We start from the raw sequence: 72,089 nt of genomic DNA on the forward strand, positions 1-72,089 counted from the left end.
CTTATCTTGTATTCCAGGAAATCGTCTTCAAGCCTTCATGATATCAGTCCCGTGAAGAGATATCTGTGTTTTACATGGTCAGAAATAGTGCATTAATCTTTTGACAGAGATTACCAATGAAGATTCATAATTAAGGACAGACCGTATATTTTCCATTGACGTTTCGGTTTTAACAAGGGGTAAGTTTTATGTGTAAGAGTTAACTTTCTGTTTCTCACTGCGAAGTTTACGATTGTAAAATTGGATATGAGGTTGAGTTGAACCCAGATTCCCTCTGGATCCACCATGGATGATACCTAATACTTAATCAGTCATAAGAAATTTACTCAGATCAAGTCACATACGCAGGAAATTGAAAGTTATAGATTGGAAACTGGTGAGTTCTGGTAGCAAGGAAGAATAACATAACAGAACTTCCACATGACTATATCGTAGTGCCTTTCCTTCTTTACTAATCAGTTGAGACAATTCTTTCCTCCTCTCAAGAAAAGCAGGAAAATTGTTCATATGGTCCACATTGATATGCTGCAGTTTGCTTAAAGTACGTAACATGGCATGTTGTTAAACTGCTATTTAAATATTGTTAAATACTGTATAAGCCAGAAACATGACAAAACTGAAATTAAATTTTACGAGAGTCAAATACAGCCCACACAAAGAGTACATATTTTCTTTTGGAGGATCTCTTTATTTGTTTTCAAAATAACTAATTCTTTATATTTGCATTTACAGAACATCTTTAGTCTTACTCTAGAATATGTCTCAACAGATGATCGGGTACATCCGCCAAATTGCTTTGATGCATTGTATTGGAAGCTTGGCATGGGATCAACATTTTGATGTCTTTTACATTTATGTAGTATCAGTCTTCAGAAGTTAAAAAGAATAAATGGTGTTATCTTTATCTCAAAGAAATGCTTTTTTGGATGGTTGAGCATCAGCCCCATTCAGGGATTTTTGTAATAGGCATGATCAGAGAAAGTTTCACCTTTTGACAGAGAATATCGATAATATTTCATGATCACTGTTAAAATAAAATGAGCAATTCAAAAAATGCGATGTGTTTTTAAAGGGAGTGGTCTTGTCACATTATTCATTGGCCATTGTCTGGAACCTAGTTTACAATGATTTTATTTATTTGAGAGAATCCCAAATTTGTATCATACCAATTTTATGTTATGCAGGCCTCTGCTGAATAATACAGTGAATCATGTCGGGTAGCTTTTGTAATCTTGATAATTTTTCATAAAATGTCAAATCGAAGAAACTCGACATCTGGCAGAAGCCAAAAAACCTGTCACTCCATTTTCGTGCTTTCTTGTGTTCATCAATACTGCACATTGCAGTCTTGACAAATATCGGCAGTAATAATAGCCAACAAATATCAAAGTGACAAAACCTGACATTAGAGGGTCACGTTACTCACAGTAATGATATTGGGAATACTAACTTCTTTGCATGGATGGTAGTTTAATTCTTTATTCGCATGTTTGAAAAACTGACGGGCAAATGTGACATTATGCATTAATTTGTTAGCATCTGGTTGCGTATAAATGGTTCTTGTAGTTCAGTGGCAGTTTCAAAAGCAAACTAGCCGCTATCCAAGTGACTCGCGGAATAAAAATCCGGTGACCGCCTGTGAAGTAAAAGGGGAACATTCAACACTGCGACTATTGTACATGATCCTTCACAAAAAAGCTACTAAAATCAAGAGGCATAATCAGGAACTTACCTGTTTCAAAGTTTGGTGCATCAAATGTTAATTGATAATGGTAGGTCTAGTTTGCACAGAAATGAATCAACATATGTCTTTGTGACACAAGAGAAATTTCATTTATTCATCTTCTACATTACCAAATAGTAATTTAATTCTTTCTTCCTGTTAGGACAACATGAAAAGAACACGTATGCTCCATAGTGAAAAGCCGCAGTTAGCATAACGGATTATACACGCTCCTTGTTGAACTGCTCCACAAATCTTGTTAAATCCTTTTATTAAGACTATATGGTCTTAAAATAGTTAACACAAAAGATTCATACCTCAAGAAGTTTTGTATAATTAAACAGATACTTATTTCCCCAGAATACAAAATAAACAATAAGAAAACAAATTTCATTGCAAAATAAATCCAAACATGGACTTTCGAAAAGAAGTCCTAATGATTAATATTCTGAACAAACGTTAGTGGTATTCTAAATTAAATCTAATGGTGGAAGTGTTGGTTGCTTTTGGTAACCTGTGTCGTGGTGATGTGCCAACAGTCTGAAGTGTGGCAGTTTATAGGATTGCCCGTTACTGGGCATCATGCCACATACATGTAGCATGATGTCTTACCCAGTCACATTTTCCTGACACCAGGCCGACCAGTTGTGACACTAACCTCTTAATGCTGAGCAAGGCACCTGTTTTATATAAGTCTTTGGTATCACTATTTCATGGTTCTAACCCACTGCATTCCATATCCGACGTAGACGCTTTAATCACTATTAAACCGGAACAGTCACAATCTTTTGTTGAAACACAATAATAGAGTCCAAGAATATCTCTTTATTTGAACTTTCACTATAAATCCAAGTCTTTTTTCCACGAATGTTATTTTGAGCACTTTCTATTTGTAGGTGAAAAATCGTTAAAATTAAATAATTTGAAGAAATTCCAGCCAAAATGATTCAGAGGACACCACAATAATACAACTGATTCTGGTCAGATCGTACAGTACGAATAAATAATTTTTCCAATATACAAGATTTTATACTCTTATATATGACCTATAGCACAATTAGCATTTTCTAAAACAAAATATTACCTAGTGGAAAATTTGATTCCAGAATGTTCCAAATGTATACAAGATAAAATCTTAGTTATAATTCAAAGGTCTGTTTTCTAAAAGTATAATAAAGACAATAGTTAACACAGTGTCCTTCAGCCAGACCCAGATAACGATGCTAACGTCTAGTAATAATGATCCTTATATTAATCCCATACACAAAGAGACAATATTAGCTATGTATTAGTTGTATACAGAATTTTAAAAAAATCAAATATTTTGGGCAGGAACACAATAGACTTTATTTAAGACAATATCATCCACAAACTACACCTTTAAATAACCCATAGCATATCATGAAAATAAAGAAATACAAAACCATAACAAGCATATAATGCAAATTAAAAATACATAACACCACCACTCAAAAGAAAAAAGATGTATGCAATAAAGCTTACATTTAACTATTAGTCAAATGTACTCTAATCAGGCTTTCATCAGATCGTATAGTCATACGAATAAAAATTGTATTCTTTGTTGCTATCCGTATTATGTGATATAATTTTTTTATATATTCGATGGTTTCAGAATTGAACCTACATTTTACAGATAGTCAGACATATGTCACGTAACGCAATGTTATAGTTTAGAATATAGTCCGTTTAAAATTAGCCATTTTTACATTATTATGTCCATAAACTAGATGACAATACAATGTAATACTAACCATGCATTATATAATCCAAAATATTAATTAATTTCCCGTAAATATAAAGTCAAACAAAGTGAAGGTATTAACAATAACTTATAGAATGGTAAGCAATCCTAGAATTTCCTAAATGTGCTTTCATTTTCACAGTAATCCGGAAACGTTCCAAGAGTATTCCGAAAGAAAAATTCTCATACGGCTATGTTGTAGCACCACTGTAGAATCGCTGTCCTAATATTTAAAAGCCTTTACTTTTTTAAGGAAAATCTAATGAAAGTTGAATGTCACGAATGTCCTTGAACGTTTCATGGTAATCTAAACTGAAATATAACTGTAGAATAAGAACTATGTGCTTTAATTAGCCAATATAGTCACCTAATGCCCAGTAAATAAACAAATATGAATTACTAGAAAAGATTCTTTAACATTTAAATTATTTTGCATTGCAAAATACCTTCGATACTTCTGCTGCACCAGCTGTAATTTTACCATTTCTTCGATACTTTTGTTAGCTCTCGTCCTTCGCCCTCAGAGTCAAACTGTGAAAGCAAAAGGGCAAGAGAATTCATCATTGCTCCACCTATCATCATACCGACTTCTATTTTCTATTGACAATTTATCCTCTCGAGGATGCCGTAATATAAAAACTTATCCTTTCTCCCAGGAAGATCATTGTTTTAAAAAAAGGACTTTATTGCAATCCTCTACATCCGTTTGTGCATAGCCCACAGGGTTCATTAGTTTAAATCAAAATATACGCATATTGTCTGATATCTCTAGAGTATCAATAAATGCTCCATGTAAAGGTACGTCGCTCACTTGCAAAGGGTGTGGGTTGATTGGTGGATTATACGTTACCTGATTATTCCCCTGTGTATTCAATGTTTTACACTACTTTCGCCAAAATTTAAGACCGTTGAACCTTCGGAACTCCGGTCCCTTGGAAAAATGTTTCACGAGAGAGAATATCTATCAATTTCCTCTCGCAGTCGACGTACGTTTACTCTTACAGCAAAGCTGAGACTAATTAGATTTTTTCGATGTGGCGATATTTAAAACTAGAACATTTAGTGTGCAAACACGCCCATTATTTAGCGTAAACAATCAGGATTAAATGTATTTACCGCCTTTTATAACTAGGCGCCAAATCTGGGATGAGTTTGACCTTCTACGTTGCGACTACGGTTAATGGAAATTTTTAATTTTTGACAATTCCACTATGAAATCGAAGTTTAACCGTGTCCCTCATAATCCGTCTGGCTGCTATATAAACAAAAGTGTAATTAGTCTCACTGCCGTCCCCGACCAACATTTAGAAATTCTTGCAGCATAGCGATTTAACAAGCGCCTGTCTCCATAAATCTAATTATTTGTTCTCTGGTCTCACAATAATATATTCCTCATAGATCGACATACATTTGCCCCTCACATACGCCCCTCCTTGAAGAGTAAAATCAGGGATTCTTACTCTCCAAATGTTTGGAGGTCTATTTCCTTTACAAGTTCTCATTTAACCCCTCACCTCAGACGTCCCTAATCTACGTAAGCAGTCAGCCCCTACATTCTCATTGCCTTTAATATACCGTACCTGGACTTGGTACTGTTGCAAAAATAACGACCATCTCATTAATCGTCCATTAGTTAGCTTAGCGATACCTAAATGTGGTTGGTGGTCAGTTTCTAGAATAAATTTTCATCCATACAGTAACGTCGGAATTTAGATATCTCAAATATAATTGTCAAGCATTCTTTCTCAGAGACTAAGTAATTGCGTTCTGCAGATGACAATTTTCTGCATCTGCATGCAACTGGGAATAAGTTTCCGTCGTGCTCTTTTAATAACACTGCCCCTAAACCTCTATCACAATGTCAGTACGTAGGACAAAATACCGTGTCACATCAGGCACTCTCATTACTGCGTCTGACGTCAGTCTGTTCTTCAACGTCTGAAATGCTCGTTCACATGCGTCTGTCCATATAACTTTCGTCGGAGCCGTTTCCGAGTCAAGTCAGTCAATGGGATCGCAATAGCACTGCAATTTGCAACATATAATCGATAATACCCTGCCAGTCCCAAGAAAGTTCGAACTTCCGTCTTAGTGGTCGGTCGTACCGCGTCCGTAAGTTGGTCGGTCGACCATTGAACAATCTGGGGTTAACGTGCCTTCGCTCAGGGTATAACCTAGGTAGGTTAGTTTCCTAAACATTATATGGTACTAAGACGGTCGTGCTGTCAGTCCCATTTGTCGAAGTTGATCTAAAACGCTTTTTCAGCAAATTGATATGATCGTCCCAACTAGCTGTCGCTAAGAGTAAATCGTCCATGAAGTTCGATTCTCCAGTTCCCCTTAACGGTTCAAGTAATGTTCTCATCATACGCGTGAAGACACTCAGCGCATTCTGGACCCCTAATGGCATAACTACCCACTTGTACGTCCCATCTAGAGTTACGAAGGCAAGTTTTGCTCTGTCTTCACTTCGAACTGGAATTTGCCAGTATCCCTTTGTAACGTAGTCGAGCTGACCCTTTGAGACCGGGCAGGGTTTTAAAGAAACAATAAACACGTTCGTGGATGACAAATAACAATATATTAAACACTGGTACTAATGATATGAAAATAACACAGAAGCATATAAAATGAATATAAAACACGTATGAAATATACTTTGACTACTATGTCACGTTCATGTAGTCAAAAAGTTCTAGCAACTCCATATAAACTTCATGTACACAAATATCTCTAGCAAACTTTCATATAAACAAATGCTTGTTGCAAACCTATATAATCAACTACTGGTTGCAAACATTTATGTAGTCAGACACTACTGTCATAATTCACATGTAGTCAAACCACTACTTGTTATTGTACTTTACTTGTAGTCAATACACTACTTGTTATTGTCCTTTACTTGTAGTCAAAACACTACTTGTTATTGTGCTTTACTTGTAGTCAAAACACTACTTGTTATTGTCCTTTACTTGTAGTCAAAACACTACTTGTTATTGTCCTTTACTTGTAGTCAAACCACTACTTGATTGGAAAATACACGTTGACACGGCCTTCTCTCTGGCACGGTCACTTTCCCCTCCGCACTTGTACCCGTACGCTGGCACTGAATTGGTGTGTTATACTAGTAATGGTAAACCATACGTCATGGTATCTACAAGCCCATCCGGCTGCTCATAACCGGCGAGCTGAATATGGAAAATAAACACACCTTTCCTATAGTCTAATTTAATTGGAATGGGTTTTGTGGCAACTACTTTAAGAATATACGATAGGTACGAAGTATGACATAGGAATGCTATGCAATAAAAACAAATATACGTAATGCTATGACACTCATACATGCATAATATGTTTTCGAAATTAGTCGTGATAGCGACTAGATGAATTAACTCGCTGCCACATTGCCTAGGTTATATCTTATTAAACTGAATTGAAAATACGATAAGCGATGTGACCACAAAATACAACAATGAACGTGCTTTTACGAAACTGAATAATTATTGTAAATAATAAAAAGAGTTGACTAAAAATACATTCGACTCACCCAACTGTTTGGCTCTAACTAAATTACAATGGCACCTGCCCGACAGCTGAATATGTTTAAGAGCTTCCCTCTATATTGGCTGTGCCCTTCAATATCTCTACCCGATATATATATATAGTAGTGCGCAATAATACGTTATTTCGCACGTGCCGCGCAAGCAATAAAATCGTCACTCAATACGACGAAAAATTACATTTACAGAAATATTACGGCGCGTGAAACAAGACAACCTGATTGAATGAAAAGTATGAAAGACTAAATGAGCCATATCGGGCATTTCGTAACACCCTTGGAGAGATCGATTTTCGAAAAATACTTCGCGCTGTTCACCCCGACAAATATTGATGCAGGGTCAGAGAACAGTTCTACTTGGAATTCAGTGATCCTGTTCAACTTCCTATAATCAACGCAAAATAATGTGTACTGGCGTTCTTCGATACCAACACATCAGGAGAGCAATACGCCGACTCAGAGGTTTTATATCTCCCAGGTCTATCATAGCTTGAATTTCATTTCGGACAGTTTCCAATTTCACATTGGGTAGCGGATATGGTTTTAACTTCACTGGCATCTCATCCATTAATTTCAAGGTGAACTCTTCCAATTCCATCTTGCCAGGTCGTTCTGTCAAGACGCTTGTGCAATCTTGGAGTAACGACTCCACTTCCTTGCGTTGCTCTGATGTTAACGTCCCGTCAAGGTGTACTTCCGCCTCTCCTCCGTTGTCGTCGACTTTTTCAGTTACAACCGGAGCAACCACGAACTCTGTGGGTGTCTCTCTTTTACGGTAACATTTCAGTATCTTTACGTGGTATGACTTCTTGTCTCCTACCCGGATACGGCAGGTCTGCCCACCTTGTTTCTCCGTTACCACGAATGGTCTCCTCCATGAGACTTGGAGTTTGTTGTGTTCTAACGGCAGCAACAACAACGCCTTATTACCCACTTCAAAGTGACGTACTTTGGTCTTTTTATTGTAATATATGGTTTGATGTCCCTTTGCGTCGGGAAGATTTTCCTGAGTCAAATTACAAACCTCTTCCAGCCTGTTGCGGAGGTCAATAACATATTGGTATGTTGTCCGCACTTTCTCGGATGCTTGTTCATCCGTCCATAGTTGCTTTAATACAGCCATGGGCCCCCTAAACGTCCTGCCTTAGACTAATTCAAAAGGAGAAAACCCAAACTAGCCTGTGTTGTTCTTCTCGATACGCAAACAGTATCGCCGGAAGGTATCGTTTCCAATCCCTGGGTCGACCGTCACAGAATTTGTTCAGAGCAGGTTTCAATGTTCCATTTGAACGCTCCACAAACCCACTGCACTGCGGGTGATAAGGGTAGTCGTCAGGTGTCTAATGGACGGCAATTAATTTAACTCTTCCATCACCTGACTCACGAACTGCGTCCCCTGGTCAGGCAGTATCTACACAGGGACACCGCTTCTCGACCAAACTCATAACAAGGCATCAGCAACCGTGACTGAGTCAATGTTCGTCAAGGCCACGACCTCCGGGTACCGGGTAGCGTAATCTACTGTCGTGAGTATATAACGACAACCGCTTTCTGCCGACGGCTTTATCGGACCTACCAGGTCCATCGCTACTCTCGAGAAAGGTTCATCAATCAGTGGGGTGGTTCCTAAGGGCACCGTGCGATTGGAGGTTTTAGGTACCACCCGCTACCACTTGTCGCACAACAAACAAAACCTCCGAACATCCACGTACACACATGACCAGTAGAACTCCCTCACAAACCGATCTTAGGTCTTCACCACGCCCATGTGGCTTCCAAGTAGACACTCGTGTGCTGGCCTAAGCACTTCTGTTCGCTTCGATATGGGCACAACAACTTGCTTGAACATATCAGTCCCTTTCTTGGCGTACCGGTACAAAATACCGCGTTTCTTCGCAAACTTCACCTGCCGTCTGGCTATGGACCCATCTTTTTCGTACCTGTGTACCATGTTCAGAGACAAATCTTCATCTTGATGTTTCCTCAACTAGCCAGGCAACAAATTCTCTATGGGCAAAATCGTGGGTAGTAGCGGCTTTGATCTTAACTTTCGTTTCTTAGGGCTTTGTGTTGAAGTGTAGAGGGATATATAGCAATATGCAGTTTTTTTCCAAATTTGGGAATTAATATTCGTGTTAATTTGAATGTGCCCTGACATATCACGTGTTGACATGGCCATCCCATTCAGTAACAACATCAAATTGCACTAACTCGAGCTTAAACTATAGTCTGAATATACATCACCTTTTGTTTGCAACCCCGCCAAATTAGAAAATAAAAATCACAGATGAGATAAAAGATGCTCAGAACGTAATTAATTTATTTCCTGATTTATAATTTCAATTTTAGTTATGCCCAGGGTGGCCCTATCACAGTTGTCATCTGCTCGTTTCACTCCAAAGGAAGTTTACAGTGCAAAAGATGATCATGCTTGCTAGTCATTTTCAGTTCCTGGACAAGTTCATTTTCAGTGGTGAATGCACATCTACACATGTCTGTGCATAGCAGGAAAATACTATGTCGTCTGCTTCCGATATTTACAATGCAAAATCAAGCAACATAATTGAATGACAACTACAAATTTGCGTTTCCCATATATTTAACAAGCCAAACAGTTTCTATACTAATGTGTGCAAAAAGATTCAAAATTAAACTCTCAACATTATGGTGATTTACGGAATTATCTGACAGTTACCAAATAGGAAGAAATACGTCACGATGTTGCCTGAGGAAAAGAGACTCGCCCATAGTGTACTTAGTATGCCGCAGTGATAGTATGGAAAGACCGTTACGCATGAATGTTCCGGCCGATGCTAGTCTTATTGCCAATCTGGTCACAGTCAAGCTAGAAATTCAATGAAGGAAATGACTAGGTTATGTGCACTGTTTATTACAATAAAGATTTCCTTTCTTGAAATCGATGGCATAGTACAAACATACGGGGAGGTATATTCAGACTATAGTAACCAAGTTTGTTAATCAACGAGTCTGTCATGTACAGAGCCTTATCTTGTATTGGGGGATATATTGTATCATCAAGAGTGAGAACTGTACTAGCTTGAAAGGGACCAACTGATTATTTGACGGGGAGATCAGGTACTGACACTGAGGTATTCCATTTTCTTTTCCATGCCTATGAAATTTTTAATGTTCTTACTTAGCATTAGAAAAAACAAGAGAAAACACATTAGTCTTCTACTTAACTACAACGTTCATTTTGCTCTGTTTCTCTTTCATTCTCTCAAAAATCAAGTTGAAAAGGAAACTGACAAGAGCGAGAGTGAGAGAGAGATCGAGATCCACTTCTTCATTACCCCGCTCTTATGACACTAATGTAAAATGCATGTGACATGAGGATCTAATAATCAAGACCTTCGCACAAGGGCTCGTATCGTTGCTTATAATTTAACTGTCAGAGATATGTCAGTATAAAATAATAATATTGTATACTATGTGTATGACTGATAGTTAAATATGAGTAATGATACGATGCTCTGTGTATCAAACTCATTGGTGGAACGGTACACAAGCAAGTTCTCACAGATGATAACGAATGAAAGAATGAACAGCTGTTGAAGACGAATATAATAAACAACTTTTTTAAAACTCTTTTTGTTTCTTAAGAGTTTTATCCAGTGCGTCTTGCCATCTTCCAATAGTTAGGTGTATTAAGTCTCGAAGAAATAAAATCAATATACACACCAAATCACCGCACTATATCTATCGCACCTGGCTTAACATATAGTATTTTCTGATGGAATAACCTTTTTACCATTATTACAAAACTATCTGTTTTAAAAGTCACTAATAATACTAGAAATATTTTTAAGAGTCGTATTTATCGGTATACGAAATTTACAGTGATTTTGCACAGAAATGATGCTCCGATTGGATCACAAACAGTCAGGAATCATACGCCTTCTGATTGACTAAGCCTTTACACACAAGTCAAGCGCCAAAGGAAGAACGGAAATTTTGTGTACTATACACACGAAGTTTAACTGTCTGTCATATCATTACCGACTTTGTGAGGACTTTCATAATAACACGTTCATCTCTTATGATCATTCTATACCAGTTTCCGAATATCATTTCGAGGACTGATAAGACCTCACAATACAGTAATGTCCTCAAAATATTAGTGTGCATCCCAAATCAGGTTGTTGCAAGTACACCAATACACACACACAAAAAAAACACACACACACACACATACACCAAATAATAGCATTGTCCCATTATTTCATATGTTCTTAACACGGTCAAGATGTACACCACACCAGCTAGCATAGAGGCATCAACACTTATTTTGGAGATGCATTTAACCAGGACACTATCTAATGTATGTCAGATCATCATGTTCGATCACGCGCATCACACAGAAAAGCTATATGAAAGAGACCAATCTATGGCGAGAGACAAGTCTGACGAGGTTCTTGTTGTATGGATTACTTGTGAGACGACGTTTGGGAAAGAAGATAATACCGGCTTGAGGCCACTTATGTTAACTCAGTTAACAAACCCCAAAGAGAACTACCCACACCTCTAGAAAAGAGAGATATTACTCAATCATTTCCATTTGTGTTTGTATGTTTTATATATCGTTCTTTGTCTCTCTTTGTTAGCAACAAAAACTGGAAGTGAAAACCCCTTAAGCCTTTATCCCATTACCATCTTAACATTACCATTCTCTTTGAAGCTGTGAAACCGTTTGAATATTTGGCTTACATGCTTGAGACTCTATCACTTCAAACCTACTACGTATAAGGTCAGAACTAAACGTTGCAAAATAAACACATATATAAATATAATCGTGTATTCGTGTGATATAGACACTCACACTAATCAGATGTTTATCTATGAATACAATTCTTATTTTATGTGATCCATGAGAAAGTGCATATTCCAAGAGATTGATTTTTTAAAATTATTTTTCAACTTTTTATTGAATATACGTAGTTAAAATTATAATGACAAAATGTCATCTGCCATGATGACAATAGCTTTATACATTGGTATAAATATTTAAGGCAAGAGAAGCAAGCTCGAATTCCACTACTAACATTATGTTTTCCATTTCTTTTCTCCCATTTATTTGTTTATTTTTTCATCGGATTAGGTAAAAAGATTATGTTATTATTCATTGTTTTTCTGTGCAAATGTACAAATGAACAAAAAACAACATAAAGTATAAGCATCCGACATTAGCGTTAGAGGACTCACGGTGCTATTTGAAGTTCCATAGTAAACGTATGGAAACACCATAATATTCAAAATTCAATAACTTAACGTTTCTGGGTGCTGCTGATCAGACTTATATTTCTCCATGCACAACTATCCCTGGTGCAAGCTTATGTGTGGAGAACGCCATATGACCCGTGGCATTTTTATAATCTACATGTGCATGAAACACAAGTTATTGATTCTGCACCAAATGAACAAGGTGCTACTTTCATTATTGACTCGTCCTAAGTCAAGCCTGTGCAAATACTAAAATTGAATCAATAGAAGTTTGTCTATATGTTTTTGAAATATACGGATAGGATAAGGTCTTAAAAGAATTTTTTTACCAAAATTTTCATTTTCATTATTAACCAATTATGGATCACTAAACCAGTATATACTCTATTTTTTGTATAAACCATTTCTAGACTGGTTTACGGTTCTTCCGTATAATTAGTACCGTGTGTCCTATAGATCAGTTACTTTATTCTGCTATACACGTTCGCTCTCAACACGCTTTTAAGCATAAAATAAAAATAAATTTTCATTGTTTCCAGTAACTAACGGACATAATGTGTTAACATAGTCTTCTAAATATATCCGAATAATGCTAATTTCATATACAATATTGTTAGTTATTCTACCGCAAAAGATTATGCATATATACATACATGTTAATGTTTGTGTTTTGTTCATTGTGAACATTATAAAACACGAAGCATAAGTCAGTCAGTCAGTCATACATACATACACACATACATACACACATACATACATACATACATACATACATACATACATACATACATACATACATACATATGCACGGATTTTGTTTACAATTACAATAATTAAGAACAGGTATAATTGATTGCTTGCAGAGGCATGATCTTACGATTTTCTGAAACCAGACCCATCAACGTTTATTAAATAATTTCTTATATATTTCGATTTTTAATTAAATGTTTCCATTTTAATTGATATTCTTATGTGTTCGACATTTTACATGTTATACTGTATTAGTCATAACAATATATTCCACATTCAATCCAGTTGTAATAGACAATTGAAAGTTCATTCATGTGGATGTATTTGCTTGACCACACAATTATTATAATACATACTCTGCGGAGGTATCTATTTGCAAACTATTTCAAGCGGTTATCACATTTATCCACGTGACTGAATATTAATATCAGTGAGTTGTGTCGATGACTAGTTAGAATCCAACTCTCTATCCTCTTTCATCCGTCCGCTTGTCTAGAAGTAATGCTTTCCAACGTGAATTATTTTGGAGGCTCAAGCAGCATATCACATAAATATGACATTGAACCCAGCGCATGGATGTTTTCAGAAGAACGTTTTCTTTACTGCAGTTTTCATAAACAGACGTACCCATATATTTTTTAACTAAATAAAGATGCAGATCTACACAAAGGTAGATTGTTTGTTCACATCCGTTCCCTTTGTGCTACTGGATTGACTCTGGCTTGTTTCCGTGGAAACAGCAGTAACACTGACGTTGGTCCGCTTTGGCAGCATTTTTCTGATACTATCTAGGAGCATCGATTTCAACTCGTCCCTGAAACGTCTGTTCATAATGATATAGACCCAAAAGTTTGCATGGAAACTTATCAACAAGGCAACGTGGAAAAGACGATTTTCTCTTAGCGCCAGTATTTTTTGACCGCTATGCATTTTGAGTACAGTCACCAGTAGAAAAATACCGTATGGGATTTCTGGAATCAGAAAGATGATGGCAATGCAGACAACAATAATGGAGGCTCTCTTATTTTGTTGGTCCCTCTCTCGACTTTGTTCAATACTAATGGACCCTTTTCGAATCTTTCTATGAAACAACTTATGGATCATTAAGATTGTGAGGACAAGTAATAGGACGCACGGCAATATATTCACAAGAAACAGAGTTATCCACATAAAGGTGCAAGATTCCACACATGGATCTTCTATAGCCCACTGACAGAAACCATGTGTTTTGTCTGCTTTCTTCTCATTAAGATGGTAAGTATGGATGACGAACGCAAATATAGTGATGACGGTGACTGCGATGAAAGTTCGGCGAGTCGTAAACCAAGATTTTGTTTTGAATGGAAACCAGACGCAAAAGAATCTCTGAAATCCAAGCAACAATGTCTGCCATATGGACACAGTGTGGAAAGCCTTAGAAATATAAAACTTAGAGATCATAAATGCCTCACACCAGCCTTCATTCAGACTGACCCATCCGTGCATTCCCGTGGTGAAGACATGTATATACGTAGGTAAGGTCACAAGTCCAGTTAGAGAGTCCGATATTGCAATGAAAAGAAGGATTAGGTTGGTAGTTGTTCGCATGCTTTTTCGGACGAAAACGGCTACGATCAGCACATTTGCTAACGCCGTTAAAATAGCCAGGGTCGTCCAGACGTAGATATATACCTTCTCTTCAAAATCATGCAGTTCGTAGAAGAATTCAACATAATCGCCCCAGATGTAATTCTGATTGTCTTGGCTACCATTCTCCGCATAATAATCAGAGGAATTTGTCCAGGATATGTCATTGTCTGGAAGCATATCGAACCCCTCATGTATCACAAAGCTGCTATTTGTATGCGCCATCTGGATACGTTGATCTGTGTGAATGTTTTCGAAGTCTGAAAATAGTTTAAGTAGGTACTATACTATCAAAACTAGATTTCGTTCCATTAATACATTACAAATACATAACCATTTGGAGAAATAAAGACGAACAAGGATATTAATTGCATCGGTTATTGCTTTCTAAACCCTCCCAATCTCCTGTAAAATTATATATATATAATTCGGTATAAACCCTACGAAACGAAAGAAAATGAATATAAAAAAAAATTATTGACTTGAATAATAAAATATCTTGTATACAATCGATGTTAACTCTTATCACATGCATGTCTAGGATTATGAACATTCGACACGTCATATCGTGGATGATTGTTGATTGTAAACCAAAATCAAAATTTGGATGAAGTCACACTCATTAAAGTATTAAATGAATTAATTATAAGTGTTATGATTTGACAGCAGTCTAGCTAGAAAGTCCCTCGGTAATAGGACCATACCAATACAATCTTCCTGATATCAATATACATGGAATATGTACTAAGGAAAACAGTTCTTTATTCAATAGTAATTATTTTGAACAAAAACACGACACAGAGTATTACCTGGATGATAAATATTGGTACGTGTTATTGTCGTACATTGTAAAAGTATTATCGGTGTAGTAATACCGTTAACCTGTCAATATGTTGACACAATAGAATATAGAAAAGTCAGGGAAATGGACGTTTGCTGTCTTTAAATAAACATATTCAGGAGAAAATCCATGTTTATTTAGCATCGTATCTGGTATTTTGATAATGTCAAGAGAGACTTCGCCACCCATGACAATATAATGTTTCGACTGATTTATTTTATTTTATTATAGTTGAAAGCACTTATATATCATCTAATTAGCAAAGAACACAGAAACAGTGGCATAATTCTAACGCATGTATAATGAAAGCATTTCATACTTTACCCCTGTTAGAAAGTTTCTGCTTCTCGAAATGATGTGTCTTCTTTCAAATAAGCGACGCTCTTTGAATCGTCGAATCTGAAGATCTCACAATGTATCCAGCTGACACAGGCGTTTGTATATATGAGAAAGTGTATCATTTCCGGAAGTACTTGTGTTTAACATGCGCGGTGTCATGCCTGAAATATTAATTACCGCTCAGCCTTTCTCTAAGTAGTTAAAGGGATTTGTCTGACCCTGTGTTCTCGGCTGAAAGGGAACGTTCCCATTCGGGGAGCAATAAGCTATAAGGAGAAATTTAACAATGGTTGACACTGTTACCACAAGGAAAATGTACTAACTGCGTTATGTTTGTCTTGAATGTAGTTTTGGGAAGAAGAAAAAAATCTAACCATATGCGTGGGAACGTAACAAGGACATTTCGACTTGTTAACAATCTTCGCTTTTGCATCACAACTGGCCCAGAAATTGCGCTGCTGTGTTGCCTTCGGCTGTTGATACCCGTAGAAATTTTAGTCGGAATACGAAGGCCATAAAACTGCCATAAAAAACACGAGATTCTCTTTCTGTCCAAAGCCAAGTTCAATATGATCCTCGATCACCTGACAAAAGCGTTGTACAACAACGCAATATCCAAGGAATATTTTAAGCTCATCCTAGACGATAATGACAAATACGTTGCTGTCAGAAACAAAATAATATCCTCGAAAACCAAGGCGCCGTCGACGAAAATACAGGAAACGAACTATTTTACCACGCAAGGGACGAGACCGCATTATAGCTCCTAAAAACGACTGATTTAAGCCGATAATTAATGATAAGCTGCGTACAACAGACAGGCAGGTTGGAGTCATATGGAAAACAGGTTTCCTGCACGATTCCCTTTCCCCTGCGTGCCCCAATCAAATGATGCAGACTTTCAATCACAAATGAAGAAATATGAATTTCAATGACATTTTTTATAATCGTGTCCACACGGAAATGAGATGATACCGTTCAACCACACCGGCATATATTTATTGATTAATAGCAAAATCTAACACTATGGAGAATTAAAGGCTATCAATAGCATACAAGTTAAATACGCATGGTGATTTTCGAGGAGAAGTGGTGCGCACCATAGTTATGAGTCCGTATGACACAAGATTTCTTTGTAAAATACGGTCAGATTTTCTCCTGGCTGGAGAATCGTATGGGTTTAAAACTAGACAAAGAGTCTCTTTCCCCGAAGCAAGTACGATACCAACATATATTATATTTATAGTTAATTTGACAAGTATATTTTAAACATTTGACAGCAAGTTAAACCGTGTCAGCTCTTGTCCAAATTATGTACAGGTATTAATTGGGTTGTTGAACCGACCTCTTGTAGGTTGGAACAGATAGCAAGAGCTCAGCCATCAATCCACTCCACGAGCAGTCAGCATGCACGAAATGCGCTAGTCGTGACTGCTATATTTTGATATCACCGTAGAGGATGAAGTTGAATGCTGCAACCAATTTGAATACTTATTAGACCAAGACATATGTTTGTTATGCACATAAATATATAATTAAAGTGTGCTTTAAATCATTTTTTGGTATTTCGATATATTTGCATCTTTGCTACACATTTTGCCTATGTTGTGTTCAATTTTTGCTCATGATTGTATAAGGTAGTAATCTTGTATAAACAAAATAATACGTAGTTAACTGTTTTCCATTGGTATAGATTTTATTTTGATAGATATTAAGCTACAAATAGGTGTAGAAAAATTAAATTCAAAATATATATTAAACCTGTTGACAAGTTTGTGGCAATTTATGATTTGATACTAGATTATGAGAATCGACGAGTTAGGTCCCTTGAGCAGATATCGTGAAATATTTCTTTGAGCAGGAAGTTCTTTGACATGGTGGATATTGTGACATATATTCCTAAAAGAGACTTAAAGCCGTATATACGGAAAAACTGAACAATCAGTTCATTCCTATTTTGGATTCATACCTATTTCGGATTCCTATTTTGGAGTCTTCTTTATTATATTCTTATTGTAATAGTTTTTGTTCTTCAGAAACATTTACTGTTGTATTTACATATTGCCTGAGAGGAAACATTTGTTTGCAGTATTCGATGGAATCACAATGTGCTCATTGGACCAAAATATTTTTCTAGGACTATTGTGAATTATACAGAGAAAATATGGACAGTGTCATATTAATGTATCAGGACTGTTGGCAGAACAGTGCTTTCTAGGATCTGAAATTCATACCGAACATTCGATTCGCTGGAACATGAAGATCATTTTTTTAACTTTTTAAGATTATTTTGAATTCAATTCATAATACTGTAAGTTTCTCTTGATCTGGATATTGCTTTTATAGATGTGATTTAGTATAAAATACTTTATGAAACATATCATTCGAAGGAGGGTATTTGTGATCATGACATATATCACAATTGTTTCATTCGATTTTGTCATATAAAATGGAACCAATTCACGTTTCTCGTCATCATTATCATCATATGAGAAAAGGATTGCATACTACCGCATTTTTCACAATTGTTTTCATCACTGAACTCCAAAAACTGACAGGAATTGTTATTTCCTTTTAGGTACTACATTAAACCTCATTTAGGGGCTACTAGTCACGCATAGCCAAACATGCGCATGCAGAAGAGATGATGTATAAATATTATCTTGACTCGAATCACACACGTATCATTGCGTGTTTGTTTTCAATTGTTTAAAGTAAATGATGTGTGAAAAAACAAAAATATAATGATTAGGTTTTGTTCAGTTTCAGTATATATAGTTTTACATTTTTAAATGGTGTCTTGTTGATACAGGCAGTGGTCATGCAGAAACATAATTCAAATAGAATAACATATCATCATCTTGAAAATACTACACAAAATAATTTGTATGTAGGTATAAAATTTATTAAACTATAGACAACGATGCATGATGGTATGTGTTTGGTCATTCTTATATTATTTTCATATCCCACCGATATTTAAGTACAGGAAAATAGCATGATTTTGCAATGCCACAGCCGTGATGATCAATAATGTTTTCTTTTTTAATAATGAAAAGAGATTATATCCATTCTATCGAAGAAGGGTATTATTTATTTGATTTTGTAGTTATACATTTGTTAACATAATAACAAATTTATGTATAATGCATCTGACCAATATTCTCATGGTTGATTTAGCATTAGATGCAGATGTCTTCCCATGGATACAAACATTTAGTATGATGCACAGACGAGCTGTCAGTGACTGATTTATTTCGTGACGTAAGGCTCTTTAGGGTTACAACAAACATTTACATCTGCCAAGTTTATGAACGTGTGCCAAGAACAATCAAGGATAAAACGTTTGCAATAGCTAAACGCATACTAGTTGGGTGGCTATTATTGGTTCAAAATGTACAACATGAAGCAGGATGGCTACAACCTGAAATCATGCTTAAGTTGGTAATCCGTCTTTCTCTTATCACCTGTTCATCTCTGAGCATCCTCGGCGAGAAACCATTTTAAAGGCTTTCTTTAACTGCTCTGCCAAGCCTCGCATGGCTGCGTTTGCTTTTCAAGTTCCGCAGTGCAGCATTTCAGAAGTTTGTACTTACTATATGCATACCTAACAAGAGACACAAAACTACAGCGGAAGGTATATTCCAATATGCCAAATTCCTCACATTAGTGCAAATGATGTTACTTCGGGTAATACTATCCTAAAAGGAATCACGCTTAAACTAACCTTATAACGCGAGTGTTCTGTTGTTGTGTTATATAACTGTAATCGCAAACATTATAAATAAATATAGAGAAATCAAAATATTCACTTATTTAGAGTTAGGATTGAATATAGAGGTGGAAGAGTCTGATCTTGACTGCTTTCGGATATCCAAATTTTCACGCACGAAACAATGTATGCCGAGTGTGCTCGATGATGACTGAAAGTTACAGAGATATATTTAGTACAATTATATATTAAAACCTCAACGGTACGTTACTATCAGTTATTTTAGCAAATCACCCGTCCTCTCCCTTTTAGGCAGCGAGGATTAGTCGGTTAGTGTGTTTCTAGAGACCGAATTTACTTTTTCTTCTTCCAGCCGCCTGTGTATCATTTATTCATATATCAGACACAAATACATATGTTCTTTTGTTATTTAATTTGTATGCATGACCTTCAGTTGATATTACATAAAGGATGATAAACAGTGAAAACCTTGTATAAATGATCTATTTTACCCAAGTACACAATTTTACATGGAAACATGGTTTATAATATTGTGTCTGTTGTTTAATTTGTATGCATGACCTTCAGTTGATATTACATAAAGGATGTTAAACAGGGAAAACCTTCTATAAATGATCTATTTTACCCAAGTACACAATTTTCCATGGAACCATGCTTTTTAATATTGTGTCTAAGTAACTATGGTGCATCCTATCTAAAGCTTTCTATTGGCGGCGTAGAATGGTTGCGGTGTTTTCCTCTTTGTTTTGTATAAAGTCTATGGGTTTGTATTGTATGTTTATTAGTTTATATTTCTACCTAACTCTCCTTCGCTCTTGTTAATATTTAATATTTTCCCATAAATTGTTAAAATGCATTTTCCTAGTAATTAATTATTGTTTGTATACTTGATATTTGGTATTGATTTTGGTCTCCAAGTTTTATTTTTTTCTCCATCTCCTTTCATTTAATAAATTAAGGTATGAATACTTCTTTCATTTCTTTTTCCATTTCCCCATACGAGTTCAAATATTGTAGCTAGATGCTTTTGAAAATATTGCTAGTAGTCCATCAAAGGTTATATGTCATTTTTTTAATTCTTTTATTGCTTTATGATTTCATCTTGTTTTATGAAATTGTAGCAATTGTTTCATTCCTTTTTTATTTATTTTAAAATTTAAAATTTATTTCGTCAAATAGTGTCATTCTTATATATTTTTGTTTTGTGTACAAATCTTTGTACACGTCGAAAAGTTTTCCCATTGATCTTCACGGTTTGCAAGGATGGTATGATTTGTCTTTTAATTTTGTAAGTTTCTTTCCTTACTAATCTCCATTTCTTTTCATCTCTTCTCCTCAGTACATTCCTCGCACTTTTGTATATACATTGCTGAATTTCCCTGCTGTTATCTCTGTTATTTTTATTATGCTTGGCTATTTTTCATATTGTACTCCGACTTCTTATTTTTCTTTAATTATTGCTTTAATTGTTTAATAGTCGTGTATACTCTTTTTCTCTATACTTTCATTATTTTGTATGCTAAATTAGTGTTGTTTGTATATTTAACCTCTCTTCTCTTTCTCTCCAATATTATATCATGTTATAACTTACTGTGTATAAGTATGCTTGTCATATTTATGCGATTTTATATTATATTCCTCTTTCTCTTGGCCCCATTAAGTCCTTAGTTTAATATTCAAGGGTATAATTACAGCGTTGTAATCTGATATAACCTTTTTCTCTTTTTTGTTGTATTTCTTGTTTCAATACTTGATTCTGATAGAGATGATTAGTTTAGATGGCATTTCCGGTTCATTCCATGTTTGTGGGTAAATTCTACATTATCTGTATTTATTATTCTATATGCATCTATTAATTAAGTATGGGTTTTGGCATTCCTTTGGGATATGTTCGGTATGGCAACATCTTGTATATGGTCTGTGGTAAATGTAGCTAATGTGCCATGTTTTAGGGATGAAGCCCTTAATGTAAAGTACGGCAGGTACCTTTTTGTGTCATTAAAGATAAATGTAAGTACCTTCAACCCTGTTTGTATCGTGTGATACCCTTTAAAGGCCGACATTATGTCATCCTTGAGGACCTTTATATTTAGCCTCTCTCTGTTTTGATTTTAATTTCTCTTTAGACTACTTGGCGTTATTATTCGAATTGTTAGTTTTTAAATTCATCTTCTCCTGATAATTAATGAAAGTCAAATTATTTCTAGATTAAAGCTTAATTTAAGACTATATGATACTTTTTGATCTGTTGAAACCACACAAAAACACAATTACAAAAATACAATTTGTATCAAAGAATGTTAAAGAAGCAATTATTGATTATGAGCCTTTGTCCTATCAATATTTTATCTTATGAATGGACAAAAATAATTATAATTTTGTAAATAACAAGTTTGAAGCATGTGACCTTTCAATTTGGAGTAGAGAGATGTTAACAATCTATATTATATGTGTCTATGATATATTATGAGCACTGTTTAATTTTCAGTTCGAGTTCTCGATAATATCGTCTATTTGGCAATTGAGTCTATTTCTATATTTAAAATTTACTCATAAGTAATTTTGACTTCCTTTGAAAAGGGGATATTGACATATAATTAAATCGAATGAACGAGTTAAAACGTAATAACGTCAAAATGAAACTCTCAATTTCCTAGGACATTTGTGTGGTAAATTATTGATCCTTATCACAGTAGAGGTCCTTATCACACTGAGTATCTTATATCCGGTACTTCTACATAGATTGTCAGAAGAGTGATAGAGTTGTATATATATTGTTATAAAGTACTTAAATGATAGGATCAAAATGCATCATACAGCACTTTACGTTATTAATCATATTCACATCCAATAATACAAAGCCATGCTATGGAGTACCACTTAGGAAAATCACATAAAAAATCATAAAGTAATAGCAAACAATTAATGTTATGTGTTAAATAGAATTGTTTATATATCGAATCTCAACGTTCTATTGTACTACCATAAAATACTCACAATTAACGAGAACCTTTAAGCCAATGTAATTACTATGAAATGTGTATTTAAAGTTTGAAATTTTTAGTATGATTGTCTGACCAAATCTTCACTGCATTTAAATCTCGTAACAAAGCGGGAATCAAAATTTATTTTTAATTCTAATGATTAGTGATAAAACTTCATATAGCTAATTATGTAAAGGATGGTGACTTCTTAGACCACAGTTTTCCCTTCCTAATATTTGAAAAGACAATAAATACATGTATAAATGACTAAGCATTGAAAGTGCAGATATATGCTTATTTATCATGTTTGATTTTAATACATTACCATCGAAGAGAGTACAAGCATGAAGTTAATTAATATTTTCGTTCAAAAGCAGTGGCTCCGATAACTGACGTTAATGCCTCCTCTTCAAGTATTATTTTAACACAGGCGAACATACACACACCTGAAACATCCGACCATCCTACTGACATATTCAGATTAATAATATCAGCTGTTTTACGACTCTGTGATCGAAAACTAAGAAAATAAACTGCAACACCAACAATTTTGGCGAAACGTGATATATGAAAATATAAGAGGCCATTACAGTATTGGGAATTAAATCAAAAATAATCCTTAAGGTTCCACCTCATGTCCAAAATTAAAGACTGTTCCGAGTACATTCTAATCTTGAATGTGATGAAGTACCAAAAGTCTTGATGTGTTACAATAATGTAAAGCATAATGTCTTTGAATGCATTCATACTAATTCCTTAATAGTGTTTTAGTCCACAATAATATTGAACATTTTATTCCAATGAACAATATGAATAAATATTCTTTTTTCACGTGTTTAGGCTCGAATTGACATTAACAAAAGAAAGAGCGAAAACAACAAGTTTTCAAAAAATAACAATTATTTATTTCCCTGGAAAAATACGATAAAAATGAAAATATAAGAACTTACGGTTTTAAGCATCAAATCCAAAGATAATCCAAGAATATTCCACGAGTAAATCTTGAAAGTCCTAATAATGAAATACTCTAATGAATTCATGTTCGAATCCCGACGAAGAATCCAAGATGGAAGGCGATGACCTATGCTGTATCCAGTGCAGTGTTGAAGTCTACAGTACCTTGTAGAAACACAAGACATAACACTTCTGTGCTGAAAATCCCCAAAAATATTTAAAACATATCTTTGTTCGAGAATTCTGTATGAGCACACATATATTTTCAGGAAAAGAAGAAATAATCATTTTCAATCATTCAATCCAAATAATTCGAATACACGTTAAAATATCTAAAAACTGGCACAACAAAAGAATACATTGACATCAAGTGGTTTAAGTTCAGCCTGAAATTATTTCTCTAAAACAACGGTTATACAGTAATTCTGAGACTCAGAATGAGTGTCCGTATGAGGGTCACATGATCATGTTTACAAATAAAAAATCACTTGCCCCAATACCACCTTGATAAAAACCAATCATTTTACTCCTAGAATGAAACAAAAGTTCTTTACTTCACTAAAAGCTATTTACAAGTCGAGGGTCACGTATCCAACACAGCGTCTATCCCAGACTTATTATTCCCACAATATCAAAGAAATTGAAAGAAAGAACTTGTTCACGTGACTGTTACTTATTTTGAATTAAGGTCGGGAACCAAGTCAGTTGTAAGTGTTTACAAAATGAACAAAGTCAAACTATTGTATAAAAATATTCAGTTGCAACATGTGATTCGGCGCGATCAGTTTTTTTGTGCTTGTTATCTCCTGCAACAATCTTATACATTTTTGAAACCCATTAAATATTAAAGACAGCAACTTTTATATTATGAAATTCAACTTCAAAATGCAGTTTCTTACAGGAATCTCATTTTCATATCCGTTTGAGCGAAGCGCGTAAACGTAGTATACATGCCTCAAATCGAACGAAATCGACAGCGATATGTGAAAAGTGAAACACAAAAGATAGATATACATCACAGTCCTAAGAATGTTTTGCTTCTCGATACCATATCAAAATGCAGTTTATGAAAGAATTTAGTACTGGTGATATTGCACAGATGAGGTGTTACCCTATTTTTTGTATTAAAACAACCTGAGTGAGTAGTCCATTAAATCTGATATAACATTTAGTGAATATCCTGAATTCTGTTTGAATTATTTTACATCCTAATTCATATTTTATTTCTATTTTGATGCACTTTGCTCATCTATCAGATTATCAACTTTATTTTACATTAATGTTAAACGCAATTAGCATCATTAAAGTGTTCATGACATGTGACTGATCACCTTCATCCATTTCACATTTGGTCAAAAGATAATACATTAGTAACTGAAGTTACATTGTCAAACAATGTGGCAAAGAATGGGAATTAATTATGGGAGAGCTAATTTCTATCCAGGAGAGAGATAATATGTTTAGAATAATTTGCTAGCATCAATCATTCGTCAAATCTAAAACTTTCACAGGTGGGAAAATTGCACACAGTGTTCTACAATTACATTTTTTATATTAGAACAGTGCAAAATCTTTTACATGAAATTTTGAAAAGAACCTGTTACAATAATAGTAACTATAATACTCATCTTAGGTTGAAGTGGTTGAAAGCAGCTTCCGCTGATATCAATGTCACATGTGTGACTCTAACTCTTACAGACCAGACTAGTTTACAGTTACCACTTGACCTTAATGATGCACTTGACCTCACGGTATATATATATATATATATATATAGAGAGAGAGAGAGAGAGAGAGAGAGAGAGAAAGAGAGAGAGAGAGAGAGAGACAGAGAGATACAGACAAAGAGAGAGAGAGAGGGAGAGAGAGAGGGGGAGGCAGAGACAGAGACAGAGAGAATAAAAAATGACGAAGATAGAAAAAGTCAAAACGCTGAGATAATAATGAATACTTGAATTCGTTAATGCCAAAGCCATGAATTACAAATTGCATGCTATCATAGAAGAGACTGCATTTTGGATCTTCCATAAAAAGATCCGTCAAGTGTGCGAGCTGTGCCAAAACATCCTAATAATGTTAGTCACATTCAATTTTCCTTTATTCGGTATTGTAAAAGGTATAATCATTGTCGGTTTTAACTGTAGCCCATTCCCATTTTCTGAAACTTTGAAACTTAAAATTGGTTATTATTACTACATATAAACATCTGAGTTCCACAAACATGTTGTAATAGAGATCAACAATTCTAGCACAGAAGATGGAGTTGTTGGAAAGTTGATGAAATGTATTTTGGCGTGGATAAGAATTATCGAAATGTATGAAGTACGAATGGAAGATAGTCAATGTAGTAATTCTGCATCCAGCATCATGCATGTTTCAATAAAATTTAAACATAACATAAAACTCTAAAAATGTTCAAGATACTCTTCGAACGGTATTTTTTGTAGTAATATGAATTATTAATCGATATTAGCTATCGCCAGGAACTTCTGAAATGTGCACTGTTACATTGATGTAATACCTTCTTATATGTGTATTAACTAACATAAATATTAATTATCTTTCCGCATTGCCAGGATGACGTAATACAGATTTTGTTTTTATTCACCTTCTTGGGATGTTTAAATTTTCATCAGTTTGTAACCCTGGTTACTCTCAACGATACATGAAATCGGACTCCACGAACTATAATGATTCTCTAATATATTAATAAAAGGGCATACAATAAATATATGTGTGCACTAGTTATGCAACCAATTTTCAGCCTTTCGGATAAAGTATTTATATCTTTTAACTTTGATATCTAATCTACAGTAGAAGTCCTAGACTTAAATGTTCAACGACTCGTGCACACCAGCAGCGCTATCAATCTAACATTGCCGAAATGATGCATCCTCTTTAAAGCGTGCTACTCACGCTAACCGATTATTTCGTGACACAATCAAAATAATAAAATGTATTATTTTATCACAGGAAAGAAAAAAACACCTGTCTGTTGACAGAGTAAGAGGTAATTTCATCACATCTAGGAACACCTGAGGATATTGTCAAACAATAATAGTTTAGGGAAACTAGCTCGACTACCCTTTACCTCTCCGGTGACCTAAGAGGTTAGAACGTCCGCCTCGGAAGCTGGAGATCGCAGATTGGAACCCCTGCCGAGTCATACTAAAAATGGCACTGGCGGCTGCCACGCTTGGTGCTCGGTGTTAAGAGCTTAGGACTGGTCAGATTGGCTTCCTGATCATATGTCTTAATCAGACATGCCACTAAATTATACATATAATTTTCCATCAAGATTTGTATTGCAACAATAATATTCGTAATACAGGGGTATATTAGAGGTATGGGATGAGCTATTTTGCTGAACGAGAAGGAAAATGTTAAAATAGTTCCAGAATAATTGATAATTTGATATTATAATTAATTTTAATATTCAATTCCTAAAGCAATTTATAGTTTTATTCTATTGGCTAATATCTTAAACTCCGAACAACAACAACTTAGAGGAGGAAAAGAGAGAGATTATATATGTCTATAGATAATCCTTGGATAGCACTTTACGTTCTGTTTTGGTATATATTTATAATCTCTATAATTAATTATATATACCTTGATTTCTTTCGTAGGAATCCGGAATGACTGTGTATATACATGAGAGTTAATTACTAGGTTGTCATGCGTGCGTCTGCTACACACCATTGCATATAACACCGATTGAGTAACATCATATGTTGGTGATGCGTGCTTAGTTGTGAGGGAATATGGGTTCTTGAGTGTCCTTTACCCGCGGACCTGGGTTCGAATCTAAATTTATCCAACCTATAGGATAGTATTATTTGCACACACACACACACACACACACACACACACACACACACACACACATATATCTATATCTATATATATATATATATATATATATATATATATATATATATATATATATATATATATATATATATATAAATCCGTGTGGGACGATTGGATGGACTCGAACAAGATGATTTTGCATAACTATCTTAAGTTATCGTGCATTAGAACACTTCTCATGATTCACTTGTCATATTGTATCTCTTACTCACAGCCCAAAGCAGGTTACATTTACTAAATGATTTTAGTGATGAACTATTATTCACGGTCCAAAGCAGTTAACAGTTACCAAATGTCCTAAGTCATTAATATGCCATCACATATATCGATATAATAAATCGGCGATAGAATGTGTCCCTTTAGATCCCAATAGATCTCTCTTTTTCTTTATCATCATCATTATATGTATATATATATATATATATATATATATATATATATATATATATATATATATATATATATATATATATATATATATATATATATATATATATATATATATATATATATATATATATATATATATATATATATATATATATATATATATATATATATATATATATATATATATATATATATATATATATATACATACATACAAGGGAGCCCTTCACATGATTATGGGCGTCAGATGGCAAGACAGTGTGACGAACCTAGAAGTGCTGGAGCAGGCTTAACCAGTGTCGAACCGATGGAAATGAGAGCCCGACTCCGGCGGAAGAGTCGTTGTTGTTGTTGTAGGGTTTAACGCCATTTTTCAGCACATGATAGGCTATACATGGCGGCCAGTATTAATGGTGGAGGAAGAACCCGGGAAAACACCGGAAAGAACCACCGACCCACGAGAAGCTGCTGGCAAGCTTTCTCACATACCCACATTGGCTGAATCCGAGACTCGAACCTACGCAGACAGAGGTGAGATGGGGCGGAAGAGTCGTGTCATCGAATGCCACATCAGATTTTGTATGTAGCTCTATCTAGAGGACACAGAAAAAATGGTTGCCCGAAGAAAAGATTTAAAAACTCCATCAAGGACAGCCTGAAATGCTACTCGATATCTGTGACAAACATGGAGTCCTGCACCAAGGATAGACCTAATTGTCGTGCAACTGTTAGCAAAGGGTGTAACACCTTCGAGAACGACCGCTGAACGAATGTCGCCGACGCCAGGGAACTCAGCAAGGTCTACTATCTTACAAAAATTAGAAAATTTTAAATATTTTCTTCTTTCTTTACGAGATTCGAGCCCAGTACCGCATATATATCGCGCTCATATCATGGCCTGCAAGCCCCAGTCCTAAACTATCACGGCTAAGCACACATCACCGAAATATAATGCTCCAAAATCGATAGTAAAGTACTCGTGCGTGGCAGACATAGTAATAAATTCTCATCTAAATACAGAGTTATTTCGGATTCCTGTGACAGAAATCTAGCTATATATAACTAATTATAGAGAATTAAATATACACCAAAGAAAACGGAGACAAAACGGAAAGCACTATCCCTGGATTCTAGGGCAGAATGCTGGAAAAAGGAAGGCAGAATTATTATATTAATACAAATAATAATATCATACAGGTTAGATAATTTTTAATTCTTATTCTATAGAGATTCGAACCCTGGATCGCGGGTAAATGGCACTCATAACTTTCCTGCTCAACAGTCCCATATCAACACGACTAAGCACACATCACCAAAAAAGATGATGCAGCAAAGTATAACCAGTCGTGTGTAGCAGACACTCTCGCATGTCGACCTAGTAATTAATTCTCACGTTATTGCACAGCCTTTAAGGATTCCTGTGACATAAATCAGGGTATAAAGAATATATAAAATTACACATTGTACACCAAACAGATCAGAAATTGCTATCCATGGAAGCTTCAGGAGAAAGCTTGATAATACTAGGCAAATTTATTATATTAATACAAATAATATTTGTCAAACAGGTGATATAATTAGGAACTGATGTCTCTAAGCAAGCCGATGTGTACCGTGTACGCAAGTACATGTGTTAGAATCTCCGTAGAAGACGACTTAAAAATTCTTTAACCTGCATGATGGTATGATGTATATATATATATATATATATATATATATATATATATATATATATATATATATATATATATATATATATATATATATATATCCCTGAGTTGTTTCTGATTAAAATGGTAGGGTAGTTAATTGAAAGTGTAGTGTAAAATGCTCAATAAAACTGAATAACAATACAAAATTTCTTCTCATTTGTTCTAAACATCAAGTTATTTTTTCGACAAATTCTGATACGAGCAAATAACTCCGATATTTTTATTTATGAATCAAACTATACAGTTACCCTCAGGATTATTAATCTTTAATGGAACCAAATAAAATCTTACTCTATACGTATTAAATAAGAAAAGAGAAGAATGGATTAAATACAGAACAACTACACTCTGCATTATGGGTTAGAAACATGGACTAGAGGTTCAACAACTTAACAACTGCATAATGAGTTAGAGGAATGGAACAGCCTATATTCTTCCAACAGATTTACAAGAATTCATTTAGGGTACAATAACCTATGCACTTCATGGAAGAATGCCCTATGGGTATATTTAGAAGTGTTATTTTTAAGTCACTTAATATACATACAAGAATAAAATACAAATAGCTCTTCAGCACAAGATGATATCTAAATTAGAACTCAAGAGTGCACAGCTAAAGTGGCTCAAATTCGTAAAGGTTAATACCAGCCCGGAATATATGGGTGCTATTTTGTAACGCTTTGCCAAGCGCAGCGTGCGCGTGAGGTAGGCTAAGAGGAGCGGTTCAAGCATACTCGGACACAACACTATTTAAGGCATCAATACACCGAGATGAGGCTGTTTGCCGTCGAAGGAATTACAGAAGTTTAAAGCATAGAGTGGGTTCCTCGACTATAAGCATTTCGCTGCGATCCTAAACGGCACATCTTATGGCTCGCCTCTCCGAGTGGGAAGGATATCTCCATCCCCCATCCTCTCATTACCTATATAACTCCTTCCCCATTTTAAACAGCGATGATTGCTCAGTCAGTGTGTTTCGATAGAGCTGAAGTTTCATTTTCTACCTCCATCTATACCATTACGTACCACTCAAATATTAGATATTCATATGTCATGCCCATATACATATGTTGTGTTGTACGTTTATCATGTTTTATTCATACGTGTTGTATTGTATTACATATGTTTTGGGAAGTGGACTATTTTTACCTTCCGCACTATATCATGATATTTAATATAAATTCGATTATCTGCTGATGTAGGAATGTGTTATTTATGTTGTTTGTATATAATATATTATTTTGCAGTATTGGTGATTTTGGGTTTACGTTGTGTACGATTTTGCTTCTTACTGTTTCTGTTTCTGTACATTTTGTTATTACATGCTTGTATTGCATATTTCCCTTTCGAACAGGGGACATGGGGTACTTTTGTACACCATATATGTTACAAGCTGTTTCTCGTGTAACCCAAACATCATGAAAGTATTTGTATATGTCTTGTTTTAAATTGTTTCTGATTTGCCTTTCGCCCCATTTTTCCAAACTTGTCTCCATTGACTGTCTATTTTATTAAACTCAACTTTAAAACGTGTTTGTCTATTGTCGCTTTGTTTGATTATTGAATATATGTACAAATCTTCTCTATTTTGCCATTTTCATTCTATACGTCTAAGATTAAGTATTATCTTTCTTGTATTATACAGACGTATGGCAGTTCTATGACTTTCAAATATCTATTATTTCTGTATATTGAGGTACATGTTTAACTGTATACCCAAACTGCTATATGTAAATTACAATCTATGCATACATCGCTTTACCTATAAGGTATTTTTAGATTTACTATATTTGCTTATTTGATATTTTTTTGGTGTGGAATGCTTCGTCCCATCTCTTTATGTTTTGTATGGATCTTATTTTGGGCGATATTGCAATTTTACGCCCCAACTGAAGTGAATGATTCTTAAAGAATCTATTATCGATTATAGAACTTAAATAGTTCGTGACCCCACTTTATGCTGTTTTTAATATTTGAAGAGTATACGTACTAATATAACAGTTTTCTCAAGTTTTCATTCCTTTGCTGTTTCCATACTTGATTAATTAATATAGATGGTGTTCTTGGTTTATTCTATATTTGTGGGCCTATTCTACTTTATCTGTATTTATTATTCTATTTGCATCTGGTAATTAAATATGAGTTTTGGCATTCCCTTGGGATATGTCCTGTTTGGCAACTTCTTTTGTATGGTCTTTGGTTAATGGAGCTCATTAAAATTAACGAAATTCAAATTATTTATAGATTAAAGTAGAATCGAACACAATATTGTTACTTTGTAATCTATTGAAACCAAAACGCACAATTACAAGAAAACAATTTTAATTCAGGGGAATAGTAGAGAATCAATCATTCGTTATGAATCAGTGCTCTATCACTATGACATCTGTACTGAATTGACGAAAGAAATATTAGTTTGAAAACGAAACATTCCAGCGGTATTGAAACTATTGACAACTGGATTTTTAAGAGACGTTACAAAATCTGTATATACTTATTTGTTCTATGATTTATTATGAGCACTTTATATTTTTCACTTTGAATTCTCTTTGATATCGTCTATTTGGCAATCGAGTCTTTTGTTTTATTTACCATTTACTCTTGAATAGTTTTGTCTTGTTTTGAAACGAGACGTTGACATATAATTGAACAGAATGAACGAGTTAAGAGCAAGAGGTTGTGACGTCAAATGCAAAGTAAGCTCTCTACGTCCTTCGAAAACATAACATGTGCTGATCCGTATCACAGTAGAGTTTCCTGATGACATTGATTCTTTTATTTCTGATACATCGATACAATATTTTGTTTCTGGTATTGCAACGGTTTGTAAGAAACGACACTTAGTCGATCAAAGTGAACGGGAAATTAGACAAATCAACTACACGGTGTCGCAAAATAAATAATTATCAGAAAAATATTACAGTTTTAAACAGTGCTATACAATACTTAAATGTATGAACTCGCGTGATCAAAATGCATCACATATTACTCTATTTTATGAGCCGTATGACATGAGTTATTCCGTCTGTAAAAGATTGTAGCTTCATTTGAAACAGAAATAGAAGATCGATTAAATCCCGATTGTATTATTCGGTGCTATTCTAGAATTTATATGTATGGGGTTGGGGCAGAATAGTCGACACACTTATCGAGTTCGATCTCTCTGTCGTACGCTACATTAAATCAGAGAACCATAACGCTCTATGTAGATATACTTCTCATTGTCTCTTGCATCAATTCATTTCATCAACATATGTGCCTAAAAGTCTTCTCTTGTCCTTGTTATTCTGTCAAAATACTTTCGAACTGGATTTGGAAAGGTCTCCATGTTTGTTTTCTTTCAGTTGGTTCCATACCATTATTTTGTGTTTTCATCTGGTTCCGTACCACTGGATTGTGTATTAGAAAAGTTGGTTCCGTACCAGTGGAATTTATGTTAGACTTCTATTTCCCCTTTGGTTGATTCCTTATAAATGGCCTGTGTGTTTACCAGTTGGTTCCGTACCACTGGGCTGTGCATTTTCTACTTTGTTCCGTTCAACTGGACTTTGTGTTTACTAGCTGGTTCCATACCACTGGATTTTATGATTTTATGATTACCAATTGATACCGTATTACTGGCCAGGGTATTTATCGGTTGGTTCCGTACCACTGGATTTTTTTCCCCAAACTTTAGGAACTTCCAACTCACACTCGGACAGTGGATTCTCGCTTGGAGCAGGTTTACTAGTGTCCTATGTGAAAAATGTCCCCTGGTTAAATTTGAGGAGAGACGCGCTGCTTGGAGGTACTATGATGAAAACTTTTGACAATTGGTTGCAAAAGGGGAAACTAAATGGGGTACCAAGCATCGGTTTATCCTATGCCACACATGCGAAGTGCTTTCGATTGGAAAAACCTATTCATCAAGCGCACAGACGATATAGGGTTACATTGTCGTTGTATGCATGCCTCACCGTAGGATAAAATATTTACTGTATGGAACGTCTTATCAGTGAGCAGTCTACCTAAGTACTTGCTCATATTCAGCTGTAAAGGTATGAGGGTTAGTTACTAATGTCTTATGTATATTAAAGATTTAACAATTGTACCACCACGTTTAGTTTTTGTATATTTTCTAGGTAACTCCGGCTTGGGTAGTACAATGCAAATATTTTCTGTTCTTGTATGTGACTTAACAATAGATGTGTATTAGCAATAAAGTTGCATTTTATTAAGAAACATTTCGTGCAATAGGATTCTTTTTTGACACATGTAGGTTCGCTTCTGAACCTGGTTATTTGTGCCGATAATGTAATTTGTATAGCTTACCGTATATAACGTCATCGTATATGCTCCCTTCATTCGTAGTACACGGTGTTAGATTCATTTTAAGCTGATCAGAGTCGACGAGGTACCAGCTGTAGAGCTGACCATAGAAGTTTACCACAGCAGCTATAAAGTTGACCATAGCAGCCATAGAGCTGAACGAATAGTGTGTTTCTGGTTGAGTATCAGGTGATCGGGCGTTGCTGACCGATTGGTGGGCGCTGATTGAATGACTGGTCAAGGCATTGAATGGTGGTCGGTGACTACCTGTAATGTTGACTGATTGATAGACCAGTGTGACTGGTAGCCAAGTATGATAGTGACGGGAGTGTTTTGGAACGCCAAAGTGGACGTAATATTTACATGCCCTCCTTCTTAATATCAAGAGTGAAACAAATTGGTACGAAATATCAACTAATTGTAAGTGATATTTTGTAAATCGACGAGTTAATATATATGAAGGTTTTCAGTGACATCGTCGTACGCATAAATCAGTCAAGGAGTTTCTAACTGTGTAGCATACACTTGCACTGGAGATTTATCTCTTGAACTTTTGAACAAGGCTACTATTTTCATTGAGACTGATGATTCAATATAGTTTACTTGCTTGAAATAGACTTATGTAAAGTAAATGAGACTATAACACGATGCCATTTTTGTATAAACCAAAGTATAATTTCTTCTTCTTTTTCTCCCAGATTCTCATTGAAGATGGCTAGATGTGATTGACTAAAGTCAGACATGATGCCAGAGTCTTCTCAAGGAATGCCTTCTAAGAACAAAAAGGTCATTTTATACATTAACGCAAACTACAAAATCATGTTTACATTTCAACTACTAAAATATGAAATACATAATACATGAATGACTGCGTACATCAATGCGTAACAATGCTATAATTATCAAAACTGAAAATAAACAAGCCAGTATACAATGTGTATATGAAAACTAGGTGCCCATTATGGTCTTCTTCGTTTAGCATTAACAGAATTAACTGACCGTAAATTCTGACTAACCCCTTTCTTCCCCATTGTGTTTTTATATAATTGCAAACATACTTGCGTGAAATTATAATATTTGTTCCTGTGTATCGGGTTCTTCTACCACTGTTTTTATTCTAAAACTATTCTTTAATGTCATGTTCACTTACAGCAATGGTTATAGGTGAAATTATTTATTTTCTTGCGTTGGTTACATAAATCATTGGCATAGTCAGCCATTTTTTGTGTCTGAGCTTCAACACCAAACCTTTTCCAGTCACGTACATCTTCCCAGTCGAGAATTGATCGGCGTAAAGCACGAGCTATACACTCTTAGTTATAAGCAGGAAGAGTCGAAACTTTTCTTCAAACAGAGGCAGAGATGTCTAAGTACCGTTAACATAATGATTGTCTTCTGTACAGATTAAATTTGAGTGTTTCTGATCTCTTTCCATGTGCTGTTCATAAACAAGCCACAAACAATCTGCTGGGAAACGAAATCGAGAAAAGTAATCTATAACTCGCACACAACAAGTCATCCAAAATTCAGTGGAATCTTGGGCGATCGAAACAGTTGTTATACAAGATTTTGGCAATCTTCAAAGTTCTGAACACTCTTCTATTTCTTTCCAAGGAATATATTGCAGCACTAAAGACCAATGCGGTAGCATGGTAAGATTTATATCAAAGTCGAGTTGTGTATTTGTCATCGTTTCTCTAAAGAATCAGTTTTTGTATACTGTGGAGAAAAAAAAACAACATTTTAAAACTGGAGAAATGATTCTGAGTTTGCGTCTCGCTTGAATCTTGAAATAATCTTTTCCACTAGTTCCAAAGGCAGATTCGGAACGTACTATTCTAAGCTAGTCTTTCACAAGTACAACTTTCTTTTGGAATAAATTGTTACACACTTTCCAAAACGGAATTTGATAGCAAATGATATCAAAACATTTCATTTAGTATGTCATTAAACATCACAAGTCGCCAAAGAAGTAGGTCTTGATGCGATAAGCCCTGTAAAGTGTTTTATATTAAAGAGACATATAAGTGTTGATCTGTGTCTGACCAGTTGAACATCGTCGAAAAATAGATCATCTTATTCCATTCATATACCTGTGGTTAAAACAGCTGTGTCGTAAAGGATGGAATTGTGCTTTGCGTTTTACTTTTATGTTGAAAATGTCAACGTAAATGCGTTCTCTTAGCTCAAGTGGCACTCTACGAACGTATTCTTCACAGTATCCAAGTGGATCATGCTATCTTTGACCGAACAATAGAAGGTAGATTCACCGCGAAAACAACTGGGAATGTTCCACTGTAGCCGAGTCTTGTATACACACATTCGTGAAATGTCACATCACTACGGAAACACCGTACATTCTCTCCTTCTCCTACTAGACAAATCTGCCTTTGGCTAAAGATTTGGGAGTAGATCCTTCCAGACTCGAGAACATTTTAGTTTTTTTTTTTTTTTTTTTGAAACGTATGGAATTGACTTTCAAAGTCACTTTAGTTAGGGAAAGTAATATAAAACATGTATTCTTATTTGATTTGCATATCAAGTCCACGGATGGGATTCGTGAATAGGTACACGTGCGACATCACTATTACCGCTAAAACAGAAAAGTAGCTAGTGGAGCTATAATGTACGCGAACGGCATCTCTTGCGATGGTAGTAGAGGTTCGGCAACGTCGTGCCTCTTTCGCTCCATGAGTTGTCGTTATGGTCTAACATCCTTAGGACAAAATCGGGAAGACATGTTTATTTACATCCTACAACTGGAACAGTGAACAATTATATCGTATTGTATGCACTTCTCACAAGTCCAACGAGTTACGCAGCAATCATGGAAGTGAGTGTCAAATGTTTGTGTATATAAAAGTCATAAAACACAAAATTTACTTTTCATTGGCCGTGATCTGGTGGTATTCATTGATGTCATCCTCCAGTTCATTCTCATATTTCTGGGTGTAACATTGACGATCGAAATCGACGATTAGTTCAACGAAACGGTATCTGTGTTTCCTGCATAATCGTTTGCCCTGAATCTACTGGTTCAAATTTTCTACAAGTGGTTCGCAATCTCAATAATTCACAAAACGTTTCTGCTATTGGTTAACTTGTTTCATGTGATGCTACTCGTAACACTTAGGGCTGGCACAAGTTCACTTGTAAATTGAAGGAATACATTCGTTCTTGTGCTTCAGGAATGCGTATTTTGGACGCTAAACAACTCAACAACTCCATCCGCAGTTAATTTGCTGGTCTAATCCGCAGAATCCTTGGTCCCATGTCTCACAAACATAAGCGGATATTAGACACCATGTGTTACTTGTAATGGTATCGAAATATTTATGACACAATAGAATGTATGGTACATCAAAGAAATATGGTTCCTCGAAACAGGAGTGATGGTACACCTTTAAATCGTGCAAAGACCCAAGATATCTTATATCTTTGCAATTCGGGAAAACCACACTCCATCTCTTTAGATATGCATGCCTGCTGGAAATAAGAGTCCTAGCTCTCTTTTTTGTTTGATTCTATTCGATTGTCAAATACGTTTCTATGCTCTTTTCCATGCAGCGCTATTGTTTTTGTGAGACCGAGGACAATGGCATGGGTTAAGCACATCTGGTTCTGGGAGTTCTTGCTTTGGACGATATACTGCGGTTGGTGCTGCGTATGTCAGCCAAGGAAAATACTTTTCTGCGTGTTCCGCTAACTTGAGGAGGTGCCGCTCTAGCCATGTGTAGTGTGGCTTTTACTTAGGTCGTTTTAAACGCGTTATTGGATTCTTAAATTTGTATGTGTAGTAAACTTGATACAGACAGGCAAAGAAATACTGTTGTGAGTAATGTAGACTCTCAAAGGACAGCCTTCTTTACTTTGTTTTCCGGAAGTCAGTCTTGTATCTTTTCAATGTGACAATAATTATCTGCCGCTACTGAACAACTTTATCGACTTTGTGTATCTGGACTCTATTAAGTTTTGTGGTAGAACTTGAGGGTGTTGGTTCAGGCTCACCCATGTCATCTTCTAAATCACTAGCATGTACCTGGTCTGACATTTCAGCAGGAGTATTGGGCGAGCCGGAAAGTCGTCGTCGTGGTCGCTTTTCGGTTTCTTCTTCCGTTTTCTGACAGGAATAGTGTGATTATTTCATCTGATTCCAAAATTGTATTTGACTAAGTTTTACATACATTTGCTCCCTACATATATATATATATATATATATATATATATATATATATATATATATATATATATATATATATACATATACATATAGGGCGAGTTTCTTGCCCTTAGAATAAATATCATTCACTCAGATTGCAAACTATGACATTTTTCTCGAAGATTTTCAGTGCGTCGCTTTAAAGTATACTTAACAAAGACTACGGAGTACGCCTCCTCTCGAGATAAAGTCAAAATATCTGATTAATCTGTCAGCAGAATGAATATTGGGCTCCAGAATGCCCACAACCTCAAAACAAAGGAAAAACAGGAGAGAGGAGAGACAAAGGCAAATATGTATAACAATGATAATTTTCAGGGAAAAGTACATAAGACTTCAGTGTTCAAAGAAAAGAGAGAACATAGAAGAAGAGAGAGAGGAGGAATGGTCTATAGAAACAAAAAAGAATTCATACCCGACAAGTCAAGAGTGAATACAACTCAGATACGCAGCAGACGAGCAAGATACTATGCCAGTGAAGACATTCTAAAGCAAAATTAGGCACAGAGAATGAAAAACAGAAAACAGGATATTTGACCTTTGTTATGTGTTTTCAAATTTTAATTGTGATTAATAAGACAAGAATATACCAAAGAAGTGTATGTTTGTCTTAAGTTTTTGGTACTGTAGATAAGTTACCTCAATACGCACTCACACACACTCATCACTCAATCATGGGAAATGGGATTCAAATGTTACTTGATTTGACAATCATTGAGTACGATCTCTTTTCTAAGATATGTGGGTCGCCCCGAAAAGGGGCTTGTTTTGAGAAACTCTTTTAATTAACTTTCAGCGTTAGCTGTCTCAAGCCCTTTCCATGACCAAGTCCTAGTCTTTCTCAATCCTCTAGCTGTTGTCGCTTTGGTAGTAGTAGTATCGGCTGCTTCTTCTGCTGGCAGTGAGCATGCACATAGTGATGTTGAAAGTCCTGGAAACCCCAGCACTTGAAGGCCTCGTTTTCATGCGTTGAGGTAAAGACATTCATTTGTCTTATAATCCTCAACTCTGCCAACATATCTTGCAGTGCACACAACCTTGTGCTTTCAATTTCTTCCTCCTTTCTTCCTTCACATGTTAAAGTTTTCGTCTTCTCTTCATTCTCCTTTACTTAAGCTGAATAAAAATAATTGTCATGTTTATTTCTGGTTGAAGAAAAACGGACTCTATTTTTTCCTTCTATCTCTCTACATTTCAAGGATCATAAGAAGGAAGGAAAGTATACGTTAGAAATTTGAAAGTAAGATTAACTGCAATCCAGAATATATCTGTATCACTTCCTTTTTGCCGTATATTTCTTTAAACATTATGAGAACTACTCTTACATTACCTTCCTTGTGAGGACGTCATTTTGAGGACTAATTAAACAAAATCAAGGACTACCATTAACCTGAGAACCTGACTATTTTGTTCTTATTGTGACTGCCCTGCTAAAACATGGAAAGATATTTATTTAAAAGAGTAGGAACTAATCTATCTGCAATTAAAACTAAGGACAGACAAATACATGTTTAAATTTTATAAAGATATCATTTTAAGTTATTTTGCGAAAGCAACACATCAGACAGTTGTGGAACTTTTACTGACACAATCAAAAATTACCATCGACTTGGGAAATGAGAAATATCATTATAACAACAATATGTATCAAGTCTAGAAAATGCAAAATGAAAACATAAGAATATCAAACATATCTAAGTGGTCAAGTCATCTATTAAAATAATAAATGAGTTTTTTCTTTTAAAATTTAGGTTGATACCAAAGCAACACAAATTTCATAAGTCAGTTTGCACATGGCAAATTTACTGAAACTGAAGTTGACTTTGGGAGATCTGCGCTTGACCCATTATATGACAATATATTACAGCTAAAGTTTAACCATTAAGCAGAATAAATTAGAAAGTTAAGGAAATTGCCTTACATTCGTTTTACAATTAATTGTTGTCCCTTTTTCTTTGTTGATTCCTTAAAATCATATGCCCATAATTAAAGTTATCTAAAAGATGTTTGTAAATACTAAATAAAGATAAATATGTAGGAGAGAAGAAAAGGAAGTGTTAGAATGTATATATGCATGTGTATATACATAGATAAATATATTATTTTTTTAAATAGCTAGAATTGAGAAAGAGAGTATAGAGAGGGTGGTAAAATACATTGACCTGAAACATTAAACATTTTTCTTTGAAAGGGTTCATTTGCCTTGCTTTTAGAAATTCACTTTTCTACGCCTAGATACGCTACCAGGTTACGAAAGCTAGACTTTATGGCATGATTTTTTTCCCTAAAACTAATTTTGAGAACACAGACTTATCCATTTGCTTGACAGTAATCATCTAGTCACCTTGAAGTAGGCGACATGCATTTAAACTATCTATCTTTCAGGAGATGAATTCGAGAAAGAATTTAGGACACTTATATTTATTCGTTTATTTCTTTTCCTAGTAATAAATAGTTATATTCCTTCTGTAATTGTCATGCAAGAAATTAAGCAATAGATGATAAACACCGACTGGGTTGCTAGTGTTTAGGCTGACTGATTAGGCATTTAAAGAAATAGAAATACTATAATCATTATGGATAAGTGCTTTTATAAATGTGCTTGTAATAAAAATCTCACATGTGTTACAGATTAGCATATACATGTATTAACTAACTACATGCATCAAAATCATCTTTGAGAAGCCGATTGTTTGCAAGATCGGCATGTAATGCAGCCCGCACAATTTCCATGGCTGTGTTAGGTCTTGAAGTCCGCGAATCCCTTATATATAGACGTATGTTATGTACGCGTTTTCTATGATATACCACGAGATGTATAATTTTTTCATTAATAGGAACCGAAGCTTGCCGAGTTTTATTTTCATGAAAAATGTATTCGAGTGATATATCATTGATACAGCGTACACACTGCATATATATTTTACTTACATCACATCAAAATCCATATATTTGCCTTTTCTATGAAGTTAAGATTGACTATAGACATATATATATAGAACTAACAAAAAAGTGAACTCATCATATGCCGTCCAAGTGTATCCGCTACCAAATGCAGTCTGTGCATTTTGTTGCTATTTACAATCACCTTTGCAATTTGGTAAGTTGATTGTTTTATTTTCGAGTTTCTATTTTTATTCTCCTTGATTAAATCAATATAAGATACAGTTATGCTAAAACATGAAAAATAGTTTTAATGAAGACCGTATAACACTACAAACACTTAGCTGAATCATTGATATGAGCGCTCAGCCTTTCAAGTACAAACGCGTGGAAATTAGCGTGGAAGAGAAACTATTTTAAATTACGAACAAACAAGAGGTAATTAAAATATTATTGACACATTTACAGTTGATCTAAGTCATTATTCTGCTTTAATAACAGAACTACCGACCACAAAATTCTCTTTCTCTCTCTCTACCAACCTTTGGTGCAGAGAGAAGAGGACTTTGGACATTTTCATACTTAATTAATAAAATTCGATTTTAGAACATTACAATAGGTTTAAGAAACAATAAGTAAACATTAGCATGGACCGCTCTGGTGGAATAGTGGTTAGAGCGTCCGCCTCGGATGACGGAGGTTGGTGGTTCGAACCCCGACCGAATCATACCAAAGATTTATGTGGATCACAATTTGATAAACTAATATTATTGGCATATCAAATTGCTTTATACCATCAGTTTAAAAGCCTTGTTATTTCTTACACACACACACACAGACACACACACACATATATATTGAAATGTGACTGACGAGTAAAATATAAATATATGGTACCTGTTTTCCAAAACATGCTTCAGAAATTCATGTTATGTCACGGATTAGAAAATGGACATTATGGACTCGAACACGGGTAGAGTGATTTTAAAAAATGTGGACCATAGCGATCTATGTAATCATAAATAAAGGTGAAGATATATGTACTTTGGGGAGATCGCAAAGTAGGAAAATTGCAGAACATAAAGCATTACGAACTGTTCACGACCTCGCTTAATGTTTTAGTCTTGCCCACGGGATAATGCCCGAAACTAATATGAACTTCTTCCTGGCATAAGGCAAATAGATTTTGAAAGCCCTAATAGCAATACTACGAAGGTCTATTGTTCTGCATCAAACTGAGAACTTGTACTAGTAACTGATGACGAGATTTCCAACTATAAAAAGCGTACGAGATGGGGGAGAGGGGAAACATAAAATCAGATTTGGTTATTTTTTTATTCCTACTTGTTGAACATCTGACATCATCAATATTAAATCGTTTACATGTAATATATTGCATTGCAACATTTGCAGATCACATATCGTAAACATGTGATCCCTCCTCCCTCTAAATAGATCAAACTAATAGAAAAAAAGCAAACGTTGTTAGCAACAGGGGATGATTTTTTTTAATAATATTAGAATATATAAAACTGGAATGTTTTCTGCATAATTTGAGTGTGCAGATTTCAAAAATGAACCCAAAGTTATGATATATTTTCAAAAAAATTCACAGGAAGCATTCAAACACATGTACTGTCCACCATTTTTAATATTGGTCTTTGGCAATTTTTGAAAATTCTTGACCTCATGTTATTTGAAGCTGAAATTTGCATATTTCTTACATGTATTCTATGGCGAAATATTTTGTGAACATTCAGCCTTAAGAACAAATTGATCTTTTCTATGTTCCAGGTAATTCAGAAGCCCCCCCCCCCCCCACGTGCATTTGTATCACCCACCCCCCAAACGTTTTTGCATGAAATGCTATATTTTTGAATCATACACAAGTTGAAATTATATGTTGCGTTTAAAATGGAATATTTTCGGCTTAATTTGTGTGTGCAGAGTTTAAAAAATGAGCCCATCTTTATGATGTGTGATGTGTGATGTGATGTGATTTGGATTTTTAACGTAGCTTTAACAATTTTTCAGTCATATCGCTACGATGTCTGCAATGTGGCAGTTTATAGTGATGTCTAGCCCTGGGGCATCATGCCGCAGACATGTAACATGATGTCCCACCCAGACACATTATCCTGACACCGGGCCGACCAGTCATAACACTAAACTCTTAATGCTGAACGCCAACCGAGGCAGCTGTTAGCACCATTTTAGTAAGTCTTTGGTATGATTCGGCCGGGGATCGAACATACGACCTCCCGCATCCATCTTTATGATATCTTTTCAAATAAATTCACAGGAAGCATTCAAACACATGTACCTTCCACCATTTTTAATATTGGTCTTTGGTCACTTTTTGAAAATTCTTATTACTTAATGCTGAAAGTTGCATATTTTTTACATATGGTTATATATAAATGTGTTGTGAACATTCAGCTTCAAGAATAAATTTGCTTTTTCTATGTTCCAAGTACTTTTGAAGACTTTCTGTGCCTTTTTATCACACGCCTCCTAACATTTTTGCATGCAATAGCATAATCATGAGTCATACCAATTTGAAATTGTATGTTACTCTTAAAATCAATAGTGCATATTCATTACAGTGTTATTGTACATATACACATTTATCTGAAATCACAATTTAGTAAATAACAATTGCTCTTTTAGAATTTAGTTATCATAAGATACGTTTGGTCAGTTTTCATGTCTATAAAATAAAATCAATGACAAAAGATTTTCCACTAAGTTTTCATTACAGTAAGGATTTCTATAGTGTCAACTTAGGATGGTGCAACATTAAATTTTGGATGTCCTAAATTTGCGATATTTTCATAATTATTGTGACTATTGTTTTGAGTAGTATTAGATAGTTCATGAAATAAAGACAATTGTGGTATCAGAGATAGAGAAGAAACTGGCACTTAGTTGGTTCTCAAGAAATATTTATCATTATGTATTTGTTTAAATGGAGAAGTAATACAGATACATTCTCTGTTCCCTGGGTTATGAACACTATTCATATTGATATTCACAAAAATGGCATGACAATTTTAAATGAATTTGTTTTCATTCTTCACAATTCTGAAAAATAGTTGAACTTTTACTTCTTTTCCGTCCCTACTAAACATGAACATTTTAATTTTAATACCAGTGTCTCTAGATAAGAACCGTACGTAGAACAGATGACCTGACATTGATAATATCTCAGTGGTCACAATCACATACATATTATCAATACGTCTAATAGCACTGAGTCGGTGAGTGATACTCGCGTCGAGTCTCTAACCTCGAAATATATTACACAACAAACGTTGTACAAATATTTTGTAATAAGTTTGGCATAATGAATGACAGTACGTCTGTATAATCCTATTCTTTGCTATATACGTCTGCCTTCTCATACAATCAAGTGTTCGTGTGTTTTTGAACCCAAATTGTGTCGTAGTAATGTCATTGTTTACATTTTGTACGTACCCATGTGCCGGGAAGAGTTACCGTTCTTGCTGGCGTGGGGGGGGGGCCTTTGAAAAAGACGTAATTCGTGGGTTTTCCGCAAATATTCGCACACATTTTACCATTATTCTCGTAAAAAAAACCCACTCCAAAGTATTTAAAAAATAGGCGTAGGTGAGCATATATGCTCGTTTATTTAGTTTTTCAGCGTTTTGAAAAAATTGGTTTTCGTTCTTTTTCTCCGCTGAATAAGTTGTAGAAATGGCCAGTGTCATATACGCTAAATATAGACATTTGACCTTTCAACCATGAATACATTCGGAGGTAATAATTTTTTGGCTTTTTACATATTAAAGCGGAGAAAGTTCCGGGTGTAATGAGGTTGATATTTTGAGAAAACGTTAATCTTGATCGCCAGTGCCCTCTAACGGAGTCTCCTGTTGTTACTGTTGTGTCCATATTAGACATCAGATCATCATTATTTTGTATTCAGGACAAACAAGACAAAGTACTTTTTTCTGTGAAGACCCGATGGCTATATAACTTTATATTATTTGGTAGCAAAACGACTTCAAAGACACCTATCATGGTAGCCAATCTTAACATTAGATCGGCACCATTTTAATTTAGGACCAAGACATTACAAGAAGTCTTTTGGTGAGAAACTCTTATTGGTGCGACTATCCATTCAGGAGTAGCGAGAACAATATGTTCAAGATGGATGCATGGTTAGCCATGTTGGATGTTTGAGTGGCATCATTTTCTTTGAGAACCAATTCGAATATGTATAGAAATATTTCATGGCAATAATCAAGGTTGAGTTGTAGCAGCAGATAATGCCTCTTTACAATGTGTTGTCTTCACATGTTTCTATGATAAATACAATGAGCACGGTTCACTTAAAGTGATCGAGCATGTGAATATCTAAACAATTTCATTGGATTTTTAATGCAAAATACCACCGTCGAAACAATGCATTACCTGAAAAGAATATGACAAGTGCTAGAGATTTGTTACTCATTGGTCTACTTTTTCACCAACATTTTTGGACTAAGGATAGGAGCGGAGCTTAGTACAGTTGTAAATTTGCATTTGCTTTCTCAGTTCTCCTTGATCAACGTCATACTCTATTTCAATTTTAAATACATGTTTAGACCAATGGTAGCAATTGAACCCCATATAGCTGTAAACTTCAGTTCCCTTTTCTCTGTTCGCAAGTGATGCATTCTTACAGCGGTATTTTGCAATAAATGGAAAACTGGTGGTGGTCTCTCCTTGAACATATTATAGACTTGGACAATGCAAGGACTATTTCTCTTAATATCTACGTGGGAAGTAGCCAATATTCTAGATATTGCTGACATATAAAAGCGCAACTTTAAAACCATGTAACAACGCTTGTGATGTATATTTAATTTGTATTGTGTTGGCCTTTATCCATGATTATTTATTATGTATATCTAAATTGTATGATTCACCTTGGTCAGTAATTGAATTTAATGTCTACCTGAAAAACTCGTTTTGTTGTGTAAACAATATGATACATAGTTAATATTTCTCTAGAATTTTAGATTATATATTAAGATCATTATTACTGGTGGTAAACAAGTTCATTTGAGTTTGAATTTAGGACACTGGTGTTCCTCTTAGGAATTCCTTGTCTACCTGCTGCATTGCATGTTCTTAACTAAATCATTAGTAAGAGACTTGACCTTGTCTAAAACTTAAAATATGTTCAAAATAATCTTCAACCTGATTCCGGTAATATGTCCTAAGTTTTTTTAACAATGGGTGAAGTAAACAGAACAACTTTATTTCACGTCTTAACCTCAGATGTTGAGGACTCCATTTAGATTGGATTTCAGTTAATATTTCAGAGGATTTATTTCTTTAAATTATTCACTGGAATTTCAAAGTGTTCATAATTACTTCTTGGACTAAAGTACTATTTTGGAATTGTACTGAAATCATTCAAGGACGCTTAAGATTATATCACCGTGATACACCAAGACTGTTGGCACATTAGCACATTCAATGATATTGACATATAATCAAGTTCAATATTGGAACTTGTTAGGATCAATGCTGAAATTAATTTCAAGAAGAGAAAGACAAATGCAACTCAGAAAAGGAGAGTTGCAGAAAGACGAGAGAGAGAGAGACAGAGAGAGAATATGCAAATGGAGTCATATAGCTAGAATTTCTACAGTGTTGCAGTCTATAGTGATGACTTGCTCTGGGGCATCATCATGCATACATGTAGCACGAATTCCACCCCAGTCATATTATCCTAACCAGAGGCTGACCGGTCCTAACACTAAACTCTTAATGCTGGGCGCCAGGCGAGACAGCTGTTAGTAGTACAATTTTTGCAAATCTTTGGTATGACTCGTCCGGGGATCGAACCAGCGACATCCTGCATCCTGAGCAGATGCTCTAACCACTAGGCCACCGGAGCTGTCGATAGGAAAATGGAAATAAAAAGGAAGATAGGTTATCAGTTGGTACCTGACGTATATCAACACAGGTTAATAATTTCAAAGTGGAAACTGGACAGACCCATGTCGAATTTACGAGAAAAAGAACAAATACTGGATCGGTGGTGCTGTGCTAAACAGGTTGATCAAGATTACTATAACTTCAGACAACTTGAAACGTTCAAGAATTGTGTCCATAGTGACGTCAAGACCTACAGTGGGGAGTAAATGATTGAAACGCTAGAAAATACTACTCATACATCTGATGATTATTCCTTGACTCAAAAGTTTATTTTGTCTGTAAGTCTTACTGTCAGCAGTTTCCTGGTACAAATTATCTCAGTTTCGTATCAGTACTCTCAAATCTCAGAAGTCAGCAACATAATAAAGATAGCCTTTCCAAATGCTCTTATTTTAAGCGGTCAATATCAGTCCTGTATAGAAAACAAAAAATGTGTCGGGTCAAACAAATCAGTCTCATTTTATTATTGAGAATCATAAGCCATTCATGTTGAAATGTTCTATATCAGCTGTTGGTAATTATGCCAAGCGTATCTCTATTAAAATAGTAAGGGACACATGAGCTTCTTTGAGTCTTTTATTATCAAGTACATTGCCCGTGTCTGAGAAACAATCTATTCAGAGTGCTCTTTATTCAGGGCGTAGAGTACGTCTTTATTTTTCTCCAGTGTAGCAAACTCATGACCATTGGATTACGAAAAAGAATGATTCTCCCAATGAACTGCTATGGCCAACTACCCAGTAATGTTTGAAACCAAAGTATTAAAAACAAACAACCGTAGAAAGTTGAGAAGTAAAAGAAAAACGTTAATTGATTGAATTGCATTATAATTTAATTAAGCCCTCAAGATAAGCATGTATGAATATGAAACATAGTTCACTGCAAACAGTGAATGACTGTATAATCATCATCTCCGCAGAAATGTTTAATATAAAAGATGCAACCCAAAACAAGTTATTTCAGTCAATTTGTATGTGATTATTGAATAAATACAAGAAGCTGGCCACAGCCTGTATGTTGAGCCCACTCATGAACAATATTCAAAATGTTGTTTAAAATGGTATTAAAGTGAAGTAAAGTATAACAAAAACCTTTACCGTGGATGGTAATCTAGGGTTTTGACTGATGAATGAAAGGGCATCAACTTCCATCAAAGGTGGAGGAATCTTGGTAAAAACGGCATCACACATGTTCAATACTACTGCGTTGTTACATGAAAACATCATCGTAGTTATTTTTACTGTCATCATGAATAATCTATATTATAATCAGACGAGATAGTTGCAACATAAAATTGTCAATTTGTTATTGGAAATAACATCAAGAAGCAAGACAATTTCATTTTATGAAGCGTAAATGTACTTGCGTAATTAAAATTATTGCATCTTTGCTTATTCAGAGAAATAAGCAACTGAAATTTAAGTTATCTGTATTATAAGTCCAGTTAGATGTTTCCCCAAAAAATGATAAAAATTAGAAGTGGGCAGCAGACCTTTAAACACAATAAACAGGTGCTAACATACAAGTCAAGAATATAGATGCGACATAATGTCGTTTATTGACATTGTAGACATCTGACAAACAGAATTGTTGCATAAACAGATTCATTTGAAAGATGTTTGAAAAGTTTTGCCTTCAAAATATTCAGACTAACTTAAGTTGGAACAATGACCTTGCATTAGACTTGCATTTAAAGAATGCAATATCCCATTTCAAAACTGTGGTATATTTCTTACCAAAGTATACGTGTCTCAATCTAGTATGGTAAAGAATTGAAATTCTAACTTCTTTAAAACTAGTATGAAAAATATGTACAGGAAGAGAATAATTGTAAAAAGAAGCAGCATTTTAAGAAACCGTAATGAACAATCAGACTGAAGCAATCATGAATACAGATGCACATTTTTGAAACATGGTAATACTTGAAACTTTTTTTAATGAATGACAAAAATATAAGAACTACTTCACTGCCCTGAAAAATATTTGCTTAGGAAAAATATGAAAACGTACAAATAACAAAGCACTAAAGCTTGTGTGAAGGTGTGAAGTGTAACAAATCATATCTCGGGTACTTCGGAAGCCATATATTTATGGAGGACATAACCAAGATTTGTATGTGGGAACCATATGCTTATGGTCAAGCGTTACGTAGCTCTGTGTGCGTATATCATATTTATAGCACAGGACAATGACGTTTTAAGATGCATAATCTAGGCCAACTGTTAATCGTGTGATAATAATAGCAGGGAGATAGCACATGTAATATTCCATAGTTCTGTATCACTGTAACAGAACACAAAGTGAAACAAATATTACAACAGACGTATTTGTCCAAGACAGCTATTGTCAACACTGTACATTGATGTATGCAATATGGTGACTGCTAATTACAATCGAAGTCTCACAACTGACTCATAAACAGTTGCCACTGATTACCGTATATATGTATTGGATAGTCTTAAATAATATTATGTTCGTTAGGGCTTTGTGCGGAAGTGTAGAGGCATCTATAGCAATATGCAGAGTTTTCCAAATTTGGGAATCAATTTTCTGCAGAAAACTCGTATTAATTTGAATGTGCTGTGATATATAACGTGTTGATATGGCCATCCCATTCAGTAACAACATCAAGTTGCAGGAACTCGAGCTTAAACTATAGTCTGAATATACCGCACCTTTTGTTTGTAACCCCACCCCATTTAAAAAAATAAAAAGCACAAATGAGATCAAAGATGCTCAGAACTTAATCATTTTCTTTCCTGATTTATAATTTCAAACCTAATTTGTGCATAGGAGGAAAATATTGTGTCGTCTGTTTCCGATATTTGCAATGCCGAATCAAGCAACATAAATGAATGACAACTACAAATTTGCCTTTCCCATGGATTTAACAAGAGATGCAATTTCAATACTCATGTGTGCAAAACAAAATTAAAATTAAACGCTCAAAAGTATGGAGATTTACGAAATTAGTTAACAGTTACAGATATGAAGAAATACGTCACAAAATTGTCTGAGGAAAAGAGACTCGCCCATAGTGTACGCAGTATGCCGCCGTGATAGTATGGAAAGACCGTTACGCATGAAAGGTGCGGAGGAGGTAAGTGTTATTGCCACTCTAGTCACAGTCAGGTTAGATATTCAATGAAGGAAATGACTAGGTTATATGCACTGTTTATCACATTAAAGATTTCCGTTATTTAAATCGGTGGCATAGTACAAACATACGGGGAGGTATATTCAGACTATAGTAGCCAAGTTTCTTAATCAACGAGTCTATCATGTACAGAACCTTATCTTAGATTGGGGGATATTTTGTATCATCAAGAGTGAGAACTGTACTAGGTTGAAAGGGACCAACTGATTATTTTACGAGGGTATCAGGTACTAACACTGAGGTATTCCATTTTCTTTCCCTTGCCTATCTGACTTTTTCAATGTTCTTCAAAATAACATGGACAAATACATAACCATTTTTAACAATTATATATATAAGGAAAGAGAGAGATTACCTTTGCATGTGATATTTAACAGATTTATATAGTTTATATCTAATAACCACCAACTATGCACTTGACAATTAATACGGTTTATATGCAAATAGTAGGTTCGTATGTATTTGGTAATCATTATATTCATATGTGACAAGTAACCAGTAGCTATTTGTATGTACTTGATGACCGGTATGTACATCATCGCTATTACGTTGTTAACATGTACTTACGTTGATAACTGTCAGTCATTTACTTGATAACTGGCATGTACTTGATAACTAATATTTTTCAAGTGTCTGCAATATTATTAGTAAAGGTCTAACCTAAATTGATGTTTCTTTGTTTAGTTGCTTAATCTAACACACATATTTCTATTTGTGTTTGTGAAGTCACGAGATATGTCGTCGTTGAATGGTGAGGGTGCGTTGGTGTAGGCGTAGATGGAAGTCCAAGGACATAAAGTCTTGCCCTGACGTTTCTAGCAAATCTTTGCACAAAGAAACAAAATAAACCCACCAAAATTAAAGTTGGTTTTAAGTATTAGTTGATTTAAAATAATTGCCAGCATGAATAACGCAAACATTCATTACCTATTAACCATACTTAATGATTATTAATGTATCGCGAAAGCGAGTCCAAGATAGGCAGATTGACAAAAACAAAAGGCGTCCTACTGTACTTCGAGTAACGGTCTGAGCTGTTAGCCACATATTTCTTTTACATTCCTTGAGAATTTCATCACGGGTGTCTCCAGCAGTTCAGTGAATGAACAGATGACAAAAGGCTTCAAGTATTACAGTGAGGGATCTGTCCTTTCTCTTAAACATAAGTTGATAAAAGTTCTATCTTGAGTGTCCTTTTTTCTACAGTACACATCTTATGAGACTCATTGTAAATGTCAAAACATTAAATCTCAAATTCTTCCAAAATGTTTTTATCCACCTTCTCTGCAATTGGTTGTCTCCTGCATGTGGTTTTCATACGTTCCCTTCAGTTGTCCAAGTAAAAATCGATGTAATAGCATCTCGTTCCAAGCAACATCTGTTGAGTTTCCATCTATAATCTTGTTGCTTAAAGTGTCGTGAACAAGTCAACTGTATTTGCGACAATCGAACAAAAGAACAAGTACACCATGAGTTAATTGCAATAATTAGTTGTAAAAAAAAAACAGTTATTTCAGCACAGGCCGTTGAAATTATATCAAAAGTAAATAAAAATGCCAGTATATGAATACAAAAGGGAGGGAAGAAATAACACACACACATACACAGACACACACACACACACACGCACACACACACACACACACATATATATATATATATAATATATATATATATATATATATATATATATATATATATATATATATATATATATATATATATATATATATATATATATATATGCGCTTCCATGTGGATGGGGATTCTCTGACATTAACTTACTACAATGATAGAATTTCAATGGCCTGTGATTTCAGTGTACGTTTACCCTTACAGTTACACACATCAATATGTTTGACCAACAGTTTAACTAATTTTTATCCTGTCTCTCTCTCCCTCTCTCGTAATTTCATTTATTTTGTACTCCCATCATTTTCATTATCGTGATCATTTATATTCTACTTTCTATTTTTTTAACGAGGTAATAAAGTTTACTTTTTCTGTACTTACTACTACGTAAATTCATAATTGCTTTTATCAATGCGCTGCGTGGACGTACGCACAGTTTTCGATATCCCGTTATGTGGAATGGGACTAAGGGTAGCATTTTTAGAAACCTGTCATTATTAAACACACATACATACAATCATTTGCTTCATCCACAGAATCTATTTTGCGTTTGGATTTCTCTTTCTTACATCATTCAATTAAAAGAAAATATAAACACACCAACAATCGTCCAGTTTCTTACCTTAAAATTTGGCCCCTCATCATGACGTATTGCAACAATTTATTTTCTACGAAGCTCCATCTTCTTCACTGATGGAATATGGTGGAAGCTTAAATCTATGTGAATTCTAGCATTCCCATTGCACAACGGAACACAACAATAATTGACACGATCTTTTCAGTTGCGCAAATCAACTGTAGCAACCATGGTTGGGAGGTAAAATGAGGCTCATTTCCTATTTTAGCCTCGTTTTGGATTTGTTGACCCAGGGTCACATGAATACATGAATACATTCTGAGAATGGTCTATACCTACAATGACCTGATCTGTTCCATATACTGTGTCATTATCCATATTTACCATCGCCTTGTTCTCTTACGTATAGAGTGTCATTATCTGTGCTTAGCGTGGTCTTGTTCTATTTTAATTAGTGTCACATATACGTTTATAAACATAATTCGATCTAAACCCTACGATAAACAATACATAATGAATGTATTTTTTTATTAACTGGAATAATAAAATCTTGTAGACAGTCGATGTTAACTCTCATCACATGCATATCTAGTATTATTATCATTCGACACGTCCTATCGTGCATCATTGTTGATTGTAAACCAAAATCAAGAGTTGGATCAAGTCACACTCATTAAAATATTAAATGAAATAATTATAAGTGTTCAGCATTGAAAGCGGTCTAGCTAGAAAGTCCCTCGAAAATAGGACCATACCCAAAACAATCTTCCTGATATCAATATGCATGGAATATGTAATAAGGGAAACATTTATTTAGTCAATAGTACATATTTTGAACAAAAGACACGACACAGAGTATTACCTGGATTATAAATACGGGTACGTGTTATTGTCGTACACTGTAAGAGACTTATAGGTGTAGTAATACGGTTGACCTGTAAAAAGTGTGGACACAATAGAATATAGAAAAGACATGGAAATGAACGTCTGCCGTCTTAAAATAAACATATTCAGGAGAAATTCCACGTTTATTTAGCATCGTGTCTAGTATTTGTATAGTGTCAAGAGAGACTTCGCCACCCATGACAATATAATGTTTCGACTGATTTATTTCATTATAGTTCAAAGCACGTATATATCCTCCAATTAGCAAAGAACACTCAAACAGTGGCATAATTCTAACGCATGTATTATGAACGCATTTCATACTTTACCCGGTTAGAAAGTTTCCACTGCTCAGAATGATGTGTCTTCGTTTAAATCATTTTCCAACAGTTGCTCGTTAAGTGACGCTCTTTGAGTCATCGAATCTGAAGATCTTACATGTGTCCAGCTGACACAGGCGTTTGCATATATGAGAAAGTATTTCATTTCCTGAAGTACTTGTGTTCAACATGCGCGATCCCATGCCTGAAATATTAAAGTGGCAACTCCCGCTCAACCTTTCTCGCAGTAGTTAAGGGGATTTGTATGACCCTGTGTTCTTGGCTGAAAGGGAAAGTTCCCATTTGGGGATCAAAAAGCCATGTGTATAAATTTAACATTGGCTGCCACTGTTATGACAAGGAAAATGTATTAACTGCGTTACATTTTTCTTGAATGTAGTTCTGAGAAAAAAAATCTGACCATCTGCGTAGGGATGGAACACAAGGACATTTCGACCTGTCGTCAACAATCTTCTCTTTTGCATCACAACTGGCCTAGAAATCGCGCTGCTGTGTTGCCGTCGGCTGTTGATACAAGTATAATCTTTAGTCGGAATACAAAGGCCATAAAGCTGCACAACAAAATCCCCACGAGATTCTCTTTCTGTCCAAACCCAAGCTCAATATGATCCTCGATCATGTGAGAAAGGCGATGTAAAACAATGCTATATCCAAGGAATAATTTAAGCTCATCCTAGACAAGAGTGACAAATACGTAGCTGTCAAAAACAAGATAATATCCTCGAGAAACAAGGCGCCTTCGGCGAAAATATAGAGAACGAACTATTTCACCACGCAAGGGACGAAACCTCATTAGATCTCTTAAAAACGACTGATTTCAGCCGGTAATTCATGATAAACTGCGTGCAACAAACAGGCAGGATGAAGCCATGTGGACAACATGTTTCCTGCACGATGCCCGTCCCCAGCGTGCCCCAATCAAATCATGCGGACTTTCAATAACAAAGGAATTTAAATGACTTTTTGTTATAATCGTGTGTACACGGAAATGAGATGATACCATTCACGCACACCGGCATATTTTTATTGATTAATAAGAGTCACTCTACCTGAAGAACGTACGATACCAACATATATTACATTTATAGTTAATTTGCCAAGTATATTTTAAACATCGGACAGCATGTTTAACCGTGTCAGCTCTTGTTCAAATTATGTACAGGTACATATTAATTGGGTTTTTTAAGCCACTGATATATTTCAAAACAATCCCACGTGTGAAAGTAGTGTTCAGTGTAGAACAACATTGCAGAATACATCGAAGTTCATGACATGACATTCTACTGGGATCAAAGTTCACAAAATTATAGTGACCACTGTAAGTGGAACACGATGTTGTCGAGTATGTTCTCTACTGGCGTGAAAACAGCAGCGCTTGCTTCTGGACATATATATATACATATGGAAGAATGCGTTATAGTCATTTTAGAAGTGTTATTTTTAAGTCACTTAATACACATGCCATAATAATTGCTAATAGCTCTGTAGCACGAGATGATATCCAAATTAGAACTCAAGAGTGCACAGCTAAAGTTGCTCAAATTCGTAAAGGTTAGTCCCGGCCAGCAATATATGGGTGCCATTTTGTAACTCTTTCCCATGCGCAGCGTGCGCGTGAGGTAGTCTATGTGGAGCGGTTCAAGCATAATCGGACACAGCGATATTTAGGGCATCAATACAAGATGTTTGCCGTTGAAGGGATTACAGAAGTTAAAAGCATATATTGGGTTCCACGGCTAGAAGCCTTTTTGCGATGCTAAAAGGCATGGTAACGTGACTTAAAGGGAAGAGCGCTATTGATACAATTCGTGAAACCGTTATGCAGCATCACTTAGTGGCATGTCGGTCTGGAATAGAAACTCGTGCCCTAAAGTGTTTTGCTATAGCACCACCGCGCAGCTGACAGTGTGTGATCTGTAAAGTCTACAAGCTGAAGTATATGGTTGTTTTTTCGCCCGCTTTTGCGTCCATATATGCATGTCGTGTTTTATGATACTGAGATACTACCGGGCCGTTTTGTCAGTCATCATACACGTCATTAACATCAAAGACCGCACTTGTTTCGACCCGTCCATCCGTTAACTTTGCACTCATATCTGTGCTGTCAGTCATTCAATATGATATTCCAGACAAGTAAACTTCTTGTTGCCCTTGGAGTGTAACTCACCTTTGTCCAAGAGGTCTACTCTACGCTTCATTACGTCGTTTGACTCGTAGACCCATATAATGTGGTGTTTGCAAGCAGCGCAGCGGCGAATGTGTTGTTGCCCAGGGCTCAATCATCAATCTTGCACAACAGTTGTGTTTTTATGCGACAAGCTTATCCAGGATGACCTTGCAAATCTCCTGCTCAGTAAGGGCCCTTATAACCACGGTCTGATCAGCAGGTGGTGCAGTGGCATGCACAAGTTGATGACTGGTATTCCAGTCAGAACACAAATATACGAGGCTGAACCTTTGGAGGTAATCGTCCACAAATCCATACCTTGCGAGGATTTTCTTGAATAAGTCTCTAGCAGCTGTGCACATTAATTGCAGGTCCCAAACGTCAACGTGTGTTTTGTTATGGAAATAACAGCTGTTTAGTTTTATCACAAGCTCTCACTGCCTATTTGTCACTGTAACGGTTGCTTTTACAAAGACGCCCATGTCCACGATCGATGGCCCTAACATTTGACTATAGGAGTTGCCTATTATCTGTTTGGCTTCCGGGTAACTCAAACAGAGGCGGATGCATTGCTAAAGACTTTGGAAACCAACTTTTGTGATAAGTTCGTCGGACCTCTGACACTGATTCGAACTCGTTGTGCATTGCAAGTAATTGTTCGGAATTTGCCATTATGAACGCGTTTATCTTAGAAGATAATTTGAAGAAAAAGTTAAATATTAATATCAGCTACACTCATAAAGTCATCAGGCAGCCGAGAGTTTGTTATTGTTTTATTTTTCCTAAGGCGTTTATGTAATGTTTATGAGCCACAAGCACTGCTTTGGTACCATTCATATTAAGTTCCACTAGCCTCAATAAGTGGCTGAAGGTGTTGTCTACAGTATTCGTTAAATCAGTTCTTGCCACCCGTCTCAGTACTTCCAAAGGCCAATTGCTTTTACCACAAATCATTTTACAAGATAGGCATTGTCGCAAATGGTAGATTTCAACATCTTTAATTGCTCTCTTATATACAAAAATATTTCATATATGTTGCTTGTTTTCTTATCACGGCGAAAAGGGAGAAGGATGAAGGAGAGGGGCTAACACAAAATTTAAATTTGTATAGTGTATCTTGTCACTGACGATGTTCATGGGACAAATCATCTTTTTCTCCAGTCTTTTTGTTCAAATTGGATAAGATATGGGCATCATGTTATAACCGGTTAAAAGCTTGGGATATTCTGACGATGAACCTAGAAAGATGCAGATCTCGTGTACCATATTACATTTACCAAGATGGTCTTTTTAAGTTATATTAAAAACTGAAGCAATATAAATATAAACTATACAATAATTTATTCCGTCCGTTTACACGACATACATAATAGGCTTACCACCAAACTTTTAAGCGTACTGTCATCTCAGAATTTTTATATATATATATATATATATATATATATATATATATATATATATATATATATATATATATATATATATATATATATATATATATATATATATATATATATATGTATGTATATAAAAGGCCATTTTGTGTGAAGGCGATTAAAATTGTAACCGACGAATATCAATGAAAACATGAAGTTTTGCGATTGCAAATTTAGGCTGCAGATTCTCGCAACCAGCACACGCAATGTTCTTCATTCCGTGGACATATTTCAAGCTGTATTCCATACTTGTTTGCTTTGTATGGATCGTATTAGTGTCAATATGTAAAGAAGCGCTCCTTGAAACATATGTTTACAAGATGTTTGCTTGCATCAGATGAACAGTCAATTATATTTTAACATTCTTCCTTAAGCGATTCACATACTATAGAAAATCACGTACTTCACTTCAATGAAACCATTTAAGTGAAATCACAAGACTCCTTCGGTGATAAAGTAAATCTATCATTTTGATCACAAAGTTGCAGGCTGAAAATATAATTCACTCGAACTAAGTACACTATTGTACCCATCGTTATCTGCCTTCAAGTTTAGTTGCTAAGTGAATGTCTTACGCATGAAACATTTTGTTATTAGTGTATCATTTATACAACGGAATTTAATGAAATAATGCTATCTCGTCATCAAACTGCTTATTATCTAGCGAAAAATAGGAATCATGGGAACCGGATGGTAATTTTGTAACAGCAAACGGACGGTAATAATGTAACAGCAAACGTATGGTTATTATGTAACAGCAAACGTATGGTTCTAATGTAACATTAAACGGATGGTATAATGTTGATCAGTGCAACTGTTCAGAAAGCTTTGACAGATACGACACTAACCACGAGGTTCATATATTATTCGTTTTTCCTTAGTATTAACTTTTTTTCATAAAATTTGGCATATGAACCAAACGGTGGTCGGGACTGGGCTAGAATTATTCACATTTTTACCTTAGGGAATAAGATTGCATTTATTTCATTCTTTTCAGGTTATTGCTTTATGTTTAATAAATGCAATATTTGTTTAATCATAACCTATTATTACACTGGCAAGCAACATAATATTGACCATCATCATCGTCGTCGTCGTCGTCTTAGTAACAGTACTATTTAGTAGTAAAGCTTAAGTTAGAGCTAAAACAAAAAGTGTATACATACACACATACATACATACATAAATACATAGATACATACATACATACATACATACATACATACATACATACATACATACATAGATGGATAAAGGGACATTAAGTAAGGGAAGTAATCACTGTATACTACATGCATTTTGTTGTATTGTTTTGTTTCCCATAATTCTAGTCAGCAGAATAAATCTTAAAATGTTGATATGTCAGACAGTTTTTGTCATTTGTAGGGCGGGGGGAATAACACAATGTATGATAATCAAAACCTATTACTACACTTGCAAGCAACATAATAGTCATCATCATCAACATCGTCGTCGTCGTAGTAGTAGTAGTAATTAGTAGTAAAGAGACAGTTAGAACTAACATAAAGAGTATATATATATATATATATATATATATATATATATATATATATATATATATATATATATATACACATATACATACATACATATATATATATATATATATATATATATATATATATATATATATATATATATATATATATATATACATGGATAAGTGCACATTAAGTAAAGGAAGTAATCACTGAATAATACATGCATAATAATAACACAAAGCATGATAAAACACGGCAAAACTAATTCTTGATCAACAATGTATTGTTGTGTGCTTTACACACACACACACACATACACACACACACACACACACACACACACACACGCTCGAATATTAGCAGCAAAGTTCCCTCATATATTCATGCAACATCGATATTGAAGGATGAAATTGCTACCTTGACCAAATATTGTTGTTGTTTTCTTTTGCTCTCTTTTAATATCTGTTTTAAAAGCATTACTGTTTACATCCTGTCAAATAAATGAAGCGAAAAGACTTTCCCAAGAACTAACCGAGACTATCAGCTCAGGTGCACGTGGACAGGTCTCAAACTCGTAAGACTCGGAATACGAGTCCTACTCTTTAAATAAAACTTGGAATATCGTTTCTCATTCCAGAAAAAGTAAACATAATGTAACAGTATTAGGCTCCTATAGAAAATGAAGATAAAAGTGAAAACATCAATTTAAACTAAATGTCTACCAAATATATTCAATCAGTACTGCAGTGGATATGAGTTTACTTTTTTCACATAATCTGTCTTAAGTCTAAGTACGGTAAGATTTCCATTTCACGATTCTTACCTGGTATATTTTATTTAAGATATTTTTATTTATTTATATTAGCAGGTAGAGTGGTAAGTCGGTAGTAATGCTCCATTTTTAATCCAGGATAGTCTATAACCGACATAGTAAAACATAAGTGGTATCCACTTTCATTATCATCTGAAGTTACTTTCCAATCAATGTCCGTTTATTAAACATTTTCGTGGATTGTTTTGGAATATATTTAAGTACGCTACTTCAATGTATCAAGCACAGTGCCTCCATTATCCTCACTTTCTCATCATAATCAAACGATACTTTGATTGTCGATTTAAAATAACGCAGAGTTGTGGGTCTTTATTTATATGAACATCACGAATGGTCTACAATACAACCATTAAGTATTGAAATTTCGTTATTAGGATATATCATGATCTGCCGCTATCATTCAGCGTGGTTGAGACTAAACTGAGCATAGGTAACACATTTACTCGCATGTGTTTTGTCTATTGTTTGAACCACGCTTTCAACGTGAGCAGGAATGTTTGGTATCTCAAGGGTTTCTTTTCCATTCCTTGGTTTTCAGAACCTCAAAAGACTACGTGCACTAGCGTCATATCCACTCTGAGCGTGTCATCAGAGAAGACAGAGCAATTACATCACGTGAAATTTCAGAGGTTGTCACAAAAAGAAGAAACGAAAGTAAGAAACAGACTGCTGCTAATAAGTGCTAAAGTTGTATATGTTTGTAAGAGGTTATGTTTATTGTAAAATTGAAGCATACATTTAATAGTTGTGTATTTCTCATTTTCTTAGGCCTTTGAATAAAAAACACCAATGAGATCACTGCTTTGACCGTCCTCCCCCCATGACTTATGAACTATTGCAAAAGAACGTAAGTAGGGAAGTGGGGCTGTTTAGCGTCAATTGAAATCCCTGTCAAAAAGGTCGTGGACACATTTAGCCTCAAGACATTTCCTGACTCGTTGAGCACGTTTAGCGTGAAGGGGATTTTAACATGGGTGGAACTATAGAGGGACAAAAAAGTATTGTGACTGTATAGGAACAATAGGAATGGATGGAACAGGTGTGATGACGTCACGGTACTGGCTATTTGCAACAATGTAGCAAGTGGCTGACCTGAATACGTGCTATCATTGGTAAACACGTGTATAACACTAAAAAAGCTAAGCAAAAAAGCAAATCTTTTCAAAGGCAATGGAGTGGCCCTGAAAAGGGTCCTTTTGTTTCTTTTATTTTCTAATTCCTTCTTTTCCTCCTCCAGCACCTCTATTTTTGCATCACATGTTTCTCTTCTTTTTCTCATTTCTTTCCGGCTCTTGTTTCTCCTTCTTCTACCCCTCTTATTGCGTCCTCTTCTCATTATCATCTTCATTTACTTTTTTCCGTTCCAGGCTTTCATCCTCTTCTTGTACTCTTCATCCGCCTTCTCCTCCTTGTCTTGTTTCATCAGCTCCCTAAGTCTTTCCTTCGTCTTTCTCAAATTGTTGATTTCCATTTGGACTCTATATGGGCGCTGCGAATAGTAATCATCATCCAGTTTGACCAGAATCTCTTCCACCATATCCGAATCGCCTACTTTTTCTTGCAACGTCTTCATTTTATCCACTGTGTTACAATTCATCTTCTTGGATTATTCAATGTTGAATGGCGCCAATGATGAACACTTGACTGCATATTTGTCAAGCACGGACGTGAAGGAAACCATCCCTTACAATAACGTCACATATTATATATTATCCACATATAAGGGAATGGTAAATAAACCAACATTATATAAAAAACAATATCTACTATCAAAGAACCCCAATATTTACTTATCGACACACAAACGTACGCGAACTCTTATTAACACACGCTCTCCTATCCATGCAGATGAGGAGGGTAAAAAACCCAATCTACTATATAAAAAAACCACGTGACATCTACTATCAAAAACTCAAAATTTCCTATCATCTCACAAACGTACGCTAAAGCATACAACCACATACTCAGCTATCCACGCAAACGTACGGGCACGCATACAAACACAAATTCACACAAAGACAAATCAGTAAAGGGGTGAGTGTTTATAATCACACTTCTCTATATTCACACAAACTGGCAACTTGAAAAGTCTCTTTTCTAGAAATTTGGTTGGCCCTGAGAAGGGCTGTTTTTAAGCTTTAGATACACCGGCTTAATGCTAACATCTCCCTGGCCTTGTCCCTCACACGCAACGTCTACTCCAGTCCTGATCCCAAACTGATGTTTGTTCTTGGGAGCGCAAAGCTGGGTTGAGTGGACTCATCATCCAAGTCTTCACTTTGTGGGATAGTTAAGACGAGTCTTTTATTTTGTAGTCGGGGATGATGAGGTATCCTTATATCTGTCACTGATACTGGTAGTTGTAGATGACCTTGTTTTGGTTGTGTTGCTGGTTGTCGTGCTTGTTCTGGTGGTGGACGCGTCCTCATCTCAGGCTTGACCTCACACAGGTCTCAGTATAATGTGTGGCAGGATAGTTATTTTGTTTTCCTCCTCCTCTTATGTCTTTCTCTCCTCTTCTTCCTCCTCTATCCTAGCACTTTCTGTTATGGCGTCCATGGCCAGTTCGTCCAGTATGCGCCTGGCTTACTTCAGATGCATCTGAAGTTCCAAGAGTTTTGCGATTATACTATTTTTTCAAGTTAATGAATCAACGATGGATACCAAGACTGACGAGCGCCTCCATTTATATTTGTCAAGCGCGAACGTGAAGGAAAACATCCCCTTGCTGCCAAAACTTGCAAGACCATATCTTAGCCAAAAAGATATTGAAAGGGCGGACACAAAAGAAACACTCACTTTAGTACCTACAATCAAAAACTACAAACAGAAACACACTGACTATTTGACAAGACTGGAAACACACTGTTGATAGACAAACTTTTGTATCAAATAATATGATTGGCAATTGAATTAATATCTCTTTTCTAGAGTACTGGGGGTAGCCCTGAAAAGGGCTGTTTTGTTTTATGGGAATCTTTTATCGTCTAAGATTGCGTCCCAATCTGGCGGCAAGCATTCCCACAGGATAGGCTCTGCTACTTCAAAAACAGATGGAGAACTCTTTCGTCTCCACACGACAGTCTACAAAACCTCTGTCTGGTTCCTGCTGCAGTTGCTGCTGTTGTTAGTACTCTCTCTGCTCTCTTTGCTTCTGAAGTCTGTATTTCTCCGTCCATTCTTCTTTCTCTTTCTTGATTTCCTCTCCGAAGGGCTCTTCTATCACGTCTTTGGTCACATTCAACGTTATGACATTCTAAATCTTTACACGCTTGGGTATCAGGCTTCGCCTGACACGATGTAAATTCGTCTAAGATTCGTTCAGCTTGGCATTCTTGAACACATCTTCATAGGAGGATCAGTCAACAATGGATGGTCAGACTGGAGACTGCCTCGCTTTATATGTTCAAATGCGGACATGATAGAAAATATTACGTTATTTTGTTGGGTGGGAACGCTGTGATTGTTGATTTTAGAGAGAGGGATAGAGAAAAGTCAAAGAGCATGTATAATAATAAAAATTGAAAACAAACGACAAACACAATTTTTTCAAAACGCAACACTTTTTATTCAAACAACAAACAACTAACAAATAAAATTTAAAAAAAAATTTCAAACAAACAAACAATTTTGCAAATAACAAACTATTTTTGACATGGTTGACAACGTTATGGAGTCAAGCTTGACTTCCATTGATGAAAGTCATTGGGTCATTGATGTACACTACGTTTCCTAGCTAAAGACAATATATAGTCATAATAATTACAACTTTGCCATCGTTTCTAGAAGAGTTACGATCAAAATAAGTCACTAAATGTTTAAAGAATATCCAAGACTGAGCTGATAAAGAAATACACACAACATTGTCCACACGCCATGGAATCTGTCCCTTGTAATTTCATATTATTGAATCGTGGTGTACGGGCACTTCTTCTCATAAAGTCGATGATGTCGTCTTCCAAAGGTGGCAGTCCATACGAATCAAAACACTCCACGCAACCCTCTTTAGGTAAGTAGACGGCTACCCAGTGGGATCCTGGGAGATGACTGTCGTCCGTGTTGATGAAATAAACTTGATGGACTTGAGGTTTGCGAAAACGCAGTTCATCTTTACCACATCACAAGATTCCAAGAAGCAGTGTACGAGCTGTTATACACAAGGTAATAAATTTCCCTGGTATACATTTTTTGTGTTGTTGTTTTTTCTTGTATTTTTCAAAGGTAATGATTAGTCATCAATTCAATCCGAAATTTTCGCTTAAAGATCTCTGACAAGCAACCGTTTATTCGCTTCGTCCCCGCACTCTGAGCCAAGAGAGATTCGATGTGATGGATCTCTAGAGCAATCAATGGAGGAGAGGAATGATCACGCAAGTCTTTATACCTCTGACGCAACACGACTTCTTCTGAGGTGAGACCCCAAACTTTGTCTAGATAGTCGTCCAATTGTTCTTCTTGACTCAGCATCAGACATTTATCGTTTTGAATTTGACTGTGATGATCGTTTTGACAGCCATATAATCTTTCTTGATCAATTCCGTAATTTTATCCGCCAGGTACTTGGCAAAATAGAACACTAAATGTTGTTCTTATTCTCGCCATCTGGACCTCATCACTATATCCTTTTCGTCTTAGTCTTTGGGTTCTGCTTCCACGGTATCCTCCCATTCCGTTTCATAAGATTCTCCACTATTCAAAGAGGAAATACAGTCTTCCATTCCGTCTAATAGTCTAGAACGAATTCTTTCAAACTGTTGAATTATCGTATTATCAAATTCGGCATATAGAATGGCGTTCACTATCTCAAAGTTGAGCCTTAGCAAACTGAAGTTCCACACGAATCTGGCCTGGTTTTTTAAGACGGAAACGTCCCTCGTCGCTGCTTTATGTCAAAAAAGAAATCAATAGCCCACAACGTACATCCTCTTGAATAATATTTGTAAGTACTTCCGTGACTGGTGTTGGTCCCTAACTGTCCGATGGCTTCGTACAGGGATAGGTGGGACCTCAAATAATTCATCTTGACACTTAAGGCATGTTCGAAGGGTCTAGTACACAAGGTCTTGCCATCGCGACTGACTTCCATTTTGGACACATCGTAGTGCAAAAACACGAAAGGATTTTGGTTGGAGGCTCCGTTGAGCGCTGCATTGCTCACGATATCAATGATTAATTTCTTGGATAACTGTCCTTGGAACAGATGATCGTCGATCTTGGATCGGAGTCCAGTGACAATGATACAGGTTTTCACTTCCACGTGTCGTATCGGATACTTAGCGGTCGTTCTGCTCAAAGTGTGACTGAAGTCGTTTCCCATTTTAGGTAACACTTCAACGCGTCATACGTAGAGTCTGGATTCCTCGATGGTGATTTTGTAATCGGCAGCATCAGCCATCAAAAGGAAAGAGGTACTGCTGCGATTGAGTATACAGCAGATACTACTCTTGTAACCACATTTCCAAATGCAAGCTGTACAACAGTTCTAAACTTCGGCTTCCAGCAATTTTCTTTTGACGTGCGTCGAATCACTTATTGGTGCTATCTTTATCTGGCACCTCATCGAACTTCACCGCTGTGTCAGGTGTTCATACCTCGCAAGGATCCGTATGGATTTTTGTGGCTTCTGTCCGTACGTTAAGAGATTTTTTAGGCAAAGCTCGATAAGGGTAAGTATCCTTGCTGCTGCTGACCAGTTAGTTATTCAAGTACAAATCCAGCTCGCTGAACAATAAATGCATGAAATTATTGACGGAAGTTACTGACTCATCGACTTCTAGATCGCTACAATCCATTTCGTTCACTTTTCTTCACGTACAAGTAACTGCTGTTCAGATCATTGTAATTATCGGGCTGTCATTTGATTTCAAACTTGATTGTATTTTGGGCCGTCAAAAAGGACATGTCAAATTCGATCCATTGGGATTCTCTCATCGTCATCGTGGTGGATGTCATGGCAAATAGATATATTTCCGATTTTGAACATATGCAAGACTCTCAGTGCTCCATGATCTTTCTTTCTCGGTGATTTTGTTAATAGTCAAACACGTCTAAGTCTCGGATAGTTCTTTTTTTTTTTTTGTCTTTCTAGCTCCGACCGTGTGAAGTCCTCAGGAATGGTGTCTTCGTCGTTTCTTTCTACCTTTTCCTTGCTGTGGCATCAGGAAGCAGGAATGCCAAACTCTGCACCGTCCAAGGCATTTATAGGAGTTTCTCGCAGAAAAAAATATCTCTTTACCTGTTTGAATCAAGACATTTTTGCTTGCACGCAAGAAAGCTTCTTTAGGATTTTGTTTGTCGATGATAAAGGTTTGGAGAAATTCTTTGCCGTGGGTCAATGCAACATCATTCAATGCGTGCAATCCTTGTGTCACCACCTGTTTCAAAAAGGGGACCACCGAACGAAAGGCCAAGTTTAACATATCTCCTCAACAATATCCTCGCTGTCGAGCGACTCCTCGGTGCACTGGATACGTGACTTACAACTCGTTAAACAATCGTTTTACAAAATGGAGTTCACAGTGACCTTCCCTTTGAAGAATGGAATATTTTGCCCCAGATGTCCTTTTATAGCAATGTTGGCAGTGTCGAAATACGAATTACTGACGGGCAAATATTAAGGATGTACAAATTTGCGGTGAACGTGATAGGGTTTTACACATTTCTCGTCAATGACGGTGGTAGAGATCACTTTGATCACTTTGAAAGGAATGTCACATCGGAGTACACAATGATCAGGTTGAGTCCTTGCTTCGGTTCTACAGGGTATCCAAAAGCCCTGTAAAATTCCATATTACTCTTAATCTTCGGGCTCAAATTATGTGCTACCAAATGTGGATGTCCACCCAAAATATTAAACAAACTACCATTAACCTTTTTTTTCGGTAACCTGAAATTTCATCAGTATGCGACGAGCCACTTTATGTTACTCAATCTTAACACCTTTCTATTTGCTCTGTTCAGGACATTGCCAAATGTTGCCTCGAACATGTCAGAAATTGTGTCCAGCAAATTTTTACCGCTAAAATAATAGCCTGCCGAAGATTTCACAGTATAGATGCTTAATAATGGTTTGCTTACTGACTTTGTGTCACTTGAAAACCCGATTTTATTCATCTTTTCTTGCAAGTGGACGTTCAGGATTTCAACCTGGAAAGTGTTCTAAGTTTCAGTGATGTTTTTGATTTGTGTAGGGTAAATGATTTCCCCAAGGCCACTTCCCAATGGACTTCGTGATCCGACTGGATGGCCTGAGGTAGCTTGGCAGTGTAACAACACAACGTATTGGGGAAACACCTCTTCGGAAATGTCACATGTTAACGTTATGTAAAATTGGTTATTGTTGTTCATAATTCCAGAGTTATGGTGCTATCCAAGTGTCACTCGAAGTCAGAGGAGTGTCCAAAAGAGGATTGTTGTTGAGTGGTTATTATTGGAGTGGTGATTGACGTTGGACAGAAGTCTGTCGTTGTTCCCGTTTGAGGAGTATTTTAGGGAAAGAATGGGAAGAAGGTAGCCGATGCAACCGATGCAACTGCTCAAAAGATGGTCCACAATTGTTTGCTGCCTTGTTGCAAACTCAAATTGTCAATATCAGGACCTATGATACAATGCACCCCAAAGATTTGGCTGAAAAAGACGATTTGCGTTTTAGGTATACGTTCTACACACAACACCCACAAGGGTTGCTTTTGTAGATCTTACAGAGAAGAATTGGGTGAAGGAATGATCACATTTGTAATGGCTGCTGAGGCTGTGTTGAAGGGCATGATGGTCACTTTTTTATAGTCGATGACTTGCGAAGCGTCGATCCAAGGATCAAAACTGTGTGGCTGTCCTTTCCAAAGTACTTCGTTTACTTTTACACTTCGTTTTCCAACTTTTTTGGATTCTTCGTTCGAGAATGCTTTCGATGTCATACACTTCGCCTTAATTTTGGTCACACATTGTATATTGTGCAAATGAAACGTTCCTTTTAACACTTCCCCGTTCATGTCTCCTAATTTACAGACGGCAGGATGATTGCCACGCACTCGTCCTGTGACACCAAACAATTCGCTGGACCAGTTGGGAAAGTAACCTCTGTCAAAAGTGCGATCTGTTTTGCCAATGGGCACCAAATCTCCTGCTGGCAAGACTCTTCCTTTCTTCGGGACAGTTACCGTCGGGGACTACGAAACAGTCGTTTAAAAACAGTCATTTCGTTGTCGGGAGTCACTTTTGGTGGGGACACATCCGATGCTCCCATGGTAAGATTGGTTGCACACTTGAACCAGGTGAGATAAGACGTTGATGTTCTTATGTTACGTGTTTAGTCTCTAATAAGCGGTAACAAAAGAAAGAGTGAAAAGAACAAGATTTGCAAAATTTAACAAATAATTTATTTCCTTGGACCAACGCTGTAAAAAAAAACAGAACTTATGGTTTCAAGAATCAAAGTAAAAAATAATCCAAGAATAATTCAAAATGGAAGGCGATGACGTTTTCTGTAGTCAGTATAGCGCTGATGTATTTACAGTTCTTTGTGAACCACAGAAAATAATATTCCGGTGTTTGAATTCCAAACAATTTTAAAGAAATGTCCTTGTCCAGGAATTCTGTATGAGCACTCAAATGTTTCCAGGAAAACGAATTAATATTTTAGACTCCAAATAATTTGAATAAAAATATACATAACATTATATTTGAGAGTGAGTTGATACGTAAAATATTTCCACATGCGTTCTTTCAAGGTGCGCTCAATATTTTCCTTTTGTGCTGGCTTTTGTTTGGGGATTCTCGTGGTGAAAAAATGAAAGTCACGTTTCTTTAATTCTTCTAGGAAATCTTGTTCAGAAATTTGGCGCCTTTCTTTGTTTGCAGTCGAAGAGGGTGACGACTACTTTGCTTTGTTTTAACACCAGTTTTAAGGCTCTCACTAACTTAATGCTTGATTAGGAAGTCAGTGGCACGTCCCAGGAAAATTTATAAAAGACGTCGTTAACACAAAACAAATATTTGTAACCACGATTGAAGGTTGTTAAGTGAGAAATATCGGCTAAATATGCTTGCCATTGATAATAGATGCCCACCACTCGGGTGGAACGTCTGGAAAACTTTAGTCAAATGGGTTTTTGTAAGGTGTACGCGGCTTGTTCTTGTAACCATCACTGCACTCTTAGACTATTCCCTTTTAGGGCCACTCATTTGTCTCGAAAATATATTTATTCTCCTTGACATATTGGTGTGTTTGTGTCTTTGTCTATATCTCTTCTGTATTTGTCTTTCCTTAGAGTATCTCATATTCAGGTCAGCCCCTTGATACATTATTACTAATGCCATGTACCGTGACGTCACCTCACCTGTTCCGTTCCTATTATCCCTATACAATAACCCAACTGTCCCTTGTCGTTATACAGGCCCAATATTCCCCATGTTAAACTTCCCTTGACGCTAAAAGTGTCTAGTAAGTAAGTACAAGTCTTGACGCTAAACTTGCCCACGTCCATAGTGACTGGGAATTTCATTGACGCTAAACAGGCCCCCTTCACTACTGAGGCAACTTTCAACTCGCCTTGGAGATTGCTGACTGGGATGCAAGCTGGAGAAGTTGATGTGTAGTCGACGGCCGAACAGTTTTGATAGATACACTATCGCGAATAGAAAAACGGACGAACAGCCATATATAGTCAGAGAGTTTCACAATATCTGACATCGAAAACGTGATATACAAGTAAACGTAAACAATCATTGAAAGAACTCTGAATTTTTGTTTACAATCAATGAAAACCATTTCGTTTTTCATACAAAAATAACTATTTTTTTTCATGCATCATAGAATAATGGAACGAAATTTAATATTTGAATCTGTCAAGTATGTTTTCACAATTTATCAATATGTCACATCGAAATTACATGTATGGAAGATTTAAGTGGGTTTTTAGAATCGTACAACAGTGATAGAAAATATTGCAACTTCATGAAATGAGGGCGAAAGGTAATTTCATATGCTTCTTGCTTTACAACAGCATAACTACGTATGTGCTTGAAACGATTATTCTCATATTCGGTGAAGCATCTATTTTTTTTTTAGCTTGGAATGTCTTTTTTCAAAGTACAAATATAAAGAAGGTCTTTCAAGTCATACTTGCAAAGAAATGTATACAAAAAGAGTAAAACTATTCTTTCAAACCACATATTCTCGTTTCAATTTGCAAAGAAAATATTGCTTTCTTTTATCAACTGCAGGGACAATTGTGTTTAGTCCAAACATGCTTTCGTTCATGGTAGACCTGGACCAAACCTGCGAATCCTTCAATGTGCTTAACAAATAAGTACTGAAATGGATCTGTTCTTCTGGTGTTCTCTGATAGAATCTTTCACCTTGCATTGCAACCAAAAAGCGCTATTGCAACAAGCCTTTTCTTAAATAAACTTCTAGTGGTTAAAGGATTTAATTTATATTCCGTTTTCCCAATCCCGATAAATGACTATAACGATTTTCTTCCTATAAGCATACCTTTTCCACTTTGTTAGAGTATTAGTCCTTAATTACAGTCAGGAGTTTGCCAGTAAATCTCAATAGGGCAAGCTATATGAAAACGGTCTGGTGCCATCAGTTGTGAAACGCCATCCTTATGTCCCACAATTTCGGCTTAGACTTTTTCATTTCAATTCCAGGTTAGCGCAGATAGCTTCATGTAGATTCATACGGGAATAATGTTCGTGTTTTAAACGCGGGTATAATGCTTGAGACTCAATGCTGGATTCATTCCAAACTTTCATGCAGAATATTACTTCCCGAACTAGATTATTGATTTTTGCTTCAGAACTGAAGTTTCCATTACGATTATACACATACAACAATTTATAAATGCAATGTTAAAGAATACATTTTCACATTTTCAGAACTTTTACTATGCACTTAAGATGGCTTAAATGTTAGTGTAGTGCGCCTTTCTAGTGATGGAGAAAATGAGAAACTTAGGCTAATGTCGTTGATTATATGTGGGTACCTACATTATTTATTTGAATGTTTGAGCCGGGACTCGAACACGGGATCGCAAATGGTGAATATGTCAATACAATATCGACTATTTATGACTTCAGTATTCATGTTGTTAGGTCAACACGCTACCGTTGTTTATTGTAAAACACAAAATTACCGTTAAAAATAATACTTATGAGACAAAACTCAAGTACGTTGTCATTGATGTACAAACTGAATATCAAATACAGAGGTTTCAGTATTGTATCAATCCATGAAAACGGTTGATATTTATGAAATTAATACCTCCTGTTTACACTTACCCTTCTTAATTATGCCATCTTGTTAATGATCTTGACGACACGTCACTTAAACACAAAATACAATATAGGTAAACCACAATCATTTAATTTTTTCAATTAAAAATTTTTGTTTGGTCCGGGGAGAAATTGACATATGTTTTCACTATCCATTGATATATTTTCAATTAGTCCTGTATATCTAATAAATATCTAATGCATATAATATCGGTTACTTCGATTCCACCTTTAAAGAATACGTTCAATGGATTTTATAAATGATTAGAAAGTGTACCGTGCATTAAACAGATTTTCAAAAATAATCATTTTAAGTGCTCACCTATCCGTCTCGTAATACTTTCTGCATTATGGATCCATAATAACTCTAGTGAAATCGTATCATGCTTGCCTATAATATAACATAATTGAACCACAAATACGTAAGCACCTGAAAGTGATTTTGTTTTGGAACCTATCTCAAGTTTGCCAGGTTAAGGTTGTTTAGAAATGATCCCAAGTTTGGTAGCATATTTTTTGATTCAGCATAAGATTTACTGTCAAGATTGGTACAAACAGTGGAATCGATCTCATATTTCTATGGAAAGATAGTTTCCTTAAAGTCATTAGCAATTCGCAACTCCATGGACCATAACACGGATCGTACCTCGAATGTATGTCGATAGCTGCTATTCAGATTACCTAAGGTATTTAAGAAGTAAGGATTGCTTGAGATATTACGAATGATCGAACATGTTTTTGAATTCGTAACTTCCCTGTCAATCATATCGTCAATCCAATCTTGAAATAGCCGAGATTATCCGAACCGATTGGGATTCTTGTGTTTGGAGAATTTCCGGCGAACGAGACGAATGCGTCGAGCGCCTCAGTATTTAATAATTAAGACAGTGAGACCACAAAAGCTGGGCGTAAAGCCGGGCGTAAAATGTTGACATAAAGTATTCATTTGTAAAGGTTTGTATAAATTTAAATAATATTCCGATTATAAATCATTTTAACCGTCTTGTGATATATGCTTGTTTAGAACATGTGCGTATTGCCCTTTTCGATAACCTAATTATCTGCCCTTTCTTTTCAGAACTCTTTAGCATTTGGAGGTTCGCTAGAAGCATTTCCGTTAAGTATTGCCGCTTGTCTACATTCACTGATCTCTGCACAGAACGAAGAGAACGAAACTATATTTCTCGCCATGGGCTAACTTTCAAATTAGACTCCCTAAATAAATGCGCGATAAAATAATTATCAAATAATTGTCAGGAACAATGGATACAATCATGTATCAAATGGTTTGTGTATAAACAGTCGTACAGATACTTGCAATTGAATATGCATCTGATGAAGAAACCCTTCCGTCAAACTTTCATAATTAAACAAATCACTTACAAATAAAATAAACAGTTTCCACAGCGTACTTTGTTTCCATTGCAC

General features: G+C 35.6%; 1 long non-coding RNA gene across 1 annotated transcript; it reads right to left on the reverse strand.

The window, feature by feature from the left end:
- Window positions 1-11,961: 11,961 nt before the first annotated feature.
- Window positions 11,962-15,956, reverse strand: LOC149787148 (uncharacterized). Its single transcript, XR_016425113.1, has 2 exons — window positions 15,827-15,956; window positions 11,962-14,921 (listed from the first exon to the last, which is right to left on the reverse strand). It is a non-coding gene; the product is annotated as an uncharacterized LOC149787148 (long non-coding RNA).
- Between the last annotated feature and the right edge of the window lie 56,133 nt (window positions 15,957-72,089).

Source organism: Sinohyriopsis cumingii, chromosome 12 (genome assembly GCF_028554795.1).
Source record: "Sinohyriopsis cumingii isolate HCF-2022 chromosome 12, ASM2855479v2, whole genome shotgun sequence".
Lineage (NCBI taxonomy): Eukaryota > Metazoa > Mollusca > Bivalvia > Unionida > Unionidae > Sinohyriopsis > Sinohyriopsis cumingii.